At 41.9% G+C, this 72,089-nt stretch overlaps 2 protein-coding genes and 1 pseudogene across 4 annotated transcripts; 1 reads left to right on the top strand and 2 right to left on the bottom strand.

Annotated features, from left to right (window-relative positions):
• Positions 1–23,295: 23,295 nt before the first annotated feature.
• On the top strand, positions 23,296–66,845 carry LOC311299283 (uncharacterized protein; the record flags this gene model as incomplete). Its single annotated transcript, XM_084422771.1, has 4 exons — positions 23,296–23,722; positions 24,275–24,334; positions 66,474–66,554; positions 66,666–66,845. The coding sequence occupies 4 exons, from the start codon at positions 23,296–23,298 to the stop codon at positions 66,719–66,721; spliced, it is 624 nt and encodes a 207-aa protein (XP_084278897.1). The 3' UTR covers positions 66,722–66,845.
• On the bottom strand, positions 42,253–43,093 carry LOC311275650 (annotated as a pseudogene). The gene has a single exon. The product of its transcript is annotated as an uncharacterized misc_RNA (transcript).
• Positions 47,382–48,909, bottom strand: LOC311301727 (extracellular superoxide dismutase [Cu-Zn]-like). 2 transcript variants are annotated; one of them, XM_084427013.1, is made up of 2 exons: positions 48,716–48,909; positions 47,382–48,071 (listed from the first exon to the last, which is right to left on the bottom strand). In XM_084427013.1, the coding sequence occupies exon 2, from the start codon at positions 48,054–48,056 to the stop codon at positions 47,403–47,405; it is 654 nt and encodes a 217-aa protein (XP_084283139.1). In that variant the 5' UTR covers positions 48,057–48,071; positions 48,716–48,909; the 3' UTR covers positions 47,382–47,402. The 2 variants fall into 2 exon arrangements, with proteins under 2 accessions (XP_084283139.1, XP_084283140.1); XM_084427014.1 differs by having other exon boundaries at positions 48,711–48,840.
• Positions 66,846–72,089: the final 5,244 nt, after the last annotated feature.

The following is a 72,089-nucleotide window of genomic DNA, read 5'->3' as shown; positions in this document are numbered from 1 at the left end:
TACAATAGTTCGAAACTTCAAAAGGAAAAAGAAAGACGGAAAACTTAATGATGATAATCGTTGGGATTCGGATGTGGAGAGTGTTGTCAGTGCATCTCAAGCTAGAGGGGAAGAGTTTAAGGTAAAACTTCAGTTTGATTCTCCCGGCTCAGTTAACCCATTGAAATTGACGAAAGCTTTACATGACACCGTAGGTACTGTGAATATTAAACCACTTCGAGATGGTAATTTGTTGATTACTTGTTCTGATGCCAAACAGAGAGATGACATGATTAAAATGACTAATTTGGAAGGAAAGAAAATCAAATGTTTTGTTTGGGGGCAAGAGAAAACAGTACAAGGAGTTATTACAGGGATTTCAACTGATTTAACTACTGAAGAAATCTTGGAAAATGTATCTGGAGCTAAAGTAGTGAAGGCTAGGAGACTGATGTATTTCAAGAATGGAACAAAACAGGAGAGCTTATCTATCTTATTGCAATTTCAGGAAGAAATGCTGCCAACAAGAGTTAAAGTAGGATTCATGAGTTTTCAGGTTAGACCATATGTTCCTCCTCCCCTAAGGTGTTTTAAATGCCAACGATTTGGCCATGTAGCAGCGGTGTGTAGAGGCAAACAGCGGTGTGGTAAATGTGGAGGAGAGGATCATGAATATGGCAAATGTAACGAAGGTACAAAAATCAAATGTTGCAATTGTGGGGGTGAACATAGTGCTGCGTATAAAGGATGTGAGGTGCATAAACGAGCAGCGGAAGTGCAGAGAGTCAGAGTTGAAGGGAAAATGACATATGCTGAAGCCATTAAAGTAACTAATGCAAAAAGAAATGTGACAATATCACCAATAGTGAGAATGGCTGAACAGAGAAAGGGTCAGAGTTCTGAGCAGAGACCGGGTCAGAGTTCTGAACAAAGGCAAGATCAGAGTTCTGAGCAGAGGCAAGATCAGAGTTCTAACAAGGCAAGAAGAGATTATGATAGGCCTATAGCAACCAAACCAAATATTGGAGTGGATAGTGTTGTGTTTGTTGCATTTCTGGCAGAAGTAGTCAATTGTTCAGCTCAAACACAAAGCAGAACAGAGAGGATTAAAATTATCATAAAGGCAGCACAAAAATATCTTAATTTGGGGGAATTAACAGTAGATGCAATAAATGAAACACTCATAGCAGGGACACAGGAAACTCAGTCAACATGTGGAGAATTATAATGGTTTTTGCAATTCTACAATGGAATGCCCGGAGTCTTTGCTCTAATGGACAGGAATTTAAAAAATATATTGAAGAAAGAAGTGAGAAACCTAATGTTATTTGTGTGCAAGAAACATGGCTTAGGCCTCAATTAGATTTTATACTACATGGATATGTGGCTATACGCAGGGACAGGGAAAGCGGCAATGGAGGTGGTGTAGTTATGTTTGTTCAACAGGGAATAGGATACAGGATTATAAATATAAGTAAAGACTCTGAGGCAATTGTAATTGAAGTGTGGATAGGGAAAACGAACATATGGATAGTGAATTATTATAATCCATGTGGGAAGCTAAATAAAGGGGTGCTTGAAAAGATAATTGGTGGAGAAATGCATAAGACAGTTTGGTGTGGGGACTTTAATGCGCATAGCACACTTTGGGGTGGTACACACACTGATTATAATGGAAATGTTGTGGAAGAATTTATAGAAGATCAAGATCTAGTTTGCTTGAATGACGGAAGAGGCACTAGAATAGATGTAACAAGAGGATTGGAATCGCCAATTGATCTTACTCTGGTGTCTAAACAAATAGCAAGAGTTAGTAAGTGGGATGTAATACATGATAACACAGTAGGCAGTGATCATTACCCAATAATCTGTGAAATAGGAGTGGGTCCAATTCAGTTGGAGGAAATAGGTTTCCCTAGATGGAAATTAAGAAATGCTAATTGGGTACTTTATAATGCGACATGTAGTATGAGGTTAGAAGAAATTAGTCAAAATAGGTATGATAATATAGATGACTTTAATACAAATGTTGTAGAAATCATGTACTCCACTGCAAAAGAGGTTATTGGAAAAGGAAGTGGATTAAAACAACATAAGACAGTCCCCTGGTGGTCAGATGAATGTAATAAAGCAATTAAGACAAGAAATAGAGCTTTTAGGAAAGTTAAAGGATCCTTCTCTTTTAATGACCTAATAGAATACAAAAAGGCACAAGCAGAAGTTAGACGGACAATTAGGAAAGCTAAACGAGATTACTGGAAGCAATTCTGCAATAAAATAGGGAGAGAAACGCATATTAGTCAAGTATGGGGAATGATAAGAAAGATGGGAGGAATTAGGAGGGAGTATACATTGCCAGCTATTAAATATAATAATAAAGTTTTGATAACAAATAGGGATAAAGCGGAGGCTCTGGCGGAGACTTTTGTTAAAGTTCATAGCTCTACAAATCTGACACCTGATGCAAGGAAAGGTAGAGAAGAAGTAATGAGAGGAAACTCTAATATCCTAATGGAAAAGGAGGACTTTAATGGAACATCAAATGTTTTCTTTTCTTTATTTGAACTGAAAAGAGCATTGGTAGGAGTCAAAGCAACGTCCCCTGGTAAGGATGAAATATGTTATAAAATGGTTGAAAACTTAAACCATCAAGCGCAGTTGGTGATCCTGAAGTTATTTAATAAGGTATGGGAGTTAGGGGTATTGCCGTCAGCATGGAAACATTCTGTTGTTATCCCAATTGGGAAACCAGGAAAAGATAAAGGTGTAACAACCAGCTATAGACCTATCGCATTAACATCCAATATATGTAAAATAATGGAACGTATGGTCACAGACAGGTTAACTTACATATTAGAGAGTAGGAATTTGCTAATACCACAACAGAGTGGTTTCCGTAGAGGAAGGACAACTATGGATCCAGTGATATGTTTGGAGGATGAAATTAGGAAGGCTCAGGTTAAAAAAGAAATAGTAGCTGCTGTCTTCTTTGATGTGGAGAAGGCCTATGACATGTTATGGAAAGAGGGTCTTCTTATTAAATTAGAATCCATGGGAATTGGTGGAAGAATGTTCAACTGGATCATGAATTTTCTGAAAGACAGGACTATAGAGGTAAGAATTGGAGTATCTTACTCTAATGTTTACTCTATAGAAAATGGAGTACCACAAGGAAGTGTATGTAGTCCTATTTTATTTAATATCATGATTAATGAGGTTTTTTCAGAGGTTGATGCTAGCCTTGGGAGATCACTATATGCAGATGATGGGGCAATATGGGTAAGCGGTCGTAATGCAGCATTTGTTGAAAAGAAACTACAGACAGCAGTCAGTAATGTTGAGAACTGGGGAAACAGGTGGGGTTTTCGGTTTTCTGTAGACAAAACACAGGTTATTTGTTTCTCTAAGAAACGTAACACTCCTGCAATACAAGTTACTCTTTATGGGCAATCAGTTAAACAGGTACAAAATATAAGGTTTTTAGGTGTATGGATGGATCATAAGCTGACATTTGGTGATCACATACAGAGGAATGTTACCAAATGTAAAAAGGCAGTTAATGTTATGAGATGTCTGGTAGGAAGTGGTTGGGGTGCTAGTATGAACTCTCTTAAACATATTTATATTGCCTTAATTAGATCAACATTTGATTATGCATGCATTACATTTAGCTCAGCTGCAAAATCTCATTTGCAGAAGCTCGACCTGGTCCAAGCACAAGCTCTCCGCCTATGTAGTGGTGCATTCAAGACTTCGTCAATTCCAGCTCTCCAGGTGGAGGTAGGGGAGATGCCTCTATCTCTTAGACGTCTTCAGCTTGCCATGGTATATTGGGTAAATTTGCAGGGACATAAGCAGGGTCATCCAACCAAACCAGTGTTGAACGCATGTTGGGAACATGGAAGGAAGCAGTTTAACAGTTTTGGATGGGTGGGAAACAGTCAAGCTGAGAAACTGGGAATTGTGGAATTACATTACAGCTGTACAGTGGCATTATCTGCTATTCCTCCTTGGATATTTCCATTACCAGTTGTGGACCTAGAAATCGCAAAGATGTTAAAACAATACAAGGAATATGGTGTGATAAATGATCTGGTAAAACAATATCTATGTAGTAACTATAATAATAGTATTCAAATATTTACAGACGGATCAAAAGACCCAAGTACAGGAAAGACGGGAGCAGCAGTATATATACCACATTTTCAGAAATCAATTTTAAAAAGAACTTCAGATTATTTAGCAGTGTATACTGTGGAGCTTTTAGCTATTTTACTAGCACTCACATGGATAGAGGAGGTTGGGCATAATCAATATATCATATGTTCAGACTCAATGGCATCATTAATAAGTATAGCGAATTGCAAATCTGTTTGTAGGCCTGACTTGATTTGTGAAATTTTTCATAGTTTATATAGATTAAAAAATCTTAATATTACAGTGTGTTTTATGTGGGTCCCATCTCACGTAGAAATAGAGGGTAATGAAGAAGCTGATCGTTTGGCTAAAAAGACTCTTAAGTCAGACATACAATGGACAGTTCCATTGAGTAAAATGGAAATTAAGTGTATCATTAAAACAAGAATCAATAGGATATGGCAAGAACAATGGGAAAAGGAGGCAAAAGGTCGTTTTTTATATAAAATACAGAAACAAGTGAAAACAAGGAGGCAGGGTGGTTGGAAACGAAGGGGGGAATCTGTTATCACAAGGCTAAGAATTGGACACACAGGTCTTAATCATAATCTCAATCGTTTAGGGAAACACGCAACAGGACTATGCATTAATTGTGACAGGAGAGAAACGGTAGAGCATATATTAATAGAATGTGAAGCATACAGAACAGAACGAATCATATTGTTAGAACAAGTTAAAGAATTAGGTTACACACATTTATCAGTAGAGGGTTTACTTTCCTTTTCTACATCAAAGCCATCAGCATGGCCAGCTGTCATGAGATACCTTAAAGAAACAGAGCTATTTGATCGAATTTAAGAATAATCAAGAATATATACTTTTTTTTTTTTTTTTTTTTTTTTTTTTGTTATTACGTGTTAGTAGAAATCCGCATTGAAGCTCCACACCCCAAACAGTTGGTGGCGGTAATGCAACAAATTGGTATGCCAACCGCCAATAAAAAAGAAGAAGAAGAAGAAGAAGAAGGTGTTGCTGATTGGGAAGCAAACCGTTTTCGACTGTGCCCAGTGTCTTTGTGCCTTGCCTTTGTGGTGAACAATTCGGTTTGTTGTTTTTGTTATATGTATTATGAGTTAAGATATTGCCGCTGTATGATATATGGAGGAAAATAAACTTGCTAGATAATACTTAACATTACTGAATTTTCCGTTTTGTTTTGTGTGAGGTTGCACGGGCACACGTCTAAAATTAATCCGTTTAGCAACCAGTACTAGACTTCGTTTAGGACTTAGTCAGTACATTTAGGTCGAAAACTGCTTCATTTGGATAATCGTTCATCGTAAGGATGCGGACCTGTCATATTGTGGATTTAATGGTGTTCGTTTGGAAACCACGGATGTGAGGTGGGCAAATGTTTGGAGTTGCCGATTGCTGAAAGGAGCTGCACCGGAGTGAGTTAAAGGGTCACCGGAATACCAGCATCATCACATCAGGACACCATTCATCAAAGCCGGCCAACGCTTTATTGGGGTACGTGGTGATCAGCGCTGATATTATGAATGGCCATGGTAATTTGTGTGCACACATTCGCGTAAAACCAATGCATTGGTAGTAAACTCGCAACCGTCTAAAAATAACTTTGCGCTACTAGACTAATTGTTGCGCAACACAAAACTATTTTGCGTGCTTATTGAATAATAAGCCAATTTCACTTTTTCGTGGTCATTATGGCAGAAAAGGAAAAAGGCCAACTTGGCCATGAGACTGAACTTTGTGTGGGTGTAGGGGTAAAATCTGTAACTGAAAAACGTGTGGTTAAATTAACACCCAAAGCTTTGTTGGAAAAAATAAGCACTTTAGAAAAGGAAAGAAAGTCTAAATTTAGTAAACTGTTGAATGCAAAAAATTCTATTGCTAAATTGATGGGTGATAAAGAGCATGTAAATGAGGTTGAAAATGAATTTAACACGTTCAATAAGTTGTGTGATGAGATAAAGCATGTACATACATCTTTATTGGGTTTATTGCCTGTTGATGAAGCAAACAAACATGAAATATGGTACCAAGCTAAAATGTCGAGTTTCAATGAGTTTTTTGTGGGTACAAATCAGTGGTTGTATGACACTAAAGCTTGTTCAGTTACCAAAGTGGATGATGATCATGATGATTTGCCGGGTCAAATTGAAATTCAAACTGTTGATGTCAATGCTGAAAATGGAAATGAGGTTGATGCCAGCAATGGTAGAAGAGCTGCTGGTGGAAAGGATGAGGAAGAGGATGATCAGATTCAACCTCAAGACAGCATTTCAAATGTGCAGTCAAGGCACCATGGCTCAAGTAGCGGATCCTCCAGTAGCAGATCCTCCACGTCTTCAGCCAGACGTATGGCGAAGGCGGAACAGGCCGCGCTCTTGGCTCGAGCTGCTGCCTTAAAGGATAAGCATGCATTGGAGGAGCAGGAGCTCATTTTGAGGAGAAAAAGGGAGCAGCTTGAGCTGGACATTGAGATAGCTGCCACTTCTGCTAAGCTAGCAGTGCTACAGGTTGGTAGCAGCGTCCATTCAAGGCAAGCTGATGGAATGGCTTCCTATATCAGGAAAGGGGCTAGATCTAAGCTCCCGCCCACCTCTCTCAATCCACAGGCTTCCATATTTGTGCCTCTGCCTTCACAGCGACATGCATCTCTACCACTCCAAAGCAATGCTTCACCATTAGCCACGCCAACTATCTTGCCAAAGCCAACTGTCATTCAAGGCTCTCAAACCCCTCAGTTACAATCAAAGACAACCTTCAGTCAAAGCTTTCAACCCACTCTAGACCAACAAGTGTTTCAACCCCTGCAAAGCCAACATCAGACAGCAGGTCTCTACAATTTACTGCAACAACAGAATGACATAACAGCTCTCCTTGTCAAAATGCAAACGTTACAACTGCTGCCGCGCCGAGAAATTCCAATTTATGATGGAGATCCTCTAAGGTTCAACACATTTATAAAGGCATTTGAACACTGTGTGGAAGCAAAGACCAGCTGTAAAGGAGACTGTTTGTACTATCTTGAGCAATTTACTATGGGGCAGCCAAGGGATATTGTGCGCAGCTGCCTTCATATGACTGCAGATAAAGGATTTGATGTTGCCAAAAAATTGCTCAAGGAGCACTTTGGAAATGAGTTTAAGATAACAGAAGCCTACATGGAGAAGGTCACAGGATGGCCAAGTATCAAAGCTGAGGACCCCAAAGCGCTCAAAGCTTATGGACTCTTTCTCCGTGAGTGTTCCAACGCTATGGATGATCTTCAGTACTTGGAGGAACTTAACATGCCAGCAAACATAAAGATTCTGAGTCAGAAGCTTCCGTATAAACTCAGAGACAAGTGGAGAGCAAAGGCATGTGAGATACTGGAGAAAACTGGTCGAAGAGCACGATTTTCAGACATTGTGGAGTACATTGAGCGCCAGGTCAGAATCACTTCAGATCCAGTCTTTGGTGACATACAGGACACTTCACCTGTTATCAAAGGAGCTACAAAAGCAAGTAAGTCTCAGGTGAAACCTCGGCTGGGAAGAAACAGCTTTGCAACACAGGTGGTCATTGAGGATGGATACAGCAAACCAGATAGTTACAAGAAGGAAAAGGCTCAGAACAAATGCCCCTTTCACACAGCGCTTTGAACCCGGGAAATTGGCGGCAAATTGCCAGAGCGCCTTCTGTGTGAACGCAAACATGACCCGGGATTGATGCCGGGATCGATGCCGGGTTGGGGACCTAGTAACATTGCCGTGTTCAGTCCCGGAACGTGCGCTGTGTGAACAAAAGCCGTAATAATGCCGTGTCGTAGTGATGACGCTGAAGCCGGGATCGTTCGCCAGCTGTGAAACGGTGCGTAATGCGCAAGTTTATGATCGCATCAGAGAAAAAAATGCACAAGCGTGGTTTCTCGAGAGAGAAATCGCAGCTCATAAGCAAACTGAAGACGCTGCTGAGACATTACATGTCACGTCGATGTCACGTGTCTTTACGGGATTTTTACGGGTTGTGTGTGAACGCACTCTCTGATTCCGGCAAATCACTGGCAGTGTGAATGAACCAAAATCAAATGAACCCGGGTCAGATCCCGGGTCACTTTATCCGTGTATTTTCCGGAATCTCTGTGTGAAAGGGGCTAAAGTGACATCCTTTACCAAGACCTGCCTGTATTGTGCTGCTGGTAATCATGTTTTGGAACAATGTTTTAAACTGGGAAGAAAGACACACAGGGAGAAACTGGACTATCTAAAGGAGAAAGGTTTGTGTTTCAGTTGTCTGTGCACAGGACACTTGAGTAAGAATTGTGACAGGCGCATCATTTGCAACAAGTGCAACCGAACGCATCCCAGTGTTTTGCACATAGGAGAGAAGGAAAGGGTTACTCAAAAGGATCAGAAGGATGGTGAGCAGAAAATTATTGAGCAGTCAAATACTTCTGACAGCTGTACAGCATCCTCCGCTTGTTGTCTTACAGGGGCTGGCCACTGCAATGGAATTCTTCCCATTTTGCCTGTTAAGGTGAAGTGCTTAAAGGGAAACAAGATTATTGAAACCTATGCTTTTCTGGACCCAGGGAGTACAGGAACTTTCTGCACCAGGAAACTCATTGATAAGTTGAACATGGAAGGACGCAAATGCAAGATTCATATCCGCACCTTGGGCCATAATAACGCAGTAGAAAGCTCCGTTGTTGACGGTTTGGAAATTTCAGGATATTCTGGTGAGTGCTTCTATCCACTTTCCAAAGTGTGTACCCAGAAAGAGATGCCTGTCTCTACAGCCAACATAATCAGCGAAAGGGAGCTGAGAAAATGGCCTTATTTAGAGGATGTAAAAATTCCCCATATAAATGCTGATGTTGACCTGTTAATTGGCACAAATGCCTCCAAGTTGATGGAGCCTTGGGAGGTGATTAACAGTTGTGAAGGTGAAGGACCCTACGCAATCAGAACCCTACTGGGATGGGTAATAAATGGTCCATTACGGGGAAGTAGCGACTGTGGAAGTGACCACCCTTCAGTTTGTGCCAACAGAATTGCCATTGACAGAATTGAAGAACTGTTAACCAGCCAGTACAACTACGACTTCAATGAGCAAGCTTCTGCAGAACAGGAAGAAATGTCAAGGGAAGAAAAGAAGTTTGTAGAGATAATGGAAAGCTCTGCTCAGCTTCAAAACGGACACTACACGTTTCAAATGCCTTTCAAAGGGAAAGATGTTTCGATGCCGAACAACCTCGGTGTTGCCATGCAACGTGTTAGTGGTCTAAAAAGAAGACTTCAGAAAGACGCAAGCTTTCATGAAGAGTACAACAACTTTCTTGCTGATGTCATTAGCAATGGCTATGCCGAAGAAGTGCCGAAGCATCAGCTGGAAACGCCAACAGGGAAGGTGTGGTATATCCCGCACCACGGCGTGTACCATCCACGGAAAGGAAAGCTACGAGTGGTGTTTGACTGTGGAGCAGAGTACAAAGGGATCTCACTCAACAGTCAGCTCTTGCAAGGACCGAACCTCACCAGCTCGTTGGTTGGAGTTCTTATGAGGTTCAGACAGGAACAGGTGGCCATAATGGCGGACATAAAGGCTATGTTCCACCAGGTTAAGGTGGCAGAGAAACATCGGGACTATTTAAGATTCTTATGGTGGCCTCAAGGTAACCTGGAGGAAGGTCTTGTAGAGCATCGCATGACTGTCCATTTATTTGGAGCGGTTTCATCACCTAGTGTCGCCTGCCTTGCTCTAAGAAAAACCGCTGAAGACAATCAGGCCAACTTTCCAACAGAAGTGATTGAAACGGTCAACCGAAACTTCTATATGGATGACCTACTGAAGAGTCTACCCTCTAAAGAAGATGCAGTCACCATGGTTAAGAACCTTATAACCATTTGCGGCAGAGGAGGGTTTACCCTCACTCAATGGATTAGTAATAGTCGAGAAGTGCTGCAAAGCCTCCCAGAGGATTTCAAGTCCAAGAACCTGCATGAGCTTGATCTGGACAGGGATAAGCTGCCGTTGGACAGAGCTTTGGGTTTGCAGTGGTGTATCGAGACGGATACTTTCAAATTTAAGCTGAAAGTCAAGGAGAAGCCGGCAACCAAGCGGGGCATGCTATCCATCGTCAGTTCCGTCTACGATCCATTGGGGTTCCTTGCACCTGTAGTACTCCCGGCCAAGCTGCTGTTGCAGGGGTTATGCAGGACGAAGTGTGATTGGGATGATCCAATACCTCCAGCTTTCCAGCAGAAGTGGAACAAATGGCTTACAGATCTTGAGAAGGTGACATATTTCAAGATCCACAGATGTGTGAAGCCTGCAGGATTTGGGAGGACTGTCAGCGCCCAATTGCATCACTTCGCCGACGCGAGCGAGAACGGCTATGGTACGGCTACCTACCTGAGGATGCAGAACGTGGATGAGAGGGTTCATGTTACTTTCTTATTTGGCAAAGCCCGAGTAGCCCCCCTGAAGACTGTCACCATTCCCCGTTTAGAGCTCACTGCTGCCGTTGTTGCAGTACGAGTGGACAAGATGCTTCAATCGGAGCTCCAGTTTCCACTAAAGAAGACTTGCTTTTGGACTGACAGCACATCAGTTCTTAAGTACATAAAGAATGAGGACCGAAGATTTCAAACTTTTGTAACAAACAGGGTAACCACCATCAGGGACAACTCTGAAATTGAACAGTGGAGATACGTTCCCACATCCCTGAACCCTGCTGACGATGCTTCACGTGGATTGAAGGCAGAAGATCTTATAAAACAAAGATGGATAGAAGGCCCAGAATTCCTATGGGAACCTGAAGAAACGTGGCCAACATTTCCTGTGGATACAAGTGTCACTGCCGACGACCCAGAAGTAAAGAGGAGTCTGACGGTTAATGCGATACTTGTTGACATCAATGCCACATCGCAACTGATGACCCATTTCTCTGATTGGCAAAGATTGAAAGTTGCAGTTGCGTGGCTCATTAAGCTGAAAGGAACTCTGCTCAAACTGAAAGAAAAAAGAAAAGAGTTGGAGCGTGCAAACACCAGTGCTTTTGGAGCAGCAAGGTTGGATATGCAAAAGGAGATGCAAGCTTTCTCAGCTTCACTTGGGAATCAGAAGGTGACCCTGGAAGATCTCTTGGAGGCTGAGACCTCCATAATCGCTTTTTGCCAGCAAGAGAGATTCCCCACTGAATTTGCTGCACTAACCTCTGGCAAGCCACAAGTGCCGAGAAGTAGCAGCATTCTCAAATTGGATCCGTTTCTAGAAGGAGGACTTCTACGAGTTGGGGGACAGCTGAAAAGGGCAGCAATCCCTGAGGACATTAAACACCCCCTCATCTTGTCAAAGGACCAACATATCTCCGATCTTATCCTCCGTCATGTCCATTTACAGCTTGGACATGGAGGTAGAAATCATGTTCTTTCCGCTACAAGGAGAAAATACTGGATCACAAGTGGACCTACTGCAGTGAGGAAGATCATATCAAGATGCCTCATTTGTAAGCTCCATGGTGGAAAAACTGGTGAGCAAAAAATGGCAGACCTGCCAGAAGAGAGAGTGGTTCCTGATCTACCACCGTTCACTAACGTTGGCGTAGATTACTTTGGGCCAGTTGACGTGAAAAGAGGGCGTAGCATCGTGAAAAGATATGGAGTATTATTCACTTGCATGGCAAGTAGGGCCGTGCACCTGGAAGTGGCCTATTCTCTTGACACAGACTCGTGCATCAACGCTTTGCGAAGGTTCATTTGTCGAAGAGGACAAGTCTCGCACTTGAGATCTGACAATGGCACCAACTTTGTGGGTGCAGAAAGGGAGCTGCGAGAAGCCTCAGCCTCTTTGAATCATGACCGCATTGAAAGAGCCTTGTCCAAGAAGGGAATCAAGTGGAGCTTTAACCCTCCAGCTGGGTCACATCACGGTGGTGCATGGGAGCGCATGATACGGATGATCAGGAAGATCTTGTGCTCTGTGCTCCGTCAGCAAACCTTGGATGACGAAGGGTTCCATACCGTGCTCTGTGAGGCTGAAGCTATGCTTAACGATCGCCCCATCACAGGACTGTCAGAGGATCCCAACGATCTTGAGGCGTTGACACCAAACCATCTGCTACTCCTCAAAGGAAAACCAGTTCTCCCACCAGGACTGTTCGACAAAAGGGATGTTTACGCAAGAAGAAGGTGGAAACAAACCCAGTACATCTCGGATCTCTTTTGGAAGAGGTGGATCCGCGAGTACTTACCGCTTTTACAGGAGCGTCAAAAATGGAACCAGGAGAAGAGGAATTTTGTTCCTGGAGACCTGGTCATGGTTGCGGACTCCACAGCACCACGTGGGTCATGGATGCTAGGAAGAGTCCTGGAAACCTTCCCTGATAAGAGAGGTCTGGTACGTGTGGTTCGTTTGAAGACCAAGACAAACATCATTGAACGACCCATAACTAAAATATGCTTGCTTAATGAAGCTAAAGGGTAATTGGTTCCCATTTCTTATGGGCTATATTTCGGTATTTATGGCTCTTTTGAATTTGGTGTAATTGCTCTGGCAGACGCAATTAGGGGCTGGAGTGTATGAGCCATATTCATTTTGTATTTTATGTAATTTTGTCCTGTGCCACTAGGGGGCTGTGTGTGCTTTGTGGCTCAGCTGATCTCGGATCAGCCCGGGTAGGCCATTTAACTTAGAGGAAACCCAGACACAGGTGTTGCTGATTGGGAAGCAAACAGTTTTCGACTGTGCCCAGTGTCTTTGTGCCTTGCCTTTGTGGCGAACAATTCGGTTTGTTGTTTTTGTTATATGTATTATGAGTTAAGATATTGCCGCTGTATGATATATGGAGGAAAATAAACTTGCTAGATAATACTTAACATTACTGAATTTTCCGTTTTGTTTTGTGTGAGGTTGCACGGGCACACGTCTAAAATTAATCCGTTTAGCAACCAGTACTAGACTTCGTTTAGGACTTAGTCAGTACAAACATGTTCAAGCAAAAACTGTAGCAAAATTGTAATTTAAATGTTATTTTTTCTTAATTGCATTTGCACTCACAGTTAAGACACTTGCGATTGCATTTCCATTAAGTGTCCCGCAATGAATGTAGCAAAATTCAATGTGCAATTTGAAAATGCATTCTGAGCCGATCACGTGCCCGCCCCGCCCCGCCCTGTCAAACCCGAGTCTCGGGTCGAGGTGGTGGTCTAGCAATGCTTTATAATAAGAAATGGAAGGTCTCTACTATAGCTGTGCCTTCCTACGCTACTTTTGAATCCATGGTGCTACAAGTAAATGGACCGGTACCCACTATCATAACAGTTTACCGTCCACCCAAATCTAACACTAACTTTCTAACTGAACTTTCTGCTTTTTTAACTTTATTATGTTCTGCTTCTCCAAATGTGATTATGGTTGGTGATTTTAATATCCACGTGGACAGAGCTACTGCTACTGATACAAAAGACTTTCTATCATGTTTGGACAGTTTTGGACTGGAACAGTTTATTGATTTTCCGACTCATTCAAAGGGTCACACACTCGATCTTATTTGCTGTACTGGAACAACACCTTTTGATTGTAGTTCACGTGACTTGTCTATATCGGATCATAAACTTGTGTCTTTCAGTGTCTTTCAGTGCCAAATTAACTGTATCAAAATCTATCAATAATGATTATTTTCATCCTTTATTCTGAGCCCTGTCTGAAATGACTGGTGTTAGTGACGTGTCCCTTAAGGCTTGGTTAATGTCATTGCATGTTTTGAAAACATTCATATATATCCATCATTTACAGACAAAGCATTATGAAGTTATTCTCTTACGGTTTGTGATGCTGCTGTCAGATCAGTACAGTTCTGCTTCATGTCTCAACTAAAGTTTCTTCACAAACTGTGCATTTCCCCTGTGCACTTCAGCGCTATACAGAGAGATATATAAGTTGCAGGGCGAGCTCAACCTAAAGCCTAGTTTGAGCTTGGCCTGCGAACTTAAAGGGTTAGTTCACCCAAAAATGAAAATTCTGTCATCATTTACTCTCCCTCAAGTTGTTCCAAACCTGTATGACTTTCCTTTATTCTGCTGAACACAAAAGAAGATATTTTAAAGAAGGTTGGTAATTAAACAGTTGCTGGTCCCCATTGACATCCATAGTATATTTTTTTCCTACTATGGAAGTCAATGGGGTCCATCAGTCGTTTGGTTACCGACTTTCTTCAAAATATCTTCTTTTATGTTCAGCAGAATAAAGAAAGTCATACAGGTTTGGAACAACTTGAGTAAATGATGACAGAATTTTCATTTTTGGGTGAACTATCCCTTTAAAGGTCATAGGAAGAGAGAGTGTGTGTGTGTAGCTATCGCTACATGACATGTTTAAGGGTGTTAAAACCACATGTGTTTTTGAAGAGGACTTGGAGCATCTCTAGATTCACAGATAGAAAAGGTGTGAAGCCGAAGAGGGTCAAAGGGAACAGGGGAACTTTCCATATAGAGCTTTTGGTGTGTGTGCTGCGTAAGACATGAGTGATAAGATCTGTAGATAATCTGAATATGTGCTTTCACAAGCTTATGTTAGTGAAGGGACTCGGATAAGTCCCAACCTTTACCTTATAAGGGAATTAACTGTACTAAGATGTCAGGCCATAGATAGAAGGCGGCCCAAAAAAGAGGGTTTTTTCGGGTCCACAACTCGGGTGAAGACTCTCATGTGTTTATTATTCTGAATCTTTTTAATAAAACAAAGTCATGTTGTGGTGATTCGTAAAACTTGTTAAACAAGTCTCAGAGTAATTTTCCCTATTATTATTTCATGAATTTAGTAATGAAATATTAATGCTAGCGAACGTCCAGTGCATTCGAACTCCAGATTGATCTGGTTCGAGGCTCCGCCGTGTGTGTGCGCGTGTGTGTGTCTGTGTGTGTCTGTGTGCGCGAGTGTGTGTCTGTGTGCGCGTGTGTGTGTGTCTGTGTGCGCGTGTGTCTGTGCGCGCGTGTGTGTGTGTGTGTGCCGAGGACCCTGAATCGACATCAGACATCCCTAATCTGAAAGGTAAGGGAAATGTTTAATTTAAACAGATTATGATTATGTCTGAGAATGATTTATGTGTTACAGCGGTATAAAAATGCAACAAGCTTCATGTATTGAGTGTTGGCTGTAAACCCGTGATCCAGGAACATCCGGATTAAATAATCAGATTCCAAATATAGTACTTGTAATTAGATTACATTACATTTTAATATACTTGTAGTCAGACTACAATTACTTTGTGTCACAGACATCACTGGTGAAATAAACATAAAGCCTAATGTTGCAGTGCATGATGGGAACCACCAATCAAAGCTCATCCGTCCTTGTTGTGCATACAGTTCGACACAACTACACAAGCATTTTTTTTAACCGAACGTTAACGTTACTCTGTCAACAGCCTATTGTCTAAATTACCGAGCTAACAGAGCTACGTAAACTAAGAGCGAACATGAGAGCACCCGACGGCAGACGTCAATAAAGCAGCGTAATGGAATAATCTCCCGATCAAACTCCGCTTCCCGAAGTTTATAAACTGCCTCAGGAACCCAGTTAAGATACAAAAATCTATTCAACAAAAATAGCGATGCAGTTAAGTGTTTTTCACTCGGCTCAGCCGAACCCTCTCTGTTGCTGTGTGGAGCAGCCTGTGTCCGTCACTCACTCATCCGGGCATGCACTGCGGTCTCATGAGGAAACGCAGCTTTTTGACAAAGTTTTTCTTGTTCCCGAATACAAAACATGTTATTTGTGCCTTTCCGAACACCATATTCGGGTTCGTCTCCACCCCGATGCAATGTCTATTATTTTCTAATTTGATCTTTCAACTTGTCTGATTATCTTTATTAACTGCTGTGCACGATTAATCGGTTCGTCTCGAGGGGGTTGAGTCTTGGTGGAAGACCTTCGCCAGCGTCTTTCTCTCCTTCTTCTCCGTCTTGCGAGATCTCTTTGCGTGGTTCCTCTGGAGGTGTTCAACTACAAGATCGCCCATAACAATCTCAACTTTGTCCAACACTCAACACATTACATGGGGGTTTTGTAGAGGAAAGTTGAGTGTCACTCAGAGTCAAGACCATTCAAGACCACAGAGCAAAATCCTCAGTGTTAAAGTACACAGTTCAGAGTCTATATGAGCCCAATCTACAGAGAGGACAAAGTTACACTGGTATAGTGTCACTATATAGCAACGGATGTAAACACTCGGTTGGTCAGATGAGAGGAAGTGAATAACCACAGGAGGAGCTGATGATGTTTAAAGGAGGAGCTGTAACTATATATAATGAAGAGAAAGACTGACAGAAACAGAAAATGGCTGATAAGTGTGATCTGTGTCTGCTGGGACTGATCATTCTCTCTTCACTTCTCACAGGTAAAGAAATCTGTATTTTCTCTAAAGACATTTAGTGGAATTAGTCTGGAAAGAGTTCATTTGAACATGCTCAGTTTATTCTTGCACACATTCACGTTGTGATCTCAGAGTTGTGTATTGATACACACAGATCATACTGTATTATTCCTGATACTGGACATAGTGTCACTCAAACATCTGATGATGAAGAATTATCTTCATATTAAGAGTGTGTCAGTGATTTGAACAGCTCTCTGATAAAGACTAATAGTTTATTCTGGAGAGTGTGTTGTTTGCTTTAAGTCAGGAAAAATACTATGATTTAAAACTTCTGCTTTTTATGCTGGTGTGTTTTATGTTTCATTTATTAATATATATCATAATGACCACTGAGATATACTGTGTTTCAGGAACCAGTGGAGTGACTTATAATGATGTGTACATCAGTTCTGGTGAAAATGTCTCTCTGTCCTGTAAAAAAACTCTTTCTGACTGCAAATCAACTACATGGATCTACGAGAACAGCTTCAGACATTCAGAAGTTGAACTGATGACTGGAGGGATAAAGAATAAAGACACAGAGAGACATGAGAGACTGAGTCTGGAGTCTGACTGCTCTCTGAACATCAAGAACGTCACAGGAGAAGATTCTGGAATATACACCTGCAGACAATATGTGAATGGAGAACAACAAGGACCTGGTGCTGATGTTTATCTGTATGTTCTTCATGGTAAGTTTATGATTATGTGGTCAATTTAAAAAGGGCAGATTCTCCCTTTAAACTCAGATGATGATTGAAGAGTCTGTGATTTGTGTCTTGTGTTCAGTTTCAGTGTCTCCATCATCATCATCATCTTCATCATCATCTTTATCATCCTCACAGACTGAGATCAGTCCAGGCCGCTCTGTGACTCTCTCCTGTCAGTTGTATTATTCTCTATTCTCCTGTAATTATTGGGTCAGTTCTAGGGGAGTTGAGCTGTTGTGGGTGAATCAGGCTGGTGTTGATCTGAAGACAGACTCCAGATATCAGATATCATCATCATCAGATCGATATCCCTGTATCCTCACTCTGACTACAACACTCCTGAATGAAGATGACAACAGAGAGTGGAGATGTCAGCTTACTCGCAGAGATCAACCCTTGACCTCAGTCAGATTCACTGTCAAGTATTCAGGTGAGAAAACACTCTTTTCTGACAGATTTGTGAAAACTTCCACAGATTGGCTCTACTCTTTCTGATGGCTTCATACGTTTTGGAGTTGTAAAATATTAGTGGTCAAAGTCATAAACTGCATAACAATCCTTATAATTCCCAGTATTGGCCTCCTACATGGGTCATACATGATATATTGCATAAATCAGACGAGTGTATTAAAGCCTAGTATGACCCATGTAGGAGGTCGGCTTTAGGAATTATAAGGCTTATGTCCTTCATTCAAGCTGAAGGTTTATTTGCAGAAGCTCAACTGTGTTTCACTCTCATATAAACCAGGTATAAATTATACAGTAACACAGTAATACAGTAATACAGTACAGTCTCTTCTCAACTACTGCCATTCTCCTCCTGACAGCTTGAGAGTGAAGTAAGAAGATAATAGATGACAGACTCGTGCACATATTCATCATTTCTGTGATGTGAAGCTCCAGTATTATGTGATGATGATGTTGTGTATATGTGGCATTATGTGTTGAACTGAACTAACAGACGTGATCCACAGATCCAGCTGATACAGCATCAGAAACTGAAGTCAGTGTGACTGCTGGATCATTATACAGAGGTACGACACGTTCATTTATACTGACAGCTTTATAACATTAAACTATCAGTCAGTCTGTAAATGCTTCATCAATAACTGTTGATAGTTGAATACCCTTGACTTCAGTCATGTACAGTTTCTCTTCTTCCTCTCATGTTTCCTGCAGATCCTACTTTGGAATATCTATGTATTGACGGCATCTAAAACATACAACGTTTCATGTATGAAAACATTCAAATGCACAAATATTGATGAATCAATATAAAAAAAAACCTGTTACTGCGTTAGATTAAACTGAAAAGGGTCATAGCACTTGCATATTGTTGTCCTATTGTTAGTTTAACTGCTTCTGTTGTTCTCATTTGTAAGTTGCGTTGGATAAAAGCGTCTGTAATGAATGTAAATGTAATGTAATAAATCAATCCTTGAGGTTTCAATCCTGAATTGATGGAATTATCCGGCTGATTTTATTGTGGCGGGATCAAACCACTGAAGCGAGAGACTGATGATGTGTGACAGTGATCATGTGATCATGAACCGTGTGTCAATGTTTCTGCTAACGTATAAATGCTAGTGTGCTAGAGTCTCACTTAACATGAATATCTATGAATGAATAAAGCATCAAATACATTTATCTTTGGTCAAGGGCGATAGTCATTCTCCTCCTGACAGCTTGAGAGTGAAGTAAGAAGATAATAGATGACAGACTCGTGACCATATTCATCATTTCTGTGATGTGAAGCTCCAGTATTATGTGATGATGATGTTGTGTATATGTGGCATTATGTGATATTAAATAGTGACACCATAAAGTTGTGTGAAAATAACAGCCAAGATTTATTTACACATATGGATTTTATGGATATATTTGCCTACAGTGTTGAAAGTCATTTTTCTTGCGCTTCATATGTAAGCTGCTTAAAATATAATATTAATACAGTAATGGACAGACTCAGACTGTATAATCTCTCTCTGTTCTGTGTGATGGAGCTGATTTGAGGATTCTTGGATCTTGTCTGTTCATTCCTGGTTTTAGCATCTTTTTTCATTTTGAATGATTGCTATAATTGTCTTAATAAACCTCTGCAGTTGTGTTTAATAAGTCTCCTTTCCTGAGATGTTTGTTAGGAATATGTTAATTCCCCTTCATGAGCTGGTAATGTATCTGTAAGTCCACTGAAGTGAGTTGTAGTTGAGAAGCCGCTTCAATAACCGAGAGCTAGATATTGGGTCTTAAACACCTCACGACACCCTGAAGGACCCACTGAGAGGTCAGACTTGAAGCACTGTTCCTGAGATGCTCTTCTTGGTGGTTAACTGTAAGCAGCAGACAGATCCAGCAAGAGGAGAACGTCTCGGGTTACGTATGTAACCCTCGTTCCCTGAGTAGGGAACGAGACGCTGCATCAATACTCGATACTTTGGGGAATGCCTTCGGCATGAAGCGTCTGAAGTCAACTATGGAACTATTCCAATCTTGATTGGTGCAACGTCACCCGTGACGTCGCATGTGACGGTGATCCGGAAGCTACAAAAGGGTCACAGGAACCAGGAAATGTTAGCTTCTAATTGGTCAAAGCAAGTCGTTCTCAGGGGCGCGAAAAGTGTGGCCGAGGGATGCAGCGTCTCGTTCCCTACTCAGGGAACGAGGGTTACATACGTAACCCGAGACGTTCCCTTTCGTAAAGGGAACTCCCGCTGCATCAATACTCGATACTTTGGGGAACGAATACCCACGCCGCCACACTGAGAGTAAAAACGCCCTGGTGTAAAGCATCTGGTACACTCACGGACGATAGAATGAGTAGAGGGCAGATCCAAACTAGCTTGTCATAAGATTTGGTGCAAGAAGGGGAGGTCTGGAGCCGGAGGCTCGACTGACCTCATGGCTGGGAGCCCCAGACAGTAGAAAATATTAGATGAGAGGTGAAGGCAGAAGCGCACCTTGTACTTCAAATATGAGTGGTTTTAGATAACCAACTGTACTCTTAATAAAGGGAATAGCTCCTAACCCTTGATGCATAACTAGATGGACTGACTCCTCTCAGCCTGAAAGGCTATGACCTTGACCATCCGACACATGCGATGGAGGATGGAATACCTGAAGAATCTTAACATTGCCTACAAGTACCTCAGTACAGGGCAAAAATAACGTTGAGTGGCTCCCACGCTAGCAAGTAAGAGGGGGCAGCACCACCACTCTTCCAGGGAGTAAGACGAGCAGGAAGCAGACTCAATATATTCTCCTATATATACTTATATATCTCAAATATATATTCGTATACCTCACCCACAGGACATGATGGGTGCCAGGGATAACCCATCAGCCTGAAGCCAATAGGCTGGATGAAAAGCATTCATCCTCCAATCTACAGGAACATGGAGTTTCAGTGGGAACGTCCTTTCGAGAACACCCTTAGAGACTTGCAGAGGGCACTGAGGCCGCCACAGAGGCCCTAAGCATGAACAGGAGATCCCGTTAGAGAGCGGGATGGAACACCAGTACTGAAGCCAGTGGGCAGTAATAAACTGGGTTCAATGCCCTCCCTAACTTAATTGTTTAGTTCCTAGTAGAGTGGGGTTCTAGTATGGATGTCCTGACCACCTCGGTGGAAAGGGCAACCTAATTATGGGTGGGACCCCCTCAGGGGCCAGACCCATAGTCTCCATAACTCTGGTCGGGGATGAAATAATATACCATCAGCCTGAGACAGAAGATCTCTCCTAATAGGAATTTTCCATGGAGGACTCTCCGAGAGACTAATAAGGTCCGAAAACCAAATTCGGGCCGGCCAGTACGGAACTACAAGGAGTAGTCTCACTCCGTACCTCCTGACCCTTTCTAGAACCCCAGGGAGCAGAGCGATCGGGGGAAAAGCGTACAGATGTGCACGAGCACTTCTTCCACTGAAACGCCGGCCTCAGGTACACATCTAACTCCATGGCGGAGTGAGAGAGAGGAGTCACACCCTCTCGGGTGAACCTCCATCTCAAACACCCGCCAAAAAGTCAAAATCAAACAAAGAAAACACGCTCACCTAAAACTATCGTACGAAGAAAAAAAAGAAAAAGCACACACACAAAAAAAAAATACCTAAAACAGAAAAAAAAAAAAAACTAGAAAAACTAGAAAAGAAGTACCAGAAAAGGCCCATTTAAATCGCTCAATCCTCTCACCCGTGAGACACTCACACACCACAAACTCCAGAGAGAGAGAGAGAGAGAGAGAGAGAGTAAAACAAGTACATCACCCATTGGACACCATTCAAAACCAACACAAACTGGAATGTTATTCGGCTCTAAATCGAGAGTACACTGTTGCGAACTACCTAAACATAGTGAGTGATGTGAAGCTCAGGAAAACCCTGACGATGTACAGACTCAGCGAGCACAGCCTGGCCATCGAGTGTGTGTGTGTGTGTGTGTGTGTATAGTAATTGTAGTCTGACTACAAGTATATTAAAATGTAATGTAATCTAATTACAAGTGCTATATTTTGAATCTGATTATTTAATCCGGATGTTCCTGGATCCCGGGTTTACATCCAACACTCAATACATGAAGCTTGTTGCATTTTTATACCGCTGTAACACATAAATCATTCTCAGACATAATCATAATCTGTTTAAATTAAACATTGCCCTTACCTTTCAGATTAGGGATGTCTGATGTCTATTCAGGGTTCTCGGCGGAGCACACACACACACCCGCGCACACTGACACACACACGCGCACACAGACACACACACACGCGCACACAGACACACACACACGCGCACACAGACACACACACGACGGAGCCTCGAAACAGATCAATCTGGAGTTCGAATGCACTGGGTGTTCGCTAGCATTAATATTTCATTACTAAATTCATGAAATATTAATAGGGAAAATTACTCTGAGACTTGTTTAACAAGTTTTACGAATCACCACAACATGACTTTGTTTTATTAAAAAGATTCAGAATAATAAACACATGAGAGTCTTCACCCGAGTTGTGGACCCGAAAAAACCCTCACAAAAACCCTCTTTTTTGGGCCGCCTTCTATCTATGGGCTGTCATCTTAGTACACTTAATTCACTAACATAAGCTTGTGAAAGCACATATTCAGATTTTCTACAGATTGTATCACCCTTGTCTTACGCAGCACACACACCAAAAGCTCTATATGGAAAGTTCCCCTGTTCCCTTTGACCCTCTTCGGCTTCACACCTTTTCTATCTGTGAATCTAGAGATGCTCCAAGTCCTCTTCAGAAACACATGTGGTTTTAACACCCTGAAACATGTCCTGTACGTATAGCTACACACACACACACTCTTCCTATGACCCTTAAAGGGATAGTTCATAGTTTATACCAACCTTCTTTAAAATATCATTCTTTGTGTTCAGCAGAAGAAAGGAAATCATACAGGTTTTAGTTCATAGTGTCACTCAAACATCTGATGATGAAGAATTATCTTCATATTAAGAGTGTGTCAGTGATTTGAACAGCTCTCTGATAAAGACTAATAGTTTATTCTGGAGAGTGTGTGGTTTGCTTTAAGTCAGGAAAAATACTATGATTTAAAACTTCTGCTTTTTATGCTGGTGTGTTTTATGTTTCATTTATTAATATATATCATAATGATCACTGAGATATACTGTGTTTCAGGAACCAGTGGATATGATCGTGTGTTCATCAGTTCTGGTGAAAATGTCTCTCTGTCCTGTAATAAAGCTCTTTCTGACTGCAACTCAACTACATGGACCTACAAGAAAAGCTTCAGTTATTCAGATGTTGAACTGATTACTGGAGGGATAAAGAATAAAGACACAGAGAGTCATGAGAGACTGAGTCTGGAGTCTGACTGCTCTCTGAACATCAAGAACGTCACAGGAGAAGATTATGGATTATACACCTGCAGACAATCTGTGAATGGAGAACAACAAGGACCTGATGCTGATGTTTATCTGCGTGTTCTTCATGGTAAGTTTATGATTATGTGGTCAATTTAAAAAGGGCAGATTCTCCCTTTAAACTCAGATGATGATTGAAGAGTCTGTGATTTGTGTCTTGTGTTCAGTTTCAGTGTCTCCATCATCATCATCATCATCATCATCATCATCATCATCTTCATCATCTTCATCTTCATCATCATCATCTTCATCCTCACAGACTGAGATCAGTCCAGGCCGCTCTGTGACTCTCTCCTGTCAGTTGTATAATGTATTCTCCTGTGATTATTGGGTCCGTCGTGAGGGAGTTGAGCTGTTGTGGGTGAATCAGGCTGGTGTTGATCTGAAGACAGACTCCAGATATCAGATATTATCATCATCAGCTCCAGATCGATATCCCTGTATCCTCACTCTGACTACAACACTCCTGAATGAAGATGACAACAGAGAGTGGAGATGTCAGCTTACGCTGGGAAATCAACTGGAGACCTCAGTCAGATACACTGTCAAGTATTCAGGTGAGAAAACACTCTTTTCTGACAGATTTGTGAAAACTTCCACAGATTGGCTCTACTCTTTCTGATGGCTTCATACGTTTTGGAGTTGTAAAATATTAGTGGTCAAAGTCATAAACTGCATAACAATCCTTATAATTCCCAATATTGGCCTCCTACATGAGTCATACATGATATATTGCATAAATCAGACGAGTGTATTAAAGCCTAGTATGACCCATGTAGGAGGTCGGCTTTAGGAATTATAAGGCTTATGTCCTTCATTCAAGCTGAAGGTTTATTTGCAGAAGCTCAACTGTGTTTCACTCTCATATAAACCAGGTATAAATTATACAGTAACACAGTAATACAGTTATACAGTAATACAGTACAGTCTCTTCTCAACTACTGCCATTCTCCTCCTGACAGCTTGAGAGTGAAGTAAGAAGATAATAGACGACAGACTCGTGCACATATTCATCATTTCTGTGATGTGAAGCTCCAGTATTATGTGATGATGATGTTGTGTATATGTGGCATTATGTGTTGAACTGAACTAACAGACGTGATCCACAGATCCAGCTGATACAGCATCAGAAACTGGAGTCAGTGTGACTGCTGGATCATTATACAGAGGTACGACACGTTCATTTATACTGACAGCTTTATAACATTAAACTATCAGTCAGTCTGTAAATGCTTCATCAATAACTGTTGATAGTTGAATACCCTTGACTTCAGTCATGTACAGTTTCTCTTCTTCCTCTCATGTTTCCTGCAGATCCTACTTTGGAATATCTATGTATTGACGGCATCTAAAACATACAACGTTTCATGTATGAAAACATTCAAATGCACAAATATTGATGAATCAATATAAAAAAAAACCTGTTACTGCGTTAGATTAAACTGAAAAGGGTCATAGCACTTGCATATTGTTGTCCTATTGTTAGTTTAACTGCTTCTGTTGTTCTCATTTGTACGTTGCGTTGGATAAAAGCGTCTGTAATGAATGTAAATGTAATGTAATAAATTAATCCTTGAGGTTTCAATCCTGAATTGATGGAATTATCCGGCTGATTTTATTGTGGCGGGATCAAACCACTGAAGTGAGAGACTGATGATGTGTGACAGTGATCATGTGATCATGAACCGTGTGTCAATGTTTCTGCTAACGTATAAATGCTAGTGTGCTAGAACCTCACTTAACATGAATATCTATGAATGAATAAAGCATCAAATACATTTATCTTTGGTCAAGGGCGATAGTCATTCTCCTCCTGACAGCTTGAGAGGGAAGTAAGAAGATAATAGATGACAGACTCGTGCACATATTCATCATTTCTGTGATGTGAAGCTCCAGTATTATGTGATGATGATGTTGTGTATATGTGGCATTATGTGATATTAAATAGTGACACCATAAAGTTGTGTGAAAATAACAGCCAAGATTTATTTACACATATGGATTTTATGGATATATTTTCCTACAGTGTTGAAAGTCATTTTTCTTGCGCTTCATATGTAAACTGCTTTAAATATAATATTAATACAGTAATGGACAGACTCAGACTGTATAATCTCTCTCTGTTCTGTGTGATGGAGCTGATTTGAGGATTCTTGGATCTTGTCTGTTCATTCCTGTTTTTAGCATCTTTTTTCATTTTGAATGATTGCTATAATTTTCTTAATAAACCTCTGCAGTTGTGTTTAATAAGTCTCCTTTCCTGAGATGTTTGTTAGGAATATGTTAATTCCCCTTCATGAGCTGGTAATGTATCTGTAAGTCCACTGAAGCGAGTTGTAGTTGAGAAGCCGCTTCAATAACCGAGAGCTAGATATTGGGTCTTAAACACCTCACGACACCCTGAAGGAGCCACTGAGAGGTCAGACTTGAAGCACTGTTCCTGAGATGCTCTTCTTGGTGGTTAACTGTAAGCAGCAGACAGATCCAGCAAGAGGAGAACTGAGGATTCGGAGGCTCCTCTTGCCAGTCTCAGAGCTTCAATAACCGAGAGCAGGGCCGTCTCAGTTTAGTGGCGCTTCTGAAGCCAGACTGGTTGTTGTCCAGGAGGATGTTCTGTGTGAGAAATGTAGATAGTTGGTGGAAAACGACTCGTTCAAGTGTTTTAGCAAAGTGGTCCAGAAGTTCAGGGAGGCGGAAGTTAAATCAGTGGTGCTTGAGAAATACATCCCAGATCTTCCAGAGCATTTGTAGTGTTGATAAAGGAGTCTGGATCTGATATATTTCTCAAGGCTGGAGAGAGTAAAGCAGAACGTTATAATCCATGTGTAGAAACTCCCTGAAGACAGTTAATATCTGCTTTACAGACGCTCATGTGCAAATGCAGCTTTATTTTACCAAGCTGATGCTAATAATTACTTTACAATACTTTTAAAATCTGTTTTATAATTCAGGAAACTGCTAAAATAAGGAAGAGAGACTAACAGTAATGCTCCCGTGTGCAAAATAATATCTTATAAACTGTGTTCAGAGCAGATGTGTGTTGAGATACGCATACGCATGTAAAGCAGCACTTCACTGTGGCATCGTGTCTCTATACAGCAACTCTAGCAGGATTTAATCACTCAGTTGATCAGAACAGAGGAAGTTAATAACCACAGGAGGAGCTGATGATGTTTAAAGGAGGAGCTGTAACTATATGTAATGAAGAGGAAGACTGACAGAAACAGAAGATGTCTGATAAGTGTGATCTGTGTCTGCTGGGACTGATCATTCTCTCTTCACTTCTCTCTGTCAAGGTTCTCCTCTGACCGTTCTGTCAGTCGTGTCAGTCTAATCTGTCTATTTTAGTGGTGTTTTGTTCTTCCCGCTGTTCCAGAGGATCCTTGCTATTGTTTAGTATATTTTCCCCCTTAGTTTTCTCTGCTTATTCTGGAGCAATGTAGCTGTTATCTGATTGGCTTGAGTAAACGGTGGGTGGAGTCCACTTATCTGTGGCTTTTTCTGCATGTTGACGCTAGAAGTGTTTCAAAATCCACAGATGCGTGCAGCGATTTACAGATGCACAGATAGCGCTTCACAAATAAATGGAAATTTCAGTGAAACTTAAGGTGTGTGAAAACCCCGTACACGTCCATACACTTGAGATGCACAGAGATGATCAGATACAGGACATTTCTGATTACACACACTAGATGTGTTCAGAGATTTCCAGTATACCAGCAATTGCTGATGTTGTAATGTTTAAATCCTGGTAAGCATGAAGCCAAGAAAGTTCTCAGTTCTTAAAGATTTATTAAAATCCTAAAGCAATCCAACAGTGCCAGATGTTACATAATGGTCAGCATGTACAACACACTTCAACTCTTACTCTACACCTTTTATAGGCGACAACATGTGGCCTACAGCGCCATCTCCTGACTAATACACAAACACTACATTCCCCCATTACTTAAAGCTGTCAATCACACCCAGGCCAGAATCTATAATAATAATAATATGAATAATGTTCAATGTTAAGTATCAAGTAAATGAATGGTGATTATAAACAACAGCTAACACATCTGGATAAACATAATAACACAAGTGTTAATGATTACTTTATTACCGAAGAAAACTGTCAAAGATACAGTAACAGTAACCACTAGCAGAGTGTAGTTAACACGGTTGGACACTTTTGAGTGGGAGTACGCAGTGTGTCTTGAGTACGTCTCAGACGGCCGTGCTTGAGGTGTAGGGCGTCCAATCGTGGCAGGTTGCCAATCCCTAACTGAACCTATTTCTCAGTATGTAGACTGGTACATTAAGCCAATTGTCTGGACATTACCCTCATATTTAAGGGACACTACTGTTTTTTTGAGTAAACTGATGAATGTCCATACATCAGATGATGATTTGTTATGCACTAGGGATGTAACTAGCCTGTATACTAACATTCCACATGATTTAGGTTGATGTGCTTTGGAACATTATTTAAAATCTAGAGATGTTGATAAGCCTCCAACAAAGTTGTTGTGGGATCTGGCACACACAGTGCTGACCATCAACTATTTCAAATTTGAGAACGTTTTTTATCATCAAGTGAAAGGTACGGCTATGGGATCTCCATTTGCCCCTAATTGTGCAAACTTGTTCATGGGTAAATTTGAAGCAGACTTTGTGTATTCTCCAAGTAACATTTTCCATCACTGTTTGAAATGTTGGTTTCGATATATTGATGATGTGTGAATTCTTAAATTCCAGACTTGACTCCATACGATTTTCCCTGGAATACAGTATGTCTCCTATATCGTTTCTTGACGTTAAGGTTTTTAGATCTTGTCATGGTCGAACAAGACAGGAAGCAAAAGCAGGTACTCAAGGCGTTTATTAGACTCAAATGGTCACACAAAACAGTTCAGTTCAGGGAGGGCGGCGACTCAGGCTCGTGCAGGGACTAGATGGTCTGTGGTGCGCTGGTGCAGTGATGGTGAAGAATCCCAATCCCGGTGCTGGAGTGCGGTGAATCCAAGGACGGTGAACAAGAACGGCAGGAAGACAGGGCTAGACCAACACAGAAACGGCAACTCCACGGGAAACACAGACACGGCAATCACAGGACCTCAACCAACAATCCGACACTGGAACAGAGAATGGTGTGAGTATATAAAGGGAACGGAAATGAATCGCAGCTGTGAACAGTGATTGTGATGATGATGATTATCAGCTGGAGCGCTGACAGACACGTGAGCGGGACAACGCCCACTCACACATAAACAAACATAGACACGAGACAAGAAGGAAACAATGCATTCAACAACCGTGACAGATCTACTGGACAGACTCTACAGACGACAGTATTTCGTAAATCCACAGATAAGAATAATTTTTTACATTCTAAAAGCTACCATCCTCAGTCGGTTTTTGCGTATAAGGCGGATTTGTAGTACTGATGAAGAATTTGAAAACCAGGTGAAAGTAGTATATGACCGTTTCCTTTCTAAAGGTTATGATAATACGAATCTCGACTCAAGTTTGGATAGGGTACATGACATTGAACGAGAATCAATAAGATTACACGAACACAAAAGTAACATACGCAATCACGATATTAAAGGAGAACTTGGTAACTTTTTTAACGTAATAAAACTGTCTAGAAATCATTTGGATGGTTAAACAACCCTTTCTGGTGATACTGGTGACTTTCCCCGCTCCCCCCAGCGTTTCCAGGCGAAAAACCAACCTTGCAACTTGGGGACTACCGTCCCGGCAAGATAGAAATTGGAAGACTCTTGAGAAGCGAGAACGAGAATGAGAACGAGCGCGAAACACAAATTGCTTTACGGCAATTCGACATAAACAAACACGCATGTATGATGTATGTACCAGATTACCCACCTCGGTAGACATAGCTCCACACGATACAGTTGGCTTGCTCCGATCAAAACAAACGCACATGAGCAGCGGTAGAGAGGGGGACGAGGCCGCCGCAAGTGAGTTATTTTCGACCGTGTTGTGAAATATACTATAATACTTTTTGGATTTATACTCTTCAAACAGTATACCCCAATGGTTTAAATGAAGAGTTGCCTTTAAATTGTTTTTTTGTAAAAAAAAAATATATATATATATATATATATTTTTTTTTTTTTGGTAATTGTTCATAAGGGTAACGTGAACATTATCTATGGCCTGTTGTGTTGTGTTATTCCTTGTGTTTCCACAATGTTGGTAATTTGATTTGAGGAATGAGGTTCACCTGTGATGTTTTTAATTTAATTTAAGTTAATTCATCATTTATAACGCATGGATAGACATTAATAAGCAGTTTATGAATACAGCTATAAATGCTTTATTTTTGATTTATAAGCATATCTATAATGTGTTTAATAATTGTATTTTCTTACTTTTTAATGATCAATTTATCATTTCTTAATGAAGTATTGCATTATTTACAAACCGGTTATTTACGAGTTGTTGTCAGTGGTTTATAAGATCACTTAGAAAGTCTAAGTAAATGATTAATAAACTATTTAAATGTACATTCATACATCTTAAATATTTCTGTGTTCTGTATCACTGTGTTGTGTTTGTTTCCTTTTTCTGTTTAGAAGATAACTGTAAAATCTCCTTTGTAAAAGCTTTACAAGGCAGAACTAGTCCTCACTTTAGATGAGCTCACAAAAAAAGTTAACTGACCACAACTAAATGCTTTATAACTACCTGAATTAACCATTCATTATTGACACACTAAGTAACTATTACTATATGTCTGAATAATAAGATGTATGAATGTACATTTAAATAGTTGATTTATGTAACCCAGGTCATTAACTCGGGTCACTAATATTAATAATTAGTATTATTTTATTTATATCGCTATAAAACTAATAGTAAGAAAATAACATGAAGTAATTTTTATTTTATTTTATTATAGAAAGAAAAGGTTCCTGAACTGATTCCTGATTGGTGAGGTGAAAGGTTAGCCCCGCCCCCTGTTGGAGAGTTCCAGAAGATCGCGCACAAGCAGAAATGTAGAGAGATTGCGAACGACACGAGAGTGAGAGCAGATGCGATTGAGTGATTTGAGTGAGAACAAACTGTTTAATAATCCAGCAATAGATTATTAACAAGTTGAGAAGTAGATTTATGAGGTATTAATTCTTTAAAAAGCCCACGCTTTGAGAAGAGTGTGATGTGAATCTGAACGCGACGAGAAGAAAAGACACTGGCGTGATAGGATCTGAACTAAATGTGTTTCTTTGAGAAAATACTTTTTTGTCTCTGATTTATATTTCTCCTCGGTGAGTACCAGTTTCTTCATAAGAGATGTATTTAGGTAATGTGGATACTGTTTTTGGACTCTTAATGTGAAAAATACATTTGAAAAAGTGATGAGTGATATAAAAAATGTCTGAAAATGCTTTAAGTGTTTTCTAATACAATCTGTGAGTGCATATAGTTATGTTTAAATGTTTGAAAGATTATATTTTTTCTGTTGTGAAGTGTGTGCCATGCGCTGCTAGCTTTGCTAGCTCTGTACACAGACTCTAGTGTGTTAATCAAGCACATGGTGACTAGCATGTATGTGTTGTCTATATCCAGATAATTGAAACAGACATTTTGGTCATTAGAAACTGTTTATTTGAATGAGTTACTGATGATTGTTTTGGCTTTGTTTTTGCAAGGCCGGGTTTTTTCCTGTCCCGGCTGTGGACTCTTATCCCGGGTTTGGACTGGCGAGCCATTCCATCGTTTCGTACCTGGAAACAGAGGAAAAGGAGTTGTGAGAAAAGGAGTTTTCTGATTGGGTAGGACAGAACTGCATACATTGTGTTTTTCAAGTTTTCCAGGATTTCCCTGAAGACAAAATTAAGTCTTGAGACTGGAGCAACATCTGTGTTGAGCTGTATGTGTGGCAGTCCTGGTACACATCCTAAACCAGTAAACACATCTTGGTATTCACTCAGAATGTCAGTTTGGTCTTTGTTCTCTGCTTTGTATACTCTTTTAACCTGTTAAACTGTTAAGCTGCAACCCCACTTTTGAAAAATCCCCAGAAAGGACATACTCAAACTGAAACAGATACAGTTCATGAACCCTTGGTACTAAAAGCACAAGTATGATCTCGTTTGAAAGCTGACACCTGGCAGTTTATTGTAAATGTAGAATTAATTATTGTCATAATGACAAAATAAAATTATAAATAGCTTCAAAGTTTTTAAAGTTATTAGAAATTAATTTTTATGAAACCTCATGAAAATAAAATTGAAGTTGGCACTGTAGCAATCTAGAAATGCACTACAGCTAAAGCCACATTTCTAAACATTTTATGTTTAAAATCTGAAGATAATAAGTCCAAAACTCTGTATTTAGTTAAATGTTTTTCAAGACCATGTCAAATGACTTTATTTTGATTTGACGCTAAAATGCTACTGATGTTTATTGTCATCTTCTAACCATCTATCCAGTATATTGTCTCTATTGTTTTGTGGTGCAAACGATCCCCATTCAGTCTCAGTCTCCCCCTGCACACATTTACACCTCTCCAGCCTGGTTATTGCTCTAAATATGCATTTCTTTTGTCTGCATTATAGTTATGGTGCCTTCACGTGCTATGGTAATTATGGTAAATACCAAAAGCCGACGTGGAAAATGCACATGAACACCCACTCATGTGGTATTTTCCACTGGGCAACTCGTAGAATATTTTGATGCACGAGTTGCCGAGATGAGATAACCTTTGACCTTTTCAACATGGTGGAGAGCAACGCAAGCGTCGTGAATGGTAAGCATTGTACACAACTAAACGTTTTTTGCTACTGTTAGCGGATAGTTCTCTTACGAGAGATTCTCTCGTACTGCGTAGAATACGCTAGGGGAAAATCCTTTTCCACGAGAATACTGAAGCCAAAAAATTATCCTTAATTTTGTATTAATGTAAAACGCGTTGCGGCAGCATACAGACATAGGCGAGGCAGCTCGCGCGCCTATTGGCTGGTCTGCTGGCAACTGCTTAAGCCTATCGAGCAAGACCTAGAGTGACGTCAGACCCAATGAGGGCGTTTCGCGCCCTCTGCGTCACGTCCCGCCGAGACGGGCGTGGCTTAGGTCTATAAATTTCTATAGATTTTTCATCCTTCAGCGAAGCAACTCACATCGCTGGATCCGAGAAGAAGCCGCGCTGTTGAAGAAGCACTTCAGCGGGACGAGTCGACGAAGCTGCTGGCCGCGCCGCCTTCATCGCCTTCCTGCTGCGCTATCCAGCGCCCATATCCTTTCATTGCACTGTGTGTGTGTGTTCGCCGGCGCGACTCACACCATCTAAAAGAGCTGCGTCTTTTTCAAGATGCCTTCCTGCGGCTCGTGCAAAGCCACACTCAGCGACAGGGACCGCCATGTCATCTGCGCTTCCTGCCTGGGTCAAGAACACGCAGCTCTCGCGCTCGCTGATGGCGGCTGCCATCACTGCGAGCTGTTGCCATTAGCGACTCTGAGGACTCGCTTGGCACTGTTCAGCGAGACTGCGCCCACACCTGCTGTTGTGCCGCGCCGTAAAAAGCGCCGCGCTCAGCGAATCCCGGAGCCCTCTCCCAGCCGTCAAAGCTCGCCGGTGCGCCCGCCTGCTTCTCCGGTTTCATCAGCTTCACTTCCGGACGGACAGCGGCCGCGGTCTGCCGCCGCTTCTGTCGATGACGCTGATGAGATCGACGCGCTGCTACGAGAGGGGGATTCCTGCTCTCTCATAGCATCAGGCAGTGAGGATTGGGCGAGCTCTGAGGATCCCGCCCCCCCTGCCCGTGCTTCTACGGGTAAGAGAGCGAGCATTGAGGCGGAGCTCATGCGCGTACTCACTCAGGCCACGGCGAGCCTCGGCCTCGAGTGGATTACGCCTGAGCAGCCTGCTCACAACCGGCTGGACGGCTATTTCCTGCCTGGGGAGTGCGTTTCACCTGCATCCAAGCCAGCGCCTTTTCTTCCTGAGCTTCATGAAGAAGTCACTAAGTCTTGGGGCTCCCCTTTTTCGGCCAGGACACGATCCTCTGTCTCTATGGCGTTCTCCGCTGTCGACGACGCAAAGAACAGAGGCTACCACTCCCTGCCGCCGGTCGAAGAGGCTATTGCAGCGCACTTATGCCCGCCCTCTGCTGGACGGCGTGCTAAGATGGCGCTGCCCTCAAAAGCCTGCCGCACGACGTCAGCCCTGCTCCGCCGTGCTTTCTCCGCCGCCGGGCAGGCCGCGTCAGCGTTGCACACCATGGCCACGCTTCAGATATACCAGGCCGATCTCCTCCGTAAGCTGGATGAGAGAGGACCTGACGCAATCTGCGTGCCGGACTTGAGGAGCGCTACAGACCTCGCTCTTCGCGCCACCAAGTCAGCAGCACAGGCCATTGGACGGAGCATGGCCTCGCTCACTGTGTCTGAGAGACATCTGTGGCTTACGCTCTCTGACATGACTGAGTCAGAACGCACCGCGTTCCTCGACGCGCCGCTTTCCCCTGCCGGCCTCTTCGGAACCTCGGTCAAAGATTTCGCCGATAGGTTCGCTGAGGTGCAGAAAGCGACCCAGGCCATGAAGCACTTCCTCCCGAAGCGCTCCAGTTCTGCAGCAGGCCGTGCGAAACCGTCTGCTCAGAGCTCACAGCCTAAGCCTCCGCCCACCGCCTCCTCTTCACAACACCGCCAAACCCAGAGCTCGAGGCTCGAGGCCTCACACGAGCAATGCTGTAAAGGTGGTGTATGTGCCCGCTGTTCTGCGCCCACGCCCACACACAGACATGAAACTAGCCCAGCCCTCCTCCTCTCAGCTAGACACTGCAGAGGAGTCGAGCGTGGGCATTCTGCCCGCTGATATCAGCGCGCCCCCTGCCTCAGATGTCATGAGCGCGACGTTTATGTCGCAGCACACAAAAGCCGCTGTATCGCGAGCCGATCAGAGCGTGCTTCGCATCCCTCCCTAGCTACTCGCGCACCTGTGTGGGAAAAGCTTCCCGGGGTTTCGAAATGGGTGCTGAACATCATAAAAGAAGGCTATTCGCTGCAGTTTCACCGACGCCCTCGCCGCTTCATGGCGCGCGTCGAGACCACGGTAGAATCAGAAGTAGCTCATCTACTTCGAGCCGAGATTCTGAAACTGTTGAGCAAAGGGGCTATAGAACCCCTATCTCAAGCTCAAAGCGAAGGGGGGCTTTACAGCAGATACTTCCTGGTGCCCAAGAAAGACGGGGGTCTCAGACCCATACTAGATCTGCGGCAGCTGCACAGAGCGCTTCTGAAGCGCCAGTTCAGGATGCTCACAACCAGAAAAATCCTCGCGCATGTCCGCCGAGGGGACTGGTTTGTGTCAATAGATCTAAAAGATGCGTATTTTCAAATACAGATAGCGTCATGTCACAGGCAATTTTTGAGATTCGCCTTCGAGGGCCAGGCATATCAGTACACAGTCCTGCCTTTCGGCTTGTCCCTGGCACCCGATACATTTACGAAGTGCATGGACGCAGCGCTCGCACCCCTCAGATTACGGGGCATACGAGTGCTGAACTATCTGGACGACTGGCTGATTCTAGCCCAATCTCACTCAGAGCTCGTAGAGCACAGGACCATTTTACTCGATCACCTCGAGAATCTCGGTCTCGCAGTGAACTGGGAAAAGAGCTCGCTATTCCCCAGACAGATTATATCTTTTCTGGGAATAGAGCTGAACTCGCTGCTAATGACAGCACGCCTGTCATCTCAGCGCACACTGGACATTCGGCCCGCAGACGGCTCGTTCCGCTGCGGCGCGATAGTCCCTCTCAAAACAATTGAAAGGATGCTCGGTCTGATGGCCTCAGCATCTTCAGTTCTCCAGTTGGGCCTTCTGCGCATGCGCCCACTGCAGTTCTGGCTCAGAAAGAGAGTACCACGCACAGCGTGGGCCTCCGGTCGCCTTCGCGTCAAGGTCAATCAAGCGTGCATTGCAGCTTTGAAACCTTGGAAGGCAAAAGACTGGTACCAGTCAGGTGTAAGCCTGGGGACTTCCTCGAGAGTGATGGTGGTGTCCACGGACGCATCCACCTCGGGATGGGGAGCGCTGCTCGAGGGCAGACCGCTTTTTGGCCAATGGTCAAAGCGGGAGAAGCTCTTACATATCAACTGCCTCGAAATGTTGGCAGTGAGCAAAGCGCTCACGCGCTTTTGTCCCCTCATAAAGGGACACCACGTGCTAATACGTTCAGACAACGTCTCAGTGGTGTCCTACATAAATCGCCAGGGCGGCCTCAGGTCCCTGACTCTGTACAGGTTAACCAGGCGCCTCCTGATATGGGCCCGCAGCAACCTGCTCTCGCTGACAGCAGCGCACGTGCCAGGGCTCCTAAATATAGGACCAGACAGACTGTCCAGGAACCAGGTTCCGACAGGGGAATGGTCTTTGCACCCACAGACAGTCCGGCTGCTGTGGGAGAAATTCGGCAGAGCGGAAGTAGACCTGTTCGCGTCTCAAGAAAACGCTCACTGTCCAGAATTTTTCTCGAAGAGCAAGGACGCGCTGACCCACGAGTGGCCTCGCCGTCCTCTCTACGCTTTTCCCCCCGTCTCCCTCCTGACTCAGGTGGTAGAACGGGTCAGGGAAGAAGGATGCTCAGTGCTGCTTGTAGCCCCACTTTGGACGAGCCAACCGTGGTTCCCAATTGTGATGCAGTTAGCAAGCACCGCCCCGTGGCCAGTGCCTCTGAGGAGGGATCTCCTCTCTCAAGCCAACGGCTCGATCTGGCATCCTCACCCAGAGCTGTGGTCCCTCCATGTGTGGGCCATCAACGGGTACCCGCTGACCTCCCACAGGGAGTGTTAAACACTATCACACAGGCCAGAGCTCCGTCTACGCGACGTCTCTATGCCTCAAAATGGTCAGTGTTCTCTAGCTGGTGCACAGCTCGTGGTGTGTCACCCCTGCATTGCGGTGTGACGGAGGTTCTCTCCTTCCTACAGGAGCTGTTGGATAAGGGCAGGTCCCCTTCCACGCTCGAAGTCTATGTAGCGGCCATAGCAGTGTTCTCTTCGACCACGCTTGGCCAGTCTATTGGAAGGAACGATTTAGTCATTCGCTTCCTTAGGGGAGCTAAGAGACTGAATCCTCCCAGACCTCCCACAGTCCCTATATGGGACCTTTCTACGGTACTGGAAGCCATGAAAGGTCATCCATTCAAGCCCTTGCAGAACATTGATCTTAAACACCTGTCTTTCAAGACAGCGTTTCTTCTGGCTCTCGCTTCAGTGAAGCGCATAGGGGACTTACACGTGCTCTCAGTAAGCGCGACGTGCATGGAATTTGGGCCGAATGACTCTAGAGTTATACTCAAACCTAAGCACGGTTATGTTCCTAAATCCCTCAATACACCGTTCAGAGCACAGGTCATCTCCCTGTCTGCTCTGCCGGTCACTGAAGGAAATATGGACGAAAGCTCCCTTTGCCCAGTCAGGGCGTTAAGAGCTTATGTGTCTCGCTCGTCTGTTTTCAGACAGACGGAGCAGCTCTATGTTTCGTTCAGCGGGCGTTCTAAGGGACTAGCCGCTTCGAAACAGACCCTATCCAGATGGGTAGTGGACGCAATAGCGCTAGCTTACACAACCAAGGGCATGCAGTGCCCGCTGGGTGTCAAAGCGCACTCCACGAGAAGCATGGCTTCATCGTGGGCCTGGTCAAGTGGGATTGCCTTGCAAAATACTTGTATGGCGGCAGGCTGGGCCTCTCCGTCTACATTTATAAGGTTTTACAACCTAGAGGTTCCCGCACTACAGGCCAGACTACTGTCGGTCTAGTATGGCCAAATCTCATAACCGGCGCTGTCAGTTATGCAGCTATTTGAGTATTGCAATCCTTGCTCTATGCTGCCATAGGGAAGACGGTGGCTAACCCCCCCTCTCTTCCAGGATTCCCTGTGAGTCCCCTGGGTGATTATGTACTGTATGAACTGTCGCCCTTGAGTCTATAGTATCAGATCCCAGCACGCACGGCGTTTTACAGTAGGTTCCCCTAGCGTATTCTACGCAGTACGAGAGTATCTCTCGTAAGAGAACGTACTCGGTTACTAACGTAACCTGGGTTCTCTCTAGAGAGAGGAACGAGTAGGGTTGCAAAATTCTGGGAATTTTCAAAGATGGAAACTTTCCATGGGAATTGAAGGGAATTAACAGGAATTTATGGGAATAAACGGGAATAAACTGGGAATTTTCAAAGTTGAGGGTTGGCTCTTCATAGGGAACTTAAATACAGTTGAGGAAAGTATATTTTAGCATAATCTTGACTAAAACAAACAGATGCCATTCAAATACACTTGAATATCCATGCCATTCCTCAATCACATGCACATAGCACACTGCTTACTGCATGGCTATTGAGACCACACCCCCTACTGGCAGTGTGCATGCCTCCATCACATGTACAGAAGCCCAAAGCACAAGACTATTGAAGGCACACATTTGAGCCTGTGGACTAAAAGTGAAGTAAGTTTTGATGATATTATGGGGAAATATATTTATTAAATGTTTAAATAGCAAATATCACATACAAATGTATTCATCTACTACTAGATAGCAAGCTGAAAAGTTAGATGCTAAATAAGCTAGCATAACTTTATTTACCACATAAGTAGGGCTGGGCGGTATGACGGTATATATCGTTACCATGGAAGAAAATGTCAACCGTAACAGATTTTTTTATTCCGTGTATACCGCGACATGTAAATAAGTAGGCGTGGTTAACTCACGTGCAGCGTGCGTGAGACTGAGACACTGATATTTGTCAAAGAAACATGAAGAATGACCAAGAGGATCCGCAAAAATTATTAAGTTTTCAAAATTAACGTGATATTTTCGGGGGGGAAGGTGCAGAAGTCAACTAGAGCAGTGCAGCACACTGAAAGTTTAGAGAGACGCACATGCTCGGGGCTTACTTGACAACAAGTTCATTTATCAATATTCTAACGAATAGAAATAACCTTAAATAATGTATCTATCCGTCTCTTATGTGTACAGTTACTTTCAGAGTGGACGCGCAAGCGGTTGCCGTGGTAATGAACATTTCCAAAATTCCCCAGCTTAACTTCCCATGGAAATTTACTGGAAACTTTCTGGAAATTTACCGGAAATTTTCCGCCCCTTTGCAACCCTAGGAACGAGTACTGCGTATCCTGCCGTGCCTGCACGCGCTCTGGTTGCTTCGACTATGAAAAACCAGAGATATAATGCCTGCGAGCGGTATTTATAGACCTAAGCCACGCCCGTCTCGGCGGGACGTGACGCAGAGGGCGCGAAGCCCCCTTATTGGGTCTGACGTCACTCTAGGTCTCGCTCGATAGGCTTAAGCAGTTGCCAGCAGACCAGCCAATAGGCGCGCGAGCTGCCTCGCCTATGTCTGTATGTTGCCGCAACGCGTTTTACATTAATACAAAATTAAGGATAATTTTTTGGCTTCAGTATTCTCGTGGAAAAGGATTTTCCCCTAGCGTATTCTACGCAGTACTCGTTCCTCTCTCTAGAGAGAACCGAGGTTACGTTAGTAACCGAGTACGTTTTTGTAGCCTATACAATGTTGTGTCATTAACAATTGTAATATAATGTGTTAACACTAGGGCTGTAGTCAACCAAAGAAATGCTTAATTGACCAAAGTCCTGTCCTGCACAATGATTAGTCGACTAAAAAATAAATAAAATAAAAAACGCGATGTTTTGCATTTTGATTGAACATTTATTAAACAATTGTCATATAAAACAACAACGAATAAACGTTTTATATATATATATATATATTTTTTTTTTTACACCTGGGATCCCCCGCGAAACGGTTCTTGAATTTGCGCTTGAATTTGAACTTGAATTTGCGCTTGAATAAGGCCGGCGACACACTGGCTGCGTGGCGTGAGAGTCTCAGCTGCGTGGCGTGTCTGTTTTTATTTCGGCTCCCATGTTAACAGGTTGGAGTTTGCACACTGCCTGCGTGAGACACGCGTCTCAGGCGCGGCTCGAGCCACGCGGAAAACGCGTGCATGCTATAATAGAACCGACTGAGTGTTCCTCTTGCTAGAGCGCAGAACAGCGGAGTTTGTATGGACCGAAGTGCATGTCTGAGCTTGTATTGCTGCTGTTGCTTTGACATTGTGGAAAATAGAATAATAGAAACAAAATGTATTAGACTTTTTACCCTTTATTATAAATCTAAATTAATCTCGTTTTTAATTTAGGCAAACTTTCGTTTTTCTTTATTTAAATTTCGTTTTTCTTTATTTAAATTTCGTTTATTTAAATTTCGTTTTTCTTTATTTAAATTTAGTTTTTCTTTATTTAAACTTCGTTTATTTAAATTTCGTTTTTTCTTTATTTAAATTTCGTTTTTCTTTATTTAAATTTCGTTTTTCTTTATTTAAATCTACCCTTTACTGTGTCAGTAATTTGTTAGTCAGAAAAATATTAGACTACCTTAAAAGTTTTGCTTAAGTTAACAGACTGTGTGCGTTTTATATCACTAGTGCAGTGTCCTATTCGGAGAATATAAGCCCTGCTCGCGTGAGGTGCGCCGCTTCCCGCTCGCGCTGTTCTGTAGTTTACTATTAATTCTGAACGTGTCGCGTCTCACGTGTCTGTCTATATTGCACCAAATGCGACACTACACTCCCTTGTGAAGTCGATTGGATGAACGGTTCTCGAAATAATCAAAATGCAAACGGACAGACAGACACATAGAGATTACTACCTATATTCCTTACTGAGCGCGAAGCAGCAGTGCAGCCTACGAGTGTTCTACGTGGTGCGCTAAACTGTGGCGCTGTTACAAAATAGCCTAAATTAAAGCATTTAAAGTTGGGGATAAAACATAGGCTAATTATATTTAGAATACAGTAATATATAACTGCTTATAAAGGAATAAATATCAAGGAGTAAATCAATGAAAATTTCTTTATTGGTATAAAAAAAAAAAAAAATGCGACTGGTCGACCAATGAGAATGTCAGTCGACCAAGACGTCATCGACCGATTAGTCGACTAAACGACTAAAGTTGACAGCCCTAGTTAACACTCAGTGTCAGTTTTAAAAATACTGTTATGTTTGGTGTTACCTACCCAGAGCAGATGCTAGCTAGCAGTCAATAGGAGCCTCCTAGTAATGAGCGGCCAGGCAATTTACTCACGTGAATGTATTTTGTCTGTAGTATACGCCAGCGACACCATGCTTTACTGGGATCAGGAGATGACCCAGCCCATAACCCAAACGCTCTATCAACGGGAAGGGGAAAGTACCCTTTACATGGACCATGATTTCACCACTGCTCTGCAAATAGTTCCCCCCGTTTCTGTTTCTGAAACAGGTGAGTGCCCGCTCGCATAACGAAATGCAGTTATATTCCCTTGGTTAATCTATTGCATTAGGCTATGTTGAAATACACCAACCAGTTAAATATGAATAAAACACAAAATGGTTAGTATGCTTGGTAATTGCAGACATGCTTGAAAAAATAACTTGCATGTAATTGCCAAGCATAAATCTAACCATTTTGTGTTTTATTCGTAGGCTACTTTTGAAAACCTTGTTCCCCTAGGTGATCAATATCTGTCTGCCTGTCTGCCTGTCTGTCTGTCTATCTATCTATCTATCTATCTATCTATCTATCTATCTATCTATCTATCTATCTATCTATCTGTCTGTCTGTCTGTCTGTCTGTCTGTCTGAATTATCTATCTAACTAAATTATCTATCGATCTTAATTATCTATCTGTCTGTCTGTCCGTCCGTCCGTCTGAATTATCTATCTATCTATCTAAATTATCTATCTGTCTATCTATCTAGATGAGAACACTACAGCAGAGCTGCCCCAGAACCAGGGTTTCACCAGGGACCAGACCCTTTTTTTGATTGACCTGATGTGCCAACATCTAATGAAAGATGACAGTGAACTTCCTCGCAACCTCGCTGAACTAAACTCTAGGATCAAAATGTCCAGGGGGAAGAAGCGATCCTTCTGGCAGGAAATTGCGGCGAAGTTGAAAAGTCAGTTCAACCAGCATTTTGATGTAGACAAGGTGTCCAGAAAGTGGACCACCCTGGATGATGCATATAAGAAGGCAGTAGACAACAATGCATCCACAGGGAAAGCTCCTACCAAGTTCCAGTTTTTTAAAGAAATGGGGGAACTTATTGGGGGGCATCATGACGTAGATTTCCCGGTAATCGGGACAGCAAAGGGGGTTACTGTTAGGCGGCCAGAGGCCTTCAAGCAACCCTTGATGTTCGGCAACTCTTCTACTGAGGAAGAATTGTCTTCATCCTCCATTGCACATTCCTCAGATTCTGAGAGCGCAGGGCCTTCAACCTTATCACCTCCTCACACCAGTGCTTTGGCACGGAAGAGGAAGCGTCGTGAAGACATAACGCAGGTGATGTCCCGTGTCATTAAAGAGTGCGAGGAAGCCACGCAGCGCCAACACGAAGAAATCATGGGGGAAATTAAAACCACTAATGCTTTATTCAAGCAGATGCTGCAGCAGTCCCATGAGCAACAATAGATAAAAGATATTATTTTTTTTTTATTTGTTTACTGTTTATGTTTTAGGCCTGTTTTTAATGAAGCCTACACCTCTGTACAGTATATGTTATGTTATTTTAAAGGTGCTGCACATATTTTTTTACAAGAGTTTATGTTTACAGAAAATGAGTTATGTTTACAAATGAGTATTTATTTATTTTTTCAAAGGTTTATTTTTACAGAACAAATTGTTTACAAAAAAGATTCATAAAGAATAAAAAAAAAATACAAAAATATAGTATATGTTCAAATAATATACTACGTTGAAATCAAACAGCATCAAAGTAGATAGTGTTCTGAGTTGTTGTGGAAAAAAGTCATTAAATTAAACGATTATAAGGAACCAAACCACTGTCTGATTTGTTTTCTTTTTACATCTGAACATAATGTGTTTAACTTGTTAATCAGAATTTTTCACATGTTAGGCATTGCTTTAACTTGCTTGGATGATAGTAAAAGTGTAAGGGGATGAAATAGAATGCCTATGATAAATATGAGTTTGGATAGGCTAGTAGCATATTCATATTCAAATACTGTAGCATACAGTAATGTTCATTCATTCTCATCCTCTTCACGAGGGCACCTGATTGGGTGCTCATCACATGTACTTTCAGACTCTCCAATACACATATTGTGAAGCGCACAAGCTGCTACAATGACTTTCACAACTACATCTACACGAGAGTATTGTAGTTCACGGAGCCGTCTCCATTTACACTTTAAGCGGCCAAACGCCTGTTCCACTATTACTCTCCCACTGCATATCATTGCATTTCTGCGCAAGTCATCTTCACTCAAGGCTCCATTGTCGCGTTTTGGAGTGACAATGAATGGGAAGCTGTTGCAGACATATGCTCCATCCCCGAGTAGTTTGTAGCCTCCCAACTTCTGTTCATGGGTATTGAAGAATGGGGATAGCCTAAGCATGCGTGCATCTACATGTACTCTACCGGGAGGCCCAGCAAAAATATCTGTGAACCTTCCTAGGTCGTCTACAATACCCTGCAGCAGCACAGAATAGTAGGCCTTCCTGTTTAAATAATCCCCCCCCCCTAACAGGTGGCCGCTGGATTCTGAAATGGCATCCATCAATTGCACCAACTATCCCATCAATTCCGCACGACCTTCTGAACAGAGCTGCTTGGATGGTCTTTTGACAGTCATTTGGCCAGACAATGTAGTGTTCTGCAAGGGCACATGTACGGTCAAGCATTTCAATGATGACATTATGCGCTGCTCCTTGACTGACATCAAATTTATCAGAGATCTCACGAAATGAGTTCTGATTTGCGAGATACCAAAGCAGCATCACCACCTTTTTCTCTACAGGAATTCTTGCAGGACCTCCTGGTGAGTGATCATCAGTCATCCCATGTTGCCTTAATTTATTGCAGAATAGGTGGAACTGCTCTCTGGTGAGCCTCAGATGACTCTTAAATGTGCTGTCCTGCATGTCTAGAACAGTCATCCAGGCAGTTCCGGTTTTTAAGACCGCCGGATTGTCTTGCTCCAGGCAGTGTAGTATGACAAGTCTTCAGAAAAAAAACCCGGGGTCAGTTATTCATTTTATGTATGCGTGTATGTATGGTAGGCCTTATTACAACAACACTGTTTTTTAACTGGTAGGAAAGATTAGGTTAGTAGCTATGCTTCACATAAGGGTAGACCTAGCATTTGCTGCTAAAACAGAAATATTAGCTCTATTAACTCCCTTGTCCTTAAAAAAAAAATCTATTCATGATCTAGAAAATATACAGCATTAGCATATTTTTTACCGTTTGAGTTTTGACAAATCATCTTCTTGCTGTAGCAGATGACTTAAGCAATCTACAATCGTTTTAGGCAGATAACAAGTCTGGATCTGTGTGTCCATCTTTTTCCTACATTACGACAACAAAAGCACTTGAACACAACACACTGGTAAATACCAGTTCACAAGTGGAAAATATCATCTTTTCCACAGCACGTGAAGGCACCATTACTAACGACTGGCTATTCACAGGCTATTCATAGGGTTTCAGTCCCTAATTTCTTTTCTCAAAGTTCACCTCACATTTTAAACTGTATCAAATGCATTTCTTGAATAAAGAAACATTTCAGTAAGCATTCAAAAAATAATAAAAGTATAACTTCTAGGTAGCAGGTGCACCTAGGGCTAGCTAGCATGTTAGCTTAGCACACCATCAACACACAAATATTTATGAGATTAAAACCATGTTTGTGCTGCAAACTTACTTTATAACGCAAGACGAGTATTTTAAATAATCTTCTGTGATCTAATTTGGCTTCAGATAAAAAAATCAGACAGAAAATATACTATTGGATAGTGTTCTGCACAATGATAGTCTATATAGATTAGCATTACATTATAAATATAATCTATTATTATGAAAATACCTGGCATGGCTTGAAAAACACAGGTAACTCAAATATCATTGCAAGCATGTTTATTGTCTTCAAAACATCTGTATCTGCATCAAAGAGTATAGAAGCCCAAGAGGCGAAACTCTGTTGTGTTATGGGTAACAGTCTGTAGATGGCGCTGCGGAGGCGCGTCCGCCATTATGGACTGAAAGCTGCTGGAATCGTTAGCGCCAGTCAATGGCAAAATCCATTTTAGTATGTGTTTATAGGTCATGTGTGCACTTGCTAGATTGCACATCTTTTTTGTACCTTTCCGCCTGTAATAGGACATTCATAGATTGTTTTTTTTTCTTGCCATTGAAACGTTCACTGTGTGCACTTTCACTGAAGATGTTGAAAAAACAAGTTGTTAATATTTTTGTGATATTCTATGTAAAAGAAAAGTCTTTAGAAATGTTCATTTATAATGTTATTTATTTATTTATTTATTTTTCCAAATCATATATATGGTGATGTTCACTAATTTCAAAATCAACATTTGAATAAATATCTTACTGTGTGTCTGCCTATATATTATTTCATGAATTTCTGTTATTCATATAACAAGGAAAATGCATAATAGAACATAAATATTGATAGATTAAAGGTTTGCAGTAATTTTATAATTGTATCTTTGCAAACCGTAGCCTAAGTGGTAGGTTAATGAAGCCAATTCGGTGGGGGACATACACTTACTAAAAAGTACTATAGGAATCTTATAGTATTTTGGGAAAAAATATTATAGTAATCTTATAGGAATACTATAGTAATTTGGGACATACTACATAAGTACGATAAGACTACTATATAAATACTATAGCAGCTTAAAAATATTATAGAGGTATTACAGAACATCATAAGTAGGCTATGTTATGTTCTGTAATACCTCTATAATATCCTAGAGCCGCTATAGTATTTCTATAGTAGTCTTATAGTATTTCTATAGTAATATTTTGTCCCAAAATACTATTTTCCTAAGGGCAATTAGGCCATGCATAACCAACACATAGACGTATATTTTCTGTCATTTAACGTCATTTAACGTCGGTCATCCTCATTAATGTATTTTAAATTGTTTTCATATTTAGATATGACGGCCAGAAAAAATTAATTTATGTTAAGTTTTTGTTATGTTAAGTTTTTCAGTGCCATTGACTCCCATTATTTTTCGGCGTTTTCCTTCAGTTTTCAGTCCATAATGGCGGCCGCGCCGTCACGTCATGGGGGCAACTGTTGCTATGGAGCGTTCTATTGAGTTTCGCCTCTTGGGCTTCTATACTCTTTGTCTGCATGTTACAGCGCGATCTCTGTAGCTTTGTGTGTATCAGTGACGTCCTGGAATGTCACATGATCATGGCTCTTCTTCATGTTCTATATATGGACTATTATTGTGCTTATAGCGCCCTCAGGCTATTGGTATGAATTGAAAACACAGTATCAGAGTACCAAACGCTCATAAAGATTACATCGACGCATTTGGGTATAAATTCAATAAATATGATTCCTGTCTATAGAAATATGATGTAAATCTATGAGAATCTATCAATATTTCTCCAAATCTGCACAGTTTTGAGCTAAAGCCATGAGGGACGTTGTTTTGTGTATCGCTGTCATGACGACAGCACGGAGTTGTTTTATGAATGAAAGCGGCTGACGCGCATAATTCATATTAAAGGTATCGACCCATTTTTTCATTTCATGACTCCTGACACAAATTAAGACATAACTGTCACTATGAGTTTCTCAGAATACAATAGTGGTCAAATACTGAAACTTGAGTATTATATCTTTTTAATTATGTATAGTTTGTCAAGGTATAACCAGAGAATGTCTAATATGGCGAGAAGTTTCACTCTCAGTACACTTCCGGCTTCTGAACTGGTTGCAGTTCCTCTCTGATTCCATATGAGGGCGCTCACAGGACGAGTGCAGAATGAATGGAGGTCTATGGCGCTATACCAATAAAAATCCACTTTTCTCAGGATATAATTTTTTGTCTAGTAATTTGAATGTTGTATTCGAAAGGAGATGCAAATAAATTACACATTGCTGGGTGTTAGATTTTTTTGAGTCACTTATTTGCTTTAAAAAGTCTTTTAAAGTGTCAATGACGTCATACACATGTACGACCAGAGATACTGCTTAACGGCAATCCTTCACTCACTCTGGTGCGTTCGCGCTCTGCACTTTCTTTTCACTCGAGGCATCGACAACACAGCTGACACAGGTAAACACACGTGCTAGAAGAGTTTTTGTTTTGTTTGTTTCTGGTCCCGCTGCGGATGACACGATGCCATCAAGCGGTATCTCTGGTCGTAATCAGTCCTTCACTGACCAATCAGCGTTCATTAGCAGAATGCTAGCGTGTTATGGGCAACAACAACTCAACCTGTAAGAAATCAAAAGGACATAAGTACTCGTTCATTCAACTTTCGACCTAAAACCCATGTTGAACTTGCAAAATCTACAATCAGATCTGAGATTTCTCAACGGCAATCGGGTGAAAGAGACAAATTTAGCCGTCTAGCCCCATTGACTCCCATTCATTTTGCACTCATGGCGATCGCCCCCAGTGGAACTCTGGTGGAACTACAACCAAAATTCGGTACAATAGGACTTAATAGGGAGTGGGCAGGCTCTCCGTAGACGGGCTCTGGTATAACATTAAATCTGATAGTAATTTTGAATTAAATAAATAACCCTTCAGTGCACGGGCGCACTGGCAACGGTTAACAGGTTAAAAAAAAAAAAAAAAAAACTTACATATTGTAGCTTTAAACACCTTACATTTTGATTCCCTGTTAACTGTAGTAACAAACTGTCAGAATAATATACCCATTTGTTGACATTTAGAGAAAACCTTATAATTTAGAAAATAAAATCGTATGTCAGAGGTTATGTCTACCTTCAACAATAGGGGTGTCCTCCCTTGAGATGTAGCCACATCCTCCAGTGTCATATTGCATCAACCAAAACCATTGTATCATTTAAAGAAATAGTGTATCTTTAATTAAAGACCATTGTCATGCTCTTAAAGTGTTAACCCACTAAGCACAGTAAATCAAACTAAACGGCCCACTTTGCCTGCATTCACCCTACATTTATTTTTAAGAGTGCATTTACTATTGGAAGCTATGGCCAAAAAGCCTCTGAAAAGACCAAGAAAAAAAAACATGGGAATGTTCAGGTTATGAAATATACTTTAATGTAGGACACATACAAAGAATACACAAGGAAAATCATGATTATCCTATTTGAATCTGCCCTTCCACCATATCCGACTCCCTCATCTTTGACTCTCAGTGCCTTCCTCCACATATTTTCTTGGGGGGCACTTCAGTCTTCTGCCACAGACTTGGAGTAGTAATACCAATCACACCGAGAGCAATTATCGGTCCAGCATTCCCACTGAGTTTACTCTCCTCATCTGAACCCATTCCCAGATCATCCTCCTTCTCATGAACCGCCACCGCACGTCCCAGAATGGAATAAGGCCCAAAGAGCTTGGCGTCTGGAAGCGTCAGGAACTGCCTTATAACTCCTTTCTCGGAAGCAAAGTTGCCCAGGTCTCCAGGATGATGAGGGTGGTCAACGCCGTTTGGATTATAATGAGGACCAACAGTGATGCAGCCTTGACTGAGGTCTCCATACTGATGGATGTGCATGGCACGCTCTTGACGATCGATGGCAGGCAAACCACGGAGGTTGATTTTCACTTCTAAATCTCCATTGGGGAAGACCTGCTTGAAGAGGATTTGCCCAAAGATCTTTGGCTGGTTACGTGGCAAATTGGAGCCGGGAGTTACTTCACAAGTGGCATAGATTGTGTTGTCAAACTCCACGACTTCCGGCTGTGGAGCTTCGGCAGGCAAACACTCCTCGTTGTGGAACTCTCCTCCTTGTATATGCAGCACCAGCAATATCAGAGGGAATATTAGGATGATTTTCTCCATGTTGATCTTTAAAGCCTACAATGAAGAGTGGATTCAGTGAAATCATGCCATTTGGTTTAAGAATGTAATATTTTTGATAAAAGGTCAAAGCTTTGTTGCAGGGAACTTTGAGAATGGAAGTTGCATTAGGTAAAATAGCACAACCAGATTAGTTTGCAACGGAAAACCATACAAGAACCCAGACAGCAACCAGATCCAGCCCACATCTGGGCCGTGTGTAATCCATGTGTACCAGATGTGGGCCGACACCATGTTGCTGTCAAGAAAACTCTAATTTTTGAATTGCTATGTACCCTTGTGAAAATAATAAAATAAAATAAATGCACTTATTGGTATTGGATGTGTACCTGTACAAAAAAGTAATGCCAAACTAAGAGTTTTACTTTAAAGTACATTATGTTTTAAAAATCTTTTTGTTGTGCTTTAAAGTACACTTAATTTGATCTGTTGTAGCCTACATGTTATTCAATATTAAATATAAAGATTTTCTGATTCTGATATTTTTCACAAGGACAGGTAAAATAAAAGACAAAATCTATACTTTTGCTTAAACTAAACTTTTTTTAGTTGTACTAAATCAAGTCAGTTGATGGAGAAAATGGAATGGAGAAAAAAAAAAAAAAAAACAAGCCTAAAACAGCAAAGGTGCACTACCGTACAGCTGAAAAGTTGTCCTCAATCCGTGTGGAGCCTGAATATTGCAGTCACAAAAATACTACAACGCTTAATCCGTGTGCAGTCCTGACCTGGGGTTGAGAGAATGTTCCTTTTGGCTGCTCTTATAGGAACTCATGTTGAGCTACAAGTTAACCATGATAGTCTGTTAGTCACTAATTAAGTTCACCTGTGTTTCATTTAGCTCCATTTGTTTGCCTGTTTATATATAGCACTCAGTTTATTCAGTTCTTTGTCTTGCATTGCACAATGTGTTCTCCAGTGTTTTGTGTTTATTAAAAAAAGTACTGCTATAGATTCCTCTTCTCTTCATTTGGTGGCTCATTTGTGACTCATTCATTCTTAGTGTACAATTCCACTTGACGTTCATGCTTGACACCACTTCTTATAGCAGATATTCATCAAACATAAGTGAATAGATGACAGTTCTTCCTTTTCAAGAAACCATTTCTACAGACTCTGATGTAGGCCTACCAAGCCTGACAAGCCTATATTACACATGCAATTGGACTGTTATTTGCAGTTTTTTTTACAATTGCTATGACAGATTTTTCAATACAATTTTCCAAAACTCTTAACACGGTTAGTTAGCACTACATCCGTCTGTGTAAGCTATACTATTAACACATTTCGTGTTGCTTTAACACAAAATGCATACAATTAACACAAATTTAAAATGCTTGAACTTCTTTTACACACAAGCTCAAACAAGACCAAAACAATGGATTTGTACTGCCAAATTTACCAATGCTTTAACACTGTATGTCAGAACAGATAACACCATGTTCTAAACCTAACTTTACAGGCTAAAGTCAAGGTAAACAGCTGTTTATATTGTGAATTGAAACACAAATATATCCCCTGTATTTTATCCTATTGTTACTGAGAAACAGCTGATTGAATTATGCAATAATATAAATCACAGCTGATTCCCATCTAGGAAACACACTCAGGTGTTGAGGTTCTTTCAATCGCATGACCATATGGTATACTGTAACCGTACATTCTATAAAGCACTCTGAGATGGGTCTTTTTTTATTGAATTTCTGCAGCAAAAGACCTACACCTGACCTACACCTCAAATGCAGTTTAGTGTGATAGTGTAGACCAAGTGAAACAGCGCTGCGTTACCTCACAAGTTTAATTCGCCAAATAAACTGACTTGTTAACCCTTTTCCACCAAGGCAGTGCTGGTGCTGGTTCACGGCTAGAGCCTAGTTTCAAATGGGTTCTTTGTTTTTCGACACCCAGAGCACCAGCTCTGATCCAGGAAAAGTGGTTCTTAAGTAGCACCAAAACATTGCTGGTCTAGAAGTAAGAACCGCTTGCGTCAGGGGCTGGGGGCGGGGTTACCGTGACCAACAAGACGAACAGAAACTTGTGATCGCCATTTTTCAAATAGCAGCTAATCGAGCTAATAGCAGCTTGATTGTAATCTCCGTCTATGCAAGTTACGGCGAGCTGCACAGACACGTTGGATTCGCCGTGTTTGGATGCCGATGTAGGTTTGCAAAGCCATGAGCATCAATACTGTAGTAACGCAATGACCTCCATTGTTGATGGAAGGCTTGTTCGAGATGCATCGGAGCGACACGGACCGATCGGAGCTGCGGGAGTGTTTGGAGAGCATACGAGTCCTTGTGCTTTTGGATTGCTTTCGCAGTGCTTTGATGTCATGAGCCGATCGGTCTGCGAGAAGCCGAACCATCTCGAACAAGCCTGGTGTGTTTGTGTTTGGCGCTGCCACGCTAGCATTGCTGGGCAACATGAGATGTATACAGTGACCTTGTGGAAAGGCAAACCGGATCTTAGAGAGCTCGTCAGACGAACCAACTCCGGACTGGCAATACTGTAGCTCTGGCTCTGAACTGGCACCTGGTTCATGCTGGTGGAAAAGGGGTATGTGTGAGTATTAATTCAGCACTTGCGGGTAGATCGGTAGAATGAAATGTCCTTATTCCTTTATATCCGCGGGACTCGCATGTGGCTCTGATATCTGTCTCTCATTGGCAATCGCGACCTGCTTCATACCACAGTCATGTTAAAAACATCAATGTACTCACTCACCCATAAACATTATTAGATCCTTCGGCATGACGACAAGTTCCATAATTCCGCTTATGCGTCATCAACCTACACCTTTGTTATTGTAAGAGGTTAGCAAGCCTGGTTAGTACCTGGATGGGAGACCTCCTGAGAAAACCAGGTTGCTGCTGGAAGAGGTGTTAGTGAGGCCAGCAGGGGGTGCTCACCCGTGGTCTATGTGGGACCTAACGCTCCAGTGTAGTGATCGGGACACTATACTGTCAAAGAGCACCATCCTTCCAATGAGACGTTAAACCGAGGTCCTGACTCTCTGTGGTCATTAAAAATCCCAGGATGTCCTTCGAAAAAGAGTAGGGGTGTAACCCCGGCATCCTGGCCAAATTTGCCCCTTGGCCTCTGTCCATCATGGCCTCCTAATCATCCCCATATACTGATTGGGTTCATCACTGTCTCCTCTCCACCAGTAAGCTGGTGTGTGGTGGGCGTTCTGGCCCAATATGGCTGCCGTCGCATCATCCAGGTGGATGCTGCACATTGGTGGTGGTTGAGGATATTCCCCCTTCCATGTAAAGCGCTTTGATTACCCAGAAAAGCGCTATATAAATGTAACGAATTATTATTATTATTATTCTTAAAATGTAGATGCAGAATATAACGCTTTAAAATATGGACACAATTTAAGTTCATCTACAGTGTTTAGAGAAAACAGAGAGAAAAAAAGTTTTACAATATGGTTACCATTTAAAATGTTCCTCTTATTGAATTTTTGTTAGCCTATTTGTTGTTGCATGTGTTGTAGTTCCATTTGTAATATGTTGTAGAGTTCATTAAGATATCTGAAATTCATCATAAAATCATAAAATCAAAATCATAAAATTTCGTCAACACAACATGTTCTAGTTGTTTTGAACTTTACACATGCATTGAGTGAACTGATGAGTATTACTCATCATAGCCTATGTGCTTTTGGGTCTGTTAAATATGCTGTGGAATATGTTTGTGTGATGTGTTAATAAATCATGTGTTTTTAAGATCCAGGATCATTTTTGATAAATTAGGGATGGGTCACATTCCCTGAAAAGAAATTTGTCTGGAGTGCATGATCTCAAAATGTTTATTGGTATATACCTTGCAAATAACACATATCAACTGTATTCAAAATGAAATATTAAAGTCGGACCTTAAAGTTAACAAAAGTAATAAAAAGAAATAAACATCTAGGTACTGTATCTAAATGACAAGTGTCCCACCTTACCTGCATTCAATCTACTAAAAGGGGATTTTAACATCGATGCCATAGAAGAATCATTCCCTCAGAAATTTTTACTTCTGCCTTCAAAGACAAGTACAGTTTTTTACAATCGCTATGACAAATTTTTCAATACTTTTAACAAATTTCCTAAACTCTTAACGCACCAACAACACACTAAGCTCCAACACTAATTTTCTAAATACAATAATACACTATGCCTACCAAAACACTGCAAACATGTCTCAAAATCAAATAACATAGCCGTCCAACAGGAAGATTTAGTCAATCATAGCACAATGTCATAAAAACACTAACATCAGATGGAATTACAGAAACTGCATTATTGTATACGTGTCAGGTCTGCCCTTATACAACAGACAGTATATTGTATTGATCATAGATTGTGTTTTGCACTGCAGTTTCTTTTGAAGCCTCTCTACATTTTAGTTTTGTTGTGTTTACTGTAGGTCTTTTGCTGCAGAAATTCAATAAAAAAAGACCCATCTCAGAGTGCTTTATAGAATGTACGGTTACAGTATACCATATGGTCATGCGATTGAAAGAACCTCAACACCTGAGTGTGTTTCCTAGATGGGAATCAGCTGTGATTTATATTATTGCATAATTCAATCAGCTGTTTCTCAGTAACAATAGGATAAAATACAGGGGATATATTTGTGTTTCAATTCACATTATATAAACAGCTGTTTACCTTGACTTTAGCCTGTAAAGTTAGGTTTAGAACATGGTGTTATCTGTTCTGACATACAGTGTTAAAGCATTGGTAAATTTGGCAGTACAAATCCATTGTTTTGGTCTTGTTTGAGCTTGTGTGTAAAAGAAGTTCAAGCATTTTAAATTTGTGTTAATTGTATGCATTTTGTGTTAAAGCAACACGAAATGTGTTAATAGTATAGCTTACATAGATATAACTAACCGCTTACATAGATAACTAACCGTGTTAAGAGTTTTGGAAAATTGTATTGAAAAATCTGTCATAGCAATCGTAAAAAACTGCAAATAACAGTCCAATTGCATGTGTAATATAGGCTTGTCAGGCTTGGTACATCAGAGTCTGTAGAAATGGTTTCTTGAAAAGGAAGAACGGTAACACTTTACAATAATAGTACATGAATAATCATGTACTAATACCTGAATTAATAATTACTTTACTATGAACTAATGATGAGTTAAGACATGTATTAATGAGGTACTAACCTTAATTACGACATGAGTATCATGAATTCCTACATGAATATACCATCTTAACTACGCGTTAGTACATGCTTGTTAATTAATGTATTAATTAACATTTCGAGGTAAAGTAAATCAAACATGCTCTAGATCAGAAGAAAGATGTACTAAAAGGGCACAATGTTAAATTGTTCATAAATTTAACACCATCAATTGTCACATACATCAGTGAATGACACAAGATGTCTTGAAATATTTATATTAAACCTACTCATTGAACACACATTCCGTTTTAAGTGATTCCACTGCTGCCTTCAAGTGTAAAATACCTACTACACTAGCATATTCATTAAACAGATGCAATTTTCAAAATTAAAATCAGTGTTAGCACAGATGATGGTTATTTTCTGGATTTGTTTACTGTCTTTCTGTCTCTATCATAATGCATTCGGATGTTAGTCTTGTTTGCTGGCTCTTCTTTGGGGCCACTATTGCCCCTTCAAAATTTGTCCACTTTTTTCCTACCGTTCAGTTCCTTCTCCATCTAATTCAGGCACAGCACCTCTGCTCTTCCACTTCTTTACAAACCACCGACAAGCACCAAATGATATCTGATTTAGAAGAGCTGAATATGTATAAAACATGTGTAATTGATACATTTTTGAAGATTTACTCTTGGAGGGCCAACACAAGAAATTACATGATACATTAACAAATCATGAATTCATGTTACTTTCCAAGTAATTAATGATGTTAGTAATGATGTGCCCCCCCAAGTAAAGTCATGACATTATGATACATTAACAAGTCATGAATTCATGTTACTTTTACTTCATGGAGGGGCACATCATTACTAACTCATCATTAATTACTTGGAAAGAAATTAGAATTCATGACTTGTTAATGTATCATAATGTCATGACTTTACTTGGGGGGGCACATCATTACTAACTCATCATTAATTACTTGGAAAATCCAAGAGTAAATCTTCAAAAATGTATCAATTACACATGTTTTATACATATTCAGCTCTTCTAAATCAGATATCATTTGGTGCTTGTCGGTGGTTTGTAAAGAAGTGGAAGAGCAGAGGTGCTGTGCCTGAATTTAGATGGAGAAGGAACTGAACGGTAGGAAAAAAGTGGACAAATTTTGAAGGGGCAATAGTGGCCCCAAAGAAGAGCCAGCAAACAAGACTAACATCCGACTGCATTATGATATAAAGACAGTAAACAAATCCAGAAAATAACCATCATCTGTGCTAACACTGATTTTAATTTTGAAAATTGCATCTGTTTAATGAATATGCTAGTGTAGTAGGTATTTTACACTTGAAGGCAGCAGTGGAATCACTTAAAACGGAATGTGTGTTCAATGAGTAGGTTTAATATAAATATTTCAAGACATCTTGTGTCATTCAATGATGTATGTGACAATTGATGGTGTTAAATTTATGAACAATTTAACATTGTGCCCTTTTAGTACATCTTTCTTCTGATCTAGAGCATGTTTGATTTACTTTACCTCGAAATGTTAATTAATACATTAATTAACAAGCATGTACTAACGCGTAGTTAAGATGGTATATTCATGTAGGAATTCATGATACTCATGTCGTAATTAAGGTTAGTACCTCATTAATACATGTCTTAACTCATCATTAGTTCATAGTAAAGTAATTATTAATTCAGGTATTAGTACATGATTATTCATGTACTATTATTGTAAAGTGTTACCGGTTAGACAAACTTAGTCCCGGTCACGTTGGAAGAAGTTACCGAGCTGGGGACTATTTTCAGGCGCTGCGTCATATCACTACGCCTGCTGCACTCATGGTACAGTTCCTTGATTATTACGCTGGAATGAGAGTAGTTCCTAGCCATATAGGCTTAGAAAATCGCAACTTTTCATTTTCCGTCGATCTTAGTACACGGTTTAACTACAGAAGAGTCAAGTTTTAAATAGGAAAAATATTGAAACTCTTTGGTCATTTTGAAAGAAATGCTACTGGACTCATCAGAATCAATGATCTGTGCTAAGCTATGCTAAAAGTGGTACCGTCAGACCCGGAGTTCGGCTGAATGGATTCTAAAACGGTAAAACTCAACTGTTTAACTCTGGGGGAGATGTAAAATGAGCTTATTTCCGAAAAAAGTGGAGTATCCCTTTAAGGACTTTGCAAGAAATTATGGCTTTGAACATTTAACATCAAGTCCCCTTTACCCGCAATCCAATGGCTTAGAGGAGAAAGGAGTGATCATGAAACGCCTGCTAAAAAAATCCGCTGAGACAGGTGAAGATCCATACCTGGCTGTTCTTAACTACAGAGCATTGGAGAATGGCCTTTCACCGGTGGAAATGCTCATGAATAGGAAACTGCGGACAAAGCTTCCATCAGCGAAGCATCACAAGGCACAGAGTACACTGAACTCTGCGAATGAGAGGCAGGCGAGGCATTACAACAGAACAGCCAAACCGCTGAGTCCACTAGCTCAGGAAGAAGTAGTGCGGGTGAGATGTGATGGACAGTGTGAGAGACGACACCCAGGTCATATGAAGTGTTGACAGAACATGGGAAGATAATGAGGCAGAACAGAAGACACCTGTTTTTTTTTTTTTTGTAAAACCAGGGTAAGCAGAGATTATAAGGGAAGAATTTTGTTAAAGTTTCACATTTAAATGGAGACAACTAAGAATTGTAAATGGTAGAATATAAAGAGTTATTTGTATTATTTTGAAGGAGGATCAAATATTGTTTGTGTATGAAGTTAAAAATAAAAATAAAAAAGAAGGGAATATGTATTGATATGTGTTCCATGCTAACTGGGCCACTAGATGGCAGTATAAAGCGGCAGTAAGCCAAGTTCAACACTGTGTGTTATTGAACAGAATAAAAGCGTTCTGATAACAGTACTTGGTGAGTGAGCCTCGTCAATACAATTAGGATACTTTAATATCTCTGTTACTCTCACCATTCATATATGTAAAAAATAAATAAAAATAAATATGTAATATGTGCACATATTTAGCAAAATGCAAATTTGTCTAGCCAACTAGCGTGCTATGGTCATTAATGTTCCTGAGGTAAATGTAACGTCACGTGTACGTTATAGTGTTCTCCAGCTGTTATTGAGCTCTTCCGCGGGTGAAAAACACTGACTGATCGATATCATGTATGAGGGATATACATTTCGGTAAGTTGTACTGTATCTTTCAACACACCTATTGTTCATTCGTGTTTATTTGCTATTAACCCTCTGGGGTCTGAGCTGTTTTCTGGGCCCTGGAGGTGTTCTGACATGCTCTGACATTTGTTCTTATTTCTGTTACTTGTGACATTTTCATGGCTAAAGTCTGATTACACTGTATTCAGCACAAACTCTGCTGCAATAATATATCAGCAGCATGTGTGTAAAAGTTTGTAGTTTTGAGATAATGACATTTATGCGTGGTTTGTGAAAATACAAAAAAAAATTCTCACTGAAATAAGGTCATGAAACCCATACTGATTATTTCTTCACAAGACTTTTGAAAATTGTATGACGTAGCCTAGAATATTTGCTCTAAAACTATGTGAAAATCACCCTGACTGCTCATTCAGAGAAGACAATATATTGATTTAAAATTTTTACGACGTGTTTTGTGTGATAAAGCTTTATGCGGGAGGGGCGGATCACCTCATTAATATGTAAGCTTTCCACACCTGAGAAAGACAAAGACACTCCCTAATGGCCCTATTAGGAGCTTATCAGGGCCCATCATTCTGAGCAACCTTGCACAAAGAATGAGGAGATTTAAAAAAGAATGGCTTTTAGATTGTTTGGATTTATTTACAACACAACATAATCCAAAGATACACAACAAAAAAGCACTTATTGATAACAATGATCCAAAGAAAGAGACCTTTGTGCCATTCCTAAAAACATTGTACATACCTTTCATTTCCAAGGTGTTTGATTTTCACTTTACCATGTTCATGTACAGAGACATGTACTGTGAATGTTGAAGTCAGCAGGACTCAGTGGCATCTGGGCCCTGAAAAAAACAAAAAAACATACTGATATCAAGAGAAAGGCCTGCACGATTTTGGGAATACATTTTAGATTTTTCTGGTTAAAATTGCTTTTTAAAATTCACAGAATACACACACACACTCACACAAATATTTCCAACAATATATTATATAATGAACACCAGGTTTGTTGTGCCTTGTAGGCATAGGCTATGCGCAGTGCTGCATAAAATAATAACAATATAGCAGCCTATATAAATCTTCCAAATATTTCAGTAACAACTAAGCTAGAGAAAAATATATTGATTATCATGTTACTTCAAATGTTTCCATTCGTTATGATGATATGAAATGAGATAATAGTAAAAACATGAAGCCGTTTGGAGCGTTTTGCTTTTCCAAAATATGATACATTCAAACGCGATCGCGATCCAAAATATGATACATTCAAACGCGATCGCGCTCAAATATAAAACATTATGGTTACCATATACATATCTACGTTTGAGCAGATATCCACAAACACAGTAACAGTAAACACGGGTCTAAATATTATAATATTCACCATATATCTAGCAACATGTTCAACTGCAATGTGAAATTTATGCAACAATAAAAAAACTAAAACATAAGAATTTCTTACCTTATCTTTCTTGTCTTCAAATCGCGTTCTTCTTCTGGGGTAAAGCCAATGTAAGCTCACAGCATGTCTTTCAAACTCGACGAAAAGCAGAGACTGATGAAGTGTTTTGTTTTTGAGGTAATGAGCGCGTTCGCGTTCCATGTGGAGATTTGCATGTGAATATCTTTTGCGCGAGTAGGCGTGGTCAAATTAAAACTAATTAGGAAGCGTTTGAGAAGCTGGACATCTTGTTGGTTTTATACAAATTACTTAAACAGAGAATATTTGTTTTCAGTTTGAATCCGATCATTTAAAAGTACACACTTAAATGTTTATAAAGGTATATGGCTCATAAATGTGTGACAAGTATTCGCTGAGTTTTGTTTCAGTTTATAGACGTGCTCAAGAAAAAAAAGTTCACTGCGACGGAGAGGCAGAACGCACACCCTGTTTATTTTCTTTATTTTTCAAAAGCACAATGTTTTGATTTGATTGTAAGTGGACACATACAAAAGTAGAAATATCACAGATTCTTTTTTTATATTTCTTTTTTCTGTATGACCATAAATGACGGAGTAATTTAAGTTTAAAGTGCTACAATGTAAAGAAAATCCAGCAAAACGCGCCCGCGCGTTTTTCGACCTCAGAGGGTTAACTAGTAATGAAGAGTAAGAGATGATCGTTTCAGGCGATACAGCGATCTGTCACGTCACATTTACAAGCGCCAAAACCGTATTTGTTGTTGAATTTCGTAATAAAATTGACAGAATCTGAGAGCTGAGAGTGTGTTCCCTTTCATGGTCACTCCGAGTTACGTCGGATGACGACGAATGGGGTTTCGCTTAGAAAGCCTCTCACCTTCGAGTAAATAAAACGAGCCAATGGCAAGAAAATGCCATGGGTCTGCGGAATTTGCATAGCGTAAGTCCACCCCACGTCGTGGGTATATAAAGAAATACACTGGCAACATGCAGATATGTTTTCGCTTCAGAGCCAAGAGTTCTCTTCACTCCTGTAAGCCATTCTGAATCATCTTCACTCTACGAGACGAGCGGCTCTTCAGTGTGTTGGTGTGACGGCGCGTTCCAGCGAGATCGCATTGCCTGCTGCTGATCTGTGCAGTGATCTGCCGACAGTGTGTGTGTTTCTCCCTGGGCGCTTTTTCCTCTTTCTAAAAGAGCTGCACGTGGCACGTCTTTTTCAAGACGGCTCACCCGTGTATTTACTGGATGTGGGCACGTGATTCATCTGCCTAACGGTCACGAGCGCTGTTTCGCGTGTTGGGCCTAATCACGCTCGGCAGCGCTCGTGGATGAGTCATGTTTTCATTGCGGGAACATGACCATCGCGATGTTTATAAATCGAGACTCAATGATCTCTGTGTGAGAGTACCCTCTGCCACACCCCAATCTATCTCTTCCTTGAGAGGGGATACTTTGGCTGGTGGCCAGGGTGATCTGAGGGTAATGGTGTGGCATAATTCCGAAGAGCTTTCTTCGGGCCACGCCCCCCTCGACATCGCAAACCGTGGGGCTTCCGTGTGTGCCTGGTTCCTCTCGGGGACCCAGTGTTTTCATTCGGGGCTCCAGCAGATGGTGTCATGTCACTCACAGCATCACACGGCGGGCTTGATTCCTCTGGAAATGAGGATTCAACTGCGTTGCCTACCTCGGGAGTGTCAGCATTAGTCGAGTCAGATCCAGAGCTGATGGCCATGCTTTCCCGGGCAGCTGAAAGCATCGCTGTAGCCTTACGATTGGTTCCTGGGCGCGTGTTGCTCTACAGCAATCGCTCCCAGTACCCTTCTCCCGGACATGCATCAGGACGCCTCCGGCTCGCAAGGGTCCCCGTGACTTATCGCGGCCCGCAGGCGTCCTCTGCCTTCGCTGCACTCGATCGCATGGCGATCATGGGCTGTATGTTCTCTATCACTATCGTGACACAGGCATGCAATACTGTGTGTCGCCTTCGCCTTCGAGACAGTGCTGACTTGGGAGTTCTGTCAGACCAGGCCGCCGTGTAACGCTGGTCCTTCCCTGGCCAACACTGACAGAACGCGGAAACTCGACCACGCCCCCACGCAGGGACGCTATGCCTCCCATGTCCGGGCTGGTCGATCCGCCACGCACACTACTGACCTCCCTCTACAGGCGACATCGGTACCTGCGTGATCCCGGGCCAGGTGATGTCCACAGGTGTGGTCCCCTACAGTCTTCGACCCCCCCCACCAGAAGCAGACTAGTCTGCTTCACGCCAAGGCCACCTCCCTGCGGCCCCTCCCCTCGAGCCTTCACTGGCCCCGAGCAGGAGAGGGTTGCAGGAGGGTGGCACCGCCCGTCTCCGCCCCTTAGCTGGCCAAACGCCGGGCTAAGCAGCACTCTCGAGACGGGCAGCTTACCAGTCTGTCCTGCTGGGTCGCGAGAAACATCAGGCTCGGCTACGCGATTCAGTTCACGCGGTCTCCTCCCCGCTTCAGGGGAGTCCGCTTCACTATGGTCGGTGGCAATGTCCCTGTCATGAGAGCGGAGGTCGCCACCCTACTGGCGAAGGGTGCGATCGAGACTGTTCCTCCAACCGAAACGAAGTCCGGCTTCTACAGCCCCTACTTCATTGTACCGAAAAAATCCGGTGGGTTACGGCCAATCCTCGACCTGCCCGTCTTGAACCGCTCCCTTCACAGGCTGTTGTTCAAGATGCTCACGGCCAAACGCATCCTCCAGTGTGTGCGGCCGCAGGATTGGTTTGCAGCGATCGACCTGAAGGACGCCTACTTCCATGTCTCCATTTTACCTCAAAACAGACCGTTTCTTTGGTTTGCTTTCGAGGGGCGGGCATACCAGTACGCGGTTCTACCATTCGGGCTAGCCCTGTCTCCTCACGTCTTCACGAAAGTTGTCGAGGCAGCCCTTTTTCCCCTCCGGGAACACGGGGTTCACATCCTGAACTATCTCGACGACTGGCTGATCCTAGCTCACTCTCGAGACCAGGTTTGCAAACGCAGGGACCTAGTGCTCCGGCACCTAGCTCGTCTGGGCCTTCGGGTGAACTGGGAGAAGAGCAAACTCTGCCCTGTGTAGAGGATCTCTTTTCTCGGTATGGAGATCGACTCGGTCGCCATGTGCGCGCAGATTATGAGCGAGAGCGCGCAGTCATTGCTGACTTGCCTTCGTCAGTTTGAGGGCAAGTGTGCGGTTCCACTGAAACTATTTCAGAGGCCCCTGGGGCATATGGCATCCGCAGCTGCAGTAACGCCCCTCGGATTGCTTCATATGAGACCACTTCAGCTTTGGCTTCGCGATCGAGTCCCGAGGTGGGCATGGCAACACGGCACGCTCCGAGTCCCAGTGACTCCGGCCTGCCGTCAGACCTTCACCCCGTGGACGAACCTCAGTTTTCTACGGGCCGGAGTGCCCTTAGAACGAGTTTCACAGCATGTTGTTGTATCAGCAGATGCCTCCACCACAGGTTGGGGCGCCATGTGCAATGGACATGCTGCCGCGGGCTCCTGGACAGGACCCCAGCGCCTTTGGCATGTCAATCGCCTCGAGTTGCTGGCTGTATGTCTCACCCTGCACCGCTTCTGTGCGTTGCTCAGGGGTCAGCACGTACTAGTCCGATCAGACAATACCGCAACAGTAGCATACATCAATCATCAAGGTGGTCTACGTTCCCACCATATGTCGCAACTCGCTCGCCACCTCCTCATATGGAGTCAGAAGCATCTGAGGTTGCTTCGAGCCATTTATATCCCAGGAGACCTGAACCTTGCGGCCGACGAGCTGTCTCGGCTTCGGCCTCTCCCTGGAGAATGGAGACTTCATCCCCAGTCGGTTCAGCTGATTTGGGATCAGTTCGGGGACGCACAGTTCGGGGACGCACAGGCACAGGGGACGCACTGTATTATTCATTTTGGTTGCCCCATATTGGCACAACCGGACCTGGTTCCCAGAACTAATACTCCTCGCGACAGCACCTCCCTGGCCAATCCCTCTGAGGGAAGGACCTGCTTTCTCAGGGACGGGGCACCCTATGGCACCCTCGTCCCGATCTTGGAACCTCCACGTGTGGCTCCTGGACGGGTCGACGCAGGTTTGAGTATCCTACCACCAGCGGTGGCTACCATCACTTCCGCTAGAGCATCGTCCATGAGACATGCCTACGCGTTGAAGTGGAACCTCTTCGTCAACTGGTGTTCTTCTAAACATCAAGAACCCATGAAATGCCCGATCAGTGTCGTGCTTTCCTTCCTGCAAGAAGGGTTAGAGCAAAGGCTGTCTCCCTCCACCCTCAAAGTGTATGTTGCCGCCATTGCCGCACATCACGACGCAGTTGATGGTAAGTCTATGGGAAGGCACGACCTGATCATCAGGTTCCTGAGGGGAGCGAGGAGACTGAATCCTCCTCGTCCTCCCCTCGTACCCTCTTGGGACCTCTCAGTGGTTTTAACTGCCCTGCAGAGTGCTCCCTTTGAGCCTCTGCAATCAGTGGAGCTTAAGTTCCTGTCAATGAAGACAGCGCTCCTGGTTGCATTGGCCTCCATCAAGAGGGTAGGGGACCTGCAGGCATTTTCAGTTGACGAAGTGTGCCTGGAATTCGGGCCGGCTAACTCTCAGTTGATCCTGAGACCCCGGCCTGGATATGTGCCCAAGGTTCCCACCAGGTGGTGAACCTGCAAGTGCTACCCTTGGAGGAGGCAGACCCAGCCTTGGCACTGCTCTGTCCAGTACGCGCCCTCCCTGCTTACATAGACAGAACGCAGTGTTTCAGGACCTCAGACCAGCTCTTTGTCTGTTATGGTGGGAAGCTGAAGGGAAAGGCTCTCTCCAAGCAAAGGTTGTCTCACTGGATAGTGGACGCCATTGCTTTGGCATACCAGCAGCAAGGTCGACCATGCCCCCTTGGTGTGACAGCCCACTCCACTCGGAGTGTGGCATCCTCTTGGGCTCTAGCGCATGGCGCCTCGCTAACAGACATTTGTAGAGCTGCAGGCTGGGCGACACCTAACACATTCGCGAGATTCTATAATCTCCAAGTGGAGCCAGTTTCTTCTCATGTACTCGCTTCAACTAGCCGGTACTAGATTCTGCTCAAGTGTCTTCGCTTGCTCGCCATTCCTCTCCACGGACAGGATACGTGCGATATATTCCTCAGGTGAGCCTAATAAGCCCTGAGTCTCCTCCAGCACTGTCAACGTCAACGCCTGAGTTATGCCATCGGCAGCTTTCGCGCTTGACTAGGTGCCTCCATGTGCATGGTTCCCCCCTCTGGGCGACCCCCACATGTGTATTTCCACTGTAAGCCTCTCTGAGCATGTGTCTTTCCCTCGACAAGCCACCTTGCCACCCCTGGGGTTGAAATATTCCACCTGCGGCTGGACACCCCAGTGATACTCCATATGCAGCCCCTCGGGGTCATATGTGTATTCCAAGCGCACCCCCCCCCCCCCCCCCCCTCGGGTTGGGCGTAATTGCATATTTCCATTGAGATATGCTTCCCAGTGTACCTTGGTATTCCTGTGTTAAGTAGGACTCCTTTGTCTGTGCTAGTCTCACGGCAGGGAGCTCAGACTTACGCAGGGCACTGGAAGACAGCCGAGGTGGCGTGATTAGACTGGGGACCCCATTCGTCGTCATCCGACGTAACTCGGAGTGACCACGAAAGGGAACGTCACGGTTACGTATGTAACCCTCGTTCCCTGAGTAGGGAACGGAGACGTTACGTCTCCCTGACACTTCTCCCTGCCACTTCCGCTGGAACGCCGGAGTTCAGTCTCGGCTCCTCAGCGAAGAAACATATCTGCATGTTGCCAGCGTACTTCCTTATATAACTACGACGTGGGGCGGACTTATCCTATGCAAATTCCGCAGACCCATGGCATTTTCTTGCCATTGGCTCGTTTTGTATACTCGAAGGTGAGAGGCTCCCTACTCAGGGAACGAGGGTTACATACGAAACCGAGACGTTTCATATCAGTCCTCTTTGCTTCATGATTTTCCTCTGCGTGAGAAACTGGATGTGTGTCGTGAGAGCGAGTGAAAAGTGTTGATTGCCTGATTCTCAGCATTGGCAGCCCTGCATGAAGTCAAATTAATTTCCATAACACACCATGATATCTGCATGATATTAGCATTGACCAGCAGGTGTCGCTGTGTGCATTCCAAACCTGGAGAAATCAACCACTTTTACACACATCAGGCTGGAAAGCTTTAAAGCTTCATGAAGCTTCATCTCACCATCACTACCTTCAGGTTCACTCAGCTCAACAGTTATACGCTATATTAGCAATAATGATTATTTTGGGAGACGTGGATGAGCTTTGATTGGTGGTTCCCATCATGCACTGCAACATTAGGCTTTATGTTTATTTCACCAGTGATGGTTGATCAGATGAGAGGAAGTTAATAACCACAGGAGGAGCTGATGATGTTTAAAGGAGGAGCTGTAACTATATATAATGAAGAGGAAGACTGACAGAAACAGAAAATGGCTGATAAGTGTGATCTGTGTGTGCTGGGACTGATCATTATCTCTTCACTTCTCACAGGTAAAGAAATCTGTATTTTCTCTAAAGACATTTAGTGGAATTAGTCTGGAAAGAGTTCATTTGAACATGCTCAGTTTATTCTTGCACACATTCACGTTGTGATCTCAGAGTTGTGTATTGATACACACAGATCATACTGTATTATTCCTGATACTGGACATAGTGTCACTCAAACATCTGATGATGAAGAATTATCTTCATATTAAGAGTGTGTCAGTGATTTGAACAGCTCTCTGATAAAGACTAATAGTTTATTCTGGAGAGTGTGTTGTTTGCTTTAAGTCAGGAAAAATACTATGATTTAAAACTTCTGCTTTTTATCCTGGTGTGTTTTATGGTTTCATTTATTAATATATATCTTAATGAACACTGAGATATACTGTGTTTCAGGAACCAGTGGAGTGGATGTGTTCATCAGTTCTGGTGAAAATGTCTCTCTGTCCTGTAATAATGCTCTTTCTGACTGCAACTCAACTACATGGATCTACTCTAACAGACATCCAGCAGAAGTTAAACTGATTACTGGAGGGATAAAGAAGAACGACACAGAGAGACATGAGAGACTGAGTCTGGAGTCTGACTGCTCTCTGAACATCAAGAACGTCACAGTAGAAGATTATGGATTATACACCTGCGAACAATATGTGAATGGAGAACAACAAGGACCTGATGCTGATTTTTATCTGCATGTTCTTCATGGTAAGTTTATGATTATGTGGTCAATTTAAAAAGGGCAGATTCTCCCTTTAAACTCAGATGATGATTGAAGAGTCTGTGATTTGTGTCTTGTGTTCAGTTTCAGTGTCTCCATCATCTTCATCTTCATCTTCATCTTCATCCTCACAGACTGAGATCAGTCCAGGCCACTCTGTGACTCTCTCCTGTCAGTTGTATTCTCTATACTCCTGTTATTATTTTGTCAGTTCTGAGGGAGTTAAGCTGTTGTGGGTGAATCAGACTGGTGTTGATCTGAAGACAGACTCCAGATATCAGATATTATCATCATCATCAGATCAAGATCTCTGTATCATCACTCTGACTACAACACTCCTGAATGAAGATGACAACAGAGAGTGGAGATGTCAGGTTACTCGCAGAAATCAACTGGAGACCTCAGTCAGATACACTGTCAAGTATTCAGGTGAGAAAACACTCTTTTCTGACAGATTTGTGAAAACTTCCACAGATTGGCTCTACTCTTTCTGATGGCTTCATACGTTTTGGAGTTGTAAAATATTAGTGGTCAAAGTCATAAACTGCATAACAATCCTTATAATTCCCAATATTGGCCTCCTACATGGGTCATACATGATATATTGCATAAATCAGACGAGTGTATTAAAGCCTAGTATGACCCATGTAGGAGGTCGGCTTTAGGAATTATAAGGCTTATGTCCTTCATTCAAGCTGAAGGTTTATTTGCAGAAGCTCAACTGTGTTTCACTCTCCTATAAACCAGGAATAAATTATACAGTAACACAGTAATACAGTAATACAGTACAGTCTCTTCTCAACTACTGCCACTGTAAACTGTGATGATGAACACAAACTGCATGTGATGATCGATATGAACATATGATGTTAATGTCCTACAGATGATGCTGAGAAGAAATCAAGCCGAACTACAGCAGCAGCTCCTACACAAGGTTCATGATCACATGATCACTGTATAAATAGATTTATTTTTGGTCAATGGCGATAGTCATTCTCCTCCTGACAGCTTGAGAGTGAAGTAAGAAGATAATAGATGACAGACTCGTGCACATATTCATCATTTCTGTGATGTGAAGCTCCAGTATTATGTGATGATGATGTTGTGTATATGTGGCATTATGTGTTGAACTGAACTAACAGAGGTGATCCACAGATCCAGCTGATACAGCATCAGAAACTGAAGTCAGTGTGACTGCTCTATCATTATACAGAGGTACGACACGTTCATTTATACTGACAGCTTTATAACATTAAACTATCAGTCAGTCTGTAAATGCTTCATCAATAACTGTTGATAGTTGAATACCCTTGACTTCAGTCATGTACAGTTTCTCTTCTTCCTCTCATGTTTCCTGCAGTGATTGTGATTATTGTTGAGATGGCAGTGTTTGCTGCTCCTACTGTGATTCTTCTTCAGATCATCTGTGCAAGAAGAGCTGGTGAGTTTTGAGCCGCACACAATCTGATGATTCACACTCATCTGATCTGGAACAATCAGCAATCATGATAAAAACACATACGAGAGGTCAGTCAATGCTTTTATTTTGCAGGGAGGAAGGACTCGAAGCACCCAGAGGAAATAGAGATGCCGACAATATTAGAATAAAATACTGATGAGTTTAGAGCCAATCTGCAGCAATATTTACAATAGCAGAAACTTACAGAGGATTGTTCATTGTTTTATTGAAAACAGAGAAAAAACAGAGAAAAAACTTTTTTTTACATATAAAAAGCCAGATTTATTTTCATTCATATGGATTTTATGGATATATTTGCCTACAGTGTTGAAAGTCATTCTCTTGCGCTTCATATGTAAACTGCTTTTAAATATAATATTAATACAGTAATGGACAGACTCAGACTGTATAATCTCTCTCTGTTCTGTGTGATGGAGCTGATTTGAGGATTCTTGGATCTTGTCTGTTCATTCCTGTTTTTAGCATTTTTTTTCATTTTGAATGATTGCTATAATTTTCTTAATAAACCTCTGCAGTTGTGTTTAATAAGTCTCCTTTCCTGAGATGTTTGTTAGGAATATGTTAATTCCCCTTCATGAGCTGGTAATGTATCTGTAAGTCCACTGAAGCGAGTTGTAGTTGAGAAGCCGCTTCAATAACCGAGAGCTAGATATTGGGTCTTAAACACCTCACGACACCCTGAAGGACCCACTGAGAGGTCAGACTTGAAGCACTGTTCCTGAGATGCTCTTCTTGGTGGTTAACTGTAAGCAGCAGACAGATCCAGCAAGAGGAGAACTGAGGATTCGGAGGCTCCTCTTGCCAGTCTCAGAGCTTCAATAACCGAGAGCAGGGCCGTCTCAGTTTAGTGGCGCTTCTGAAGCCAGACTGGTTGTTGTCCAGGAGGATGTTCTGTGTGAGAAATGTAGATAGTTGGTCGAAAACGACTCGTTCAAGTGTTTTAGCAAAGTGGTCCAGAAGTTCAGGGAGGCGGAAGTTAAATCAGTGGTGCTTGAGAAATACATCCCAGATCTTCCAGAGCATTTGTAGTGTGGATAAAGGAGTCTGGATCTGATATATTTCTCAAGGCTGGAGAGAGTAAAGCAGAACGTTATAATCCATGTGTAGAAACTCCCTGAAGACAGTTAATATCTGCTTTATAGACGCTCATGTGCAAATGCAGGTTTATTTTACCAAGCTGATGCTATTTATTAATTACTTTACAATACTTTTAAAATCTGTTTTATAATTCAGGAAACTGCTAAAATAAGGAAGGGAGACTAACAGTAATGCTCTTGTGTGCAAAAGAATATCTTATAAACTGTGTTCAGAGCAGATGTGTGTTGAGATAGTGCGGTTCACAATACGCATGTAAAGCAACACTTCACTGTGGCATCGTGTCTCTATACAGCGACTCTAGCAGGATTTAATCACTCAGTTGATCAGAACAGAGGAAGGTAATAACCACAGGAGGAGCTGATGATGTTTAAAGGAGGAGCTGTAACTATATGTAATGAAGAGGAAGACTGACAGAAACAGAAGATGTCTGATAAGTGTGATCTGTGTCTGCTGGGACTGATCATTCTCTCTTCACTTCTCTCTGTCAAGGTTCTCCTCTGACCGTTCTGTCAGTCGTGTCAGTCTAATCTGTCTATTTTAGTGGTGTTTTGTTCTTCCCGCTGTTCCAGAGGATCCTTGCTATTGTTTAGTATATTTTCCCCCCTTAGTTTTCTCTGCTTATTCTGGAGCAATGTAGCTGTTATCTGATTGGCTTGAGTAAACGGTGGGTGGAGTCCACTTATCTGTGGCTTCTTCTGCATGTTGACGCTAGAAGTGTTTCAAAATCCACAGATGCGTGCAGCGATTTACAGATGCACAGATAGCGGTTCACAGATAAATGCCAGGCAGAGTTGTGTTCGTGACAAAACACATTTGTTTAATTTTTTTATTAATTTGTAAATCTCATTTTATTTACTTGTGAGTTTTATACATTTTTGTGAAACTCTTACATTTATTTGTGGATCTTAATCTATTTATTTGTGAATTTGATCATTTTTGTGAATATCTTTACATTTGTTTGTGAATCTCTTTACATTTGTTTGTGAATCTCAATCTATTTATTTGGAATAATGCAACAATCCTAACCCCATACTTTTACTTTGGGACTTTTAGGATATTGGAAATTTCAGTGAAACTTCAGGTGTGTGAAAACCATGTACATGTCCATACACTTGAGATGCACAGAGATGATCAGATACAGGACATTTCTGATTACACACACTAGATGTGTTTAGAGATTTCCAGTATACCAGCAATTGCTGATGTTGTAATGTTTAAATCCTGGTAAGCATGAGGCCAATAAAGTTCTCAGTTCTTATAGCTAGGCAGAACTGCGGATCGTAGGCTACCACACAAGTCTTGTACGTGACCATTTAGTACAGTTATAGGCATCGAAAGATTTATATGCTTTAATAGACTTTGGGGAGAGCTGATGATACTGTAGCAGGAAGCATGACCTCTGACCTCCACGATTTTGGAGGCTCTTTTTGTTAAAGAGAAAAATCTAAAAACTTCTGAAATGGCGACGCAAAACCTGATGGAGAGCGACTGCCGTTGAGTTCTGGCGATGCTGTGCACAAGCAGCCGGAGGTGTGGGAGTGCGCCACGGGCAAAGAGTGTCGTTTAAGAGCTACGTTAGACAGTATGTTTAAAGATCATTTTAGAGGCCAGATGGTTGGCTTGATGCACAGGATCATCGATGCTGCGTGTGATATGAAAAACGATTGTGCGCAGGATATCAAACATGTAACAAATCTCAAAAATGAAACGGATGTCGTAAGAGGTCTGACAAATTCATGGACAGATGAGTTACCTCCATGTTTTTTAACGGCAAAGAGCCGATTGAATCCTCAGAAAAGTTCTGGATGTGTTGCGTGTATGTAGTGACGAGTTCGGAGTCACCGAAATACTCTGTATGTTTACATTTGTGACAGATCTCTGTGTGTCACAGGTGTCAAAAAATGCAAAAACTGACATTGATGAAATAGTTGAAAGTCTGGTCAGCTATACCTAGAGCAAAACATGATAGCCTGCCACGATTTTCTATTCTGGTTAGACCGTCTGTAAATATCGTTATTGTTTTACTTTATGTATGTTATGCCAGTCTATAATTTTCTTCACTACCTCAATGTATGAATGTATACTCAAAAGTATAATGTTGAAATGATTAAGGTCAAAAGGTCAAACCCATCAATCATAATTAATTAAAAAGCCATCAATCATTTTGACACAAGCTGAATCTTAATACTATTAATAAAACAATCAGGGTGCGCTTTCATGGTCTCCGTGAACTGGAGCGCGTCTCAAAAATAGCGCATCTTGATATTTCAAGCACATAATGTTGTAAGCACATAATAAGCACATAATGTTAGATGTTCTGTTTTGACTACTTTTTGAATTTTGGATAATAATATAATGTATAAAGATATATTTACAATAAAATCGTATATATTACATAAAACATGTATAAAATACATATATCTAAAAAAGGGCCTCATTGATTAACTTTGCCTGGGGCCCCCACTCGTTCTATTGGTCTCTTGTGTTACTGAGAACATGCTGTGTATAATGGATCCATGTTTGTGTGTGTGTGTGTGTGTGTGTGTGTGTGTGTGTGTGTGTGTGTGTGTGTGTGTGTGTGTGTGTGTGTGTGTGTGTGTGTTTTAATCAATGTCAAATTGAGTTAAATACTGGTTTAAACAAACTGCATTTAGTCAATATGTTGTTTATTAAATGTCTATGCTGAAAGAGAAGGGCACTATTTGAGCTAAAGCCCAGTATGAGTAATTCGTTTATAATGGTGTGTATGTGTAATATGTGAGTATTTTCTTTTTTTTTTTTTCTTTTTTCCAGCTCAGGCTGGAAACCTGTACATTCTTCTATCCTGCTTCCGTTACGAATCTGTGGGGACCAATCACAAACTGGCTTATCCACCTGGCGCGCTATTGGAGGGTTGCATCCAATCCAATTCCTTTTAGCATATTTGAAATTTCAGTGAAAATTAATGTGTATAACCTGTGTGTGAAAATCCCGTACACGTCCATACACTTGAGATGCACAGAGATGATCAGATACAGGACATTTCTGATTACACACACTAGGGGCCCTATTTTAACGATCTGAAACGCAAGTGTCAAAGCGCAAAGCGCAAGTAACTTTGTGGGCGGGTCTCGGCGCTGTTGCTATTTTCCCGGCGGGATAAATGACTCTTGCGCCGGGCGCAAATCTAAAAGGGGTTGGTCTGAAGTAGCTTCATTATTCATAGGTGTGGTTTGGGCGTAACGTGAAATAAACCAATCAGAGCATCATCTCACATTCCCTTTAAGAGCAGACGCACTTTTTCCTTGGCGTATTGCTATTATAACGGCGGATTTGCCAGGCGCGCGTCAAGAGCGGTTCACAGCCGAGGAGAGCAACGCTCTCGTCACGGCCGTAAAAGAGAGAGAAGTGACATTGGGGATGGGAGAAACACACCCAAATTAGCTTCGGCTAAACAGGCATATAATAATGTGGGTAAATGTGTAAGCTAGATGTATGCTTTTATAATAAATTATTATATTTATAATAAATTATCTATCTATCTATCTATCTATCTATCTATCTATCTATCTATCGTTTGTAATAATATGATTTGCAAAAATGAAAACTGCTGCTTCTGTGTAGATTAGAGAATCACAGTGTATGAGCGTTGTGCACTCTATACATTATGGTCAAGCATGCGCCCTTAAAATAGCATAATGAACAATGCGCAACGCGCCACTGACTTTAGACTAGGTTTTTTCTGGCCAGTGGCGCAATTGTTTTATGGAACAGTAAAATAGCACCAGGGAACGTTTGCGCCAAAACACGCCTCCTTTTTTGCGCTGAACCGCCCAGGGAGCGCAAGTTCATTCCCTAGTTTAGCGACGTGCTTCTGTGGAGGGAAAAGCGCGCTTTGCGCGGGTGCAAAATAGGAATGAAACATGCGTCGGTGTACAAAGTCAATTGCGCTGGGTGCAAGATAGGGCCCTAGATGTGTTCAGAGATTTTCAGTATACCAGCAATTGCTGATGTTGTAATGTTTAAATCCTGGTAAGCATGAGGCCAAGAAAGTTCTCAGTTCTTAAAGATTTATTAAAATCCTAAAGCAATCCAACAGTGTCAGATGTTACATAATGGTCAGCATGTACAACACACTTCAGCTCTTACTCTACACCTTTTATAGGTGACAACATGTGGACTACAGCGTCATCTCCTGACTAATACACAAACACTACATTCCCCCATTACTTAAAGGATTAGTTCACATCAAAATAAACATTTCCTGATAATTTACTCACCCCAATGCCATCCAAGATGTTCATGTCTTTCTTTCTTCAGTGGAAAAGAAATTAAGTTTTTTGAGGAAAACATTTCAGGATTTTTCTCCACACAATGGACTTCCAAATCAATGCAGTTTCAAAGGGCTCTGAAGTGCTT

This window comes from Rutilus rutilus, assembly GCF_951802725.1.
Source record: "Rutilus rutilus genome assembly, chromosome: 1".
Lineage (NCBI taxonomy): Eukaryota > Metazoa > Chordata > Actinopteri > Cypriniformes > Leuciscidae > Rutilus > Rutilus rutilus.
Note: the sequence above shows the minus strand (reverse complement) of the source record. Positions and strands in the feature narration are given on the sequence as shown.

What these genes read in the sequence shown, in the direction of transcription:
- LOC311301727 (XM_084427013.1), bottom strand. Translation starts at nt 48,056, where the DNA reads ATGGAGAAAATCATCCTAATATTCCCTCTGATATTGCTGGTGCTGCAT.